The sequence below is a fragment of the Cyprinus carpio genome, chromosome B5, assembly GCF_018340385.1.
Source record: "Cyprinus carpio isolate SPL01 chromosome B5, ASM1834038v1, whole genome shotgun sequence".
NCBI classification, from domain to species: Eukaryota; Metazoa; Chordata; class Actinopteri; order Cypriniformes; family Cyprinidae; genus Cyprinus; species Cyprinus carpio.
The window spans coordinates 8123700-8195788 of record NC_056601.1 but is presented as its reverse complement, the minus strand read 5'-3'; the positions used below and the strand labels follow the sequence as shown (position 1 = coordinate 8195788).

Below are 72089 nucleotides of genomic sequence, written 5' to 3'. Positions count from 1 at the left end.
ACAATAGCTTTGTGTAAGATACCGACTTAAATTTAGGTTTACATTTTGGTCTGTTTCTAACACAAAGTTATCAAATGGCTTTAGAAAAATGACAGTTTATTGCACAATCATATGGACCATATTTATGATGTTTTTTGGAGCTTGGCAATCCTCCCATACTATATCAATTAACAGAATTATTAATTAGGGAAAAACTGCTCAATTATCTCAAATTCATAACATGACTTAAAGGTTCAGGAATACATGTAACCATGACCTACAACTTTTCATTAAAATATTGTAAATCACTGAAAATTACACCTTTCTTAAGGGCAGGAGATTGGCATGTTTCTCATTCGTTTCCTTATCCATATTAATCCAAACTAAGGAGTGCAGATCCAAGTGCATTTGCCAAAAACAACCCATCCCACAAGGATGTTTTTTCATTGAACAACATTTTTTTTGGTAGAACATTCAAATTTATTATTCTAATGAAATATTATTTTCTTCTCATTGTTTTAAAAGTGTGTTTCTTTGTTTCTCAGAACGCCTTATCAATCCCCTGGCAACAAACTGCCTCAGGCTCTGGATACCAGAACTGGCAGTGCTTGTCTGAAATCATGCTGTTAGCATTCCTGTTAGCTGAAATAACGCGTTTGCTGAATTTGTGTTACACAAAAGTCTAGCAGAATGATGAAACATCTTTATTATGATAAAAGTTTGGATAAAATAAGGCGTGTGGGTTAAAAAAGCTTGCTAGTGTGTAGCATTTAACTTCTTCCTGATTTGCTTTCTAGTTTAACCAATCTAGTTAATACCTGTATACAACGGATAGATAGAGGACTAGCCTCACTAGCCTAAATGTGCAGTATTCTAGGACACTGATTTATTCTCTCAAACAAGTTTTGATCATCAGTTATGCTCAGTGTGAACACTTGTTCACAAAGGGCATTGTTGATGGAGACAACAATGCCCTTTGGTACAGGAGAGGTGATGACTGAGGTATGGATATGTTGTTTACAGATGTAGGAACATTCTGACCCAGATAATATGTAATTATGTATATGTGTTAAATGCATTAATTGACTGTCCTACAAACCCTGTATATATTCCAGTTACCTGTCGTACCAAAATGTGACCCCTATATACATTATTAACAATACGCTTATGGTACATTGCTTGTATAACTACATGAAAACCTTAAAAAATTCTATTCCAGATGTTAACCCATATGATAGACCTGTGGGAGGAACAGACTAAAGTTTACGTTTTCTTTGGAAGAAACTTTGACAGCCTTGATACCTTGAGGTTAAAGTGTTTAAAATGTGTTTGACCCAAACTAGTTTGTATGTAAAACTGCTGACTGATGCTGTCAAACATTTGTTGGACTCCACCAACACAAAGATTTTTGAATCACAGAGCTTTTTGAATATGGCTTGATAAAGGAGTACTTGAACGCTGGCAAGGTTGTCTATGCAGTAGAAAGGCAGATAAAAAAATGGTGCTACATATAGAGAAATAAGGCTGCACTGGTGGGGATACAAAATCTGTAGTTTTAACAAAAGCCCTAGAGAATTTCACTTTTGCTGACAAATAAACCATGGAGGCCTGGGTTCAGGTAACATGGAGGAGTACACATTGTTCATTTTTTTACATCTACTACTGACATTATAACAATATAAAGCTGGTTGAAAATGGTTGAACTTTTAATGCAGTTTTATTTTACTTTTGTGTGTGAAGTAATTTTATCCCATAATTCCAGCTGTAAATCATTTTTTTTTTTTGGCCTGTTTTTTTTATTTCCATCTGTCAGTATATTTATTTGTGTATTGATTGAATTGCTGTCATGGAATGTTTGTAGTGCGATCATTTTTTTGCCTTTTCCACTCTAAACGCAACAGTGTCTTCCAGTACATACACCTCTGTGAACTGTACTTATTTGAGTTGCATTTACATCATGAATTATATTTGTTGGCTATAGAGAGTCACGACAGTAAAGTACAAGAATTCTGAATGCTGGAATTCAAGCTTTCCTCTGTGCTTGATTGAGAGGTCATGAAATTGACCCTGGAGACTTGTCCCTGGTCATGACCTAATTTAAACTCGATCATCAATCATAAAACTGGCCTTCAAAACATGTGGGTTGAAAAGAAAGAAACTGCACTGAGTGATTTCCCTGGAGGGTAAACCAGCGCTCAAGTCCAGATAAGCAGGACTTTTTAAATGTCCAAAAAACCTAAAAGGCCAATTTGTCTTTTACTAGTGCTCTCATTTGTGTTTTGTTGACAGCTGTATGAGGAGGCTCTGGCTCTGTCTGTCTTTGTGTTTTTATAAAATTACTAGGCTATTTAACTATTTGTTAGTGAGAATTGGTCGCTAAACTAAAGTGTTACCAAATTATCTATATAACTAGGGATCCTTCTAGTAATGATTTTATAGGTTGTGCCATAGATGGATAATGCATAGATATATTTGGCCTTCCAACCTGCAGTCATCATAAACTCTATGCTCAGTTATTTTTTTTTAAAACAGCCATCCTATATACTATCCTCCCTCAGTACCCAAACAGTGTTTAAGATAAAAGACACCCTGACGAATGTCTCAGCTGAGAGAGATCATTGAACTCACAATACTCTGTAATTTGTTTATAAACCAAGATACTGCTGTCTGAGAGCAGCTATTAAAACTCTGGGATGCTTAAGTATTTTTCTTCAAGGATTATGTAAGTATATAGTCTGTAACGCGAAGACAAAATTAATCAAATAGTCAGGTAAGAGCAAGGCTAGTAAAATATCTGAACCCATAATCTAACCAACAGTGTACTGTAGTTCACAAGAGCAATAATTTACTAATGGCAGACAGTAATCAGAGGTTACAATCAGGGAGATGAAGATTTTATGAGCACTTTCATTAGGCTCAGATGTTTCTAATAAAACCTAAATATTCTTGGACTAGTTTTCTTTTTTCCAAATCCCAAATCCCTAAAGGGCCTGTTTTAGCTGTTTTACAATTTTAAATTAATGTTTGATGATAATGATTATTATAATTTTGTGAATTCATTTTCCCAGAATGCGTAACAGTTCTTTTCTCTTTGAGTGTGACAGAGAGTCAGTAGGACTGGTAATCCAAATAACAGTAACTTTGTTTATTGAATTTGAGAAAAGTACACTTTACTCAGCAAAAGCAGTTTTTCCATCTGTTATTATTTGTTTTAACCATATGCCAAGTGCCATTTTATTAAAGGTCATGTTGTCAGATACTGGACTAAAAGGCCTGTTAGCAGAAGCGTAGGTATGATTTTGCATTTGGGTGAGTCTCCAGACAAATGGGTGGGCATCTAGACAAATATAAAATGAAAATTAAAACCGCAAATTGTAATAAAAAGGGGTTTTCCCACTTTTTTATTTGCATGAATGTAGAAAACAGTCTGATGCTCCATGCAAAAATAAACAGGCCCATTCTCTCATGTGTATACTGTATGTGTATTAATATGATACTCTAGATCTCTGATTAGCTTCCTCATTTTCTGAGCATTGAGAAATCACAATGTTCTATAATTTGTTTATGAAGCAGTGTGTAACACTGGATGAAGCAATCAATCAAATGCTAGCAAGGTGGGCATGGCTAGTAAAATATCTCAGCATGTAATGTAAACAGGGTATGTTATTGATTTATTCTGGAGGGCAGGGCTCATGAGTTTCCAATTATTTGGCAGTCAATTACATTTGATTGTTTTTCTGCATATTACAAAATAATTCCAAAAAGTCCCCTTGTTATGTTTCATAATGCCCATACCCTGCTTTTCGCAAATTAAACGAGGTCTATGATGACTCCTGTGTGTTTTCTGTTTCTTTCAAGAAAAGATGGCAGTGGTTACAAGTATCTTTTTAGCTGTACTTGTGCTAAATCTCACTACTTTCTCGCCTCATGTTTAGAACAAAATATTGAAATGTGTTTCCAATCTTTAAAGCCTCTTACATCGAAATCTCTACACCTGTTTTGGAAAATGACGACATACTTTACAAAAATATTATGCTCTACTTAAACTTATTGTACCATTGAGCTGTTAAAGTTAGGGGTTTTGTTGCAGAGAATGGTTTTAAATTTGGCCAAAATTGAGGCTTATCAGTTGAATTAAGGCCTGCCTGTTTAAACGTGGATTCCACACCATTTACGGTGTCAAAATTGAACAGATAAAACTCAAAGCCTGCCTACAGTATATACTGTCCCACTTTAGATTTATAGTAATATTTAAGGATTCAAAGTTGTGCACTGGGATGTTGTGGGCCTGCTATATGCGCCTGTCTGTTAGTATTTTGGGGTAAGATTTTGCTCAGGGGGAAAGCTATAAAACTGAAGGCTTTTAATGGTTACAGTCAAGGGTGGGACGGCCCAAAAAAGGTCACTTGGGTTTAAATCTGTTTAGCTGCAGATGCTGTGAGAGAAAGGTTCTTTAAGGTTATACAGCAGGGTGGGGTCTTGTTCTTAACTTGATTTGTTCTCTCTCAGCTTTTGGAGGAGATTCTTGTATTTAAGCTAGCCTTTAGTTAATCGGTTTAATGTAAAACCCCAAAGTCTGTCAGAATAGCCTGCTTAAAATCAATTTCACCTTCTGAAATGAATACAGTGTCAGTTCATGTGTTAGTTTATACAGCACAAATGTAATGTTTACATTATTTTAAAACTCACAATCAGGTGAAAATAATGTTAACACTGGACCTACATGCACACTGACGTATAGCTGGATTGAGGAAAACAACTTGAAGCTGAAAAAAAAAACAGGAAATTCCTTACTTCACCTCCAGACCACATCATCAACATAGATCTGCCAAGGTTTTGTCATTTGAGCAAATATTGAGATCATTTGAAATGGCTTGGAGCAGGTGCAGTGATTTTGGTGGGGCGATGCCTTTTTTCATACAAAAGAAAACCAAAAAAGGCACCTAGTTTAAATTTGGAACTTATACTTTCACTGGGATGTTATTTAGGATGCTTGTAGCCTGCAATTTAATAAAGTAGTAATTGTAGACATTTTATGCATGTATAAATAAAAGGATTTTACAATAGAATTCATAATCAGAGATGGTGGGTTAGAAAATAAGTAGTTAAGAATACAAAGAGTAGTTAAGTAAACATTTTTTTAGAAACAGAAAATGGCTTAGAACTTAGTTAAGACTCAGTCAGGTTCTCTAACACTATAATATTCTATTACTGCTTGGACTGAATTTCATTCTGGCTGCCTTAGCTGAGACTTTTTGACGTGTCAGTGGTATTCTTCAATATGAAAAAGTAATGTATTGTTGCACTGGCCCAAGTCATGGAGACAAAGTTGACTCACAAGGATCTGTTTGTCATTTGTTTATTTGACTCTGCTCAGGGTTTACCTCACCATAAGAGCTGATGTGGAGTGCAGTTCAGCTTGAGAGAAATGAATACCTCACACCACAGCCTCTCGTGTGACGAGGCATGAGTTAATTGATGTTGTTTGCATTTGCTTTTTGGTTGATCTTGCTTAAGCCACACTATTCTCTCCAAGAGTAGTCAAGTGGCTTATTTGCATGTATGTCTGGAACGAATGAACTTTTGAGCCAAGAAACTCTGTATAAGTACTGATGAGAAGCAGTGAGTTTATTGACTGAGACCTCCCTGATCGTCTGCGTCAGCATCCCTGCACTTAATTAATGGCTGTACATATCCTGCTCCTCTGTCTTTTATTTCATCTTAAAATGGGGGATTTCCTGATGGTTTACGACTTTTAACTTTCATACACAAAACCAAAATTAAATACGAAATCCATCCCTTTTCTAGCAAGACTTATTAAAATTAGACTTACCTCTCTCAGTTTATTAAAACAGCTGTATTAGGTCATTTGTTTAGAGTCACAGTGCAGTTGAGGCATAAAATTTCTAGATTTGTTTGATCATGGACTTATTACTGAAAATACAGTCTGGTTTCCTTTACCCAAAGAACAGTATGAGAAAATAAAATGAGGAGTCCTGTATCACCCTGAAGCAGTTAATTTTGCAATAATGACTGGCTGACTGTACATTATCTGTACATTAATTAATGCTGAAATGATTTTTCAATTTTACCTCTATATTTTCTTAAAGCTTTACAATGTACAAAAGATACTGAAACAATATTGCAGTTATATTAATACAGAAGTCCTCTGAGGTCATTTTCACTGCAAGATCACACAAGTTGTGTTTGTAAGTGAATGTGAGTCTTTAAAATACAATAGACATAAAAGCGGCATCTGTTGCAGTAATCCGAACGAATGGACTGATTAACAGCACTGCCATGTCCAATAGCTGACCACTGAATGTGATGACTGACCAATCAGATTTGAGCATTCCAGAGAATGGCCTTTATAGCACGTTTTGCAGACTGTTACTTTCTCCATAACCATGTAAGTGTTTATCTGCAATATTTTGTACGTTTTCTTCAGTGTTTGCACCTTTAATTGGAACTCTGTAATTCTTTTTTGTCTATGTTTTAGCATTTAATTATGTTCACGTTCCAGAGCTTTTGCACTTTTATCAGTCAACGTCCAATCAGTGTAAAAACATTATCTTTATTAGTGCAGCCCCCAGGCCCAGATTTATTAAGTCTAGCTGGTTGTTTGTTCATCATAAAACTGCATAACTCAGACTCACATTAAAAACTGCATGTTTGTGTTTAGAGTCCAGTTTTCCATCTGAGAGAAATTGAGAAAGCAGGAATCCCCCTAACTGTGTCAGGTTGTAATGAACCTCACTCCTGCCGAGAGCTCTACTTTTTGGGCTTTAAAGCACAGAGGCATGACTTCATCCCTCTCTCTTTCATTTCGCTGTATGCTTCTCATAAGATTTTCTGCATTGCAAGCCATCGAGCCAGTCTTCAAGTTCTAGCAGGCAAATTGACATGGCCAGAGCCCAACTGCTTTTCAACCACAAGCTAAAGAAAGCCATGAGGCAAAACCCAGTGTCAAAATGCACATCCAGATGACAGTATAGCATTAGTTCACATTCCTTTCAGTAAACTGAAAAGTAAATAAACGTTAAGTAGTTCAAGCATAGAAACAGCAGGATGTTATTGATATGTTTGGATGACTTCAGCATATTTCTGTTCTGATTTGAATTCAGATCTTTCTTGAGGTGACGTAGTATGAATGTTTAGGTACATTTCTTAGAACAATGTTGTCATCGCCCAACTCCTCACATGTAGCAGGTGAGAGCCAACTGGAATCAAGTCATTTCTAACACTTTTCATTGTTTACACCCTTCCCAGATCTTTATGAACATTTATCTTTCATCTGATCCTTGGTTTCTTCCTTTTTTCTCTTTGTTTTGCCACATTTATCTCTATTCTATTCTAATAAGTGCTTTTACGCTGGAATGTGAAATGCTCAGGACCTCTTAAACGCCTCCATCCTATCACAAAGTTCAGTACTCTTAAGCCATTTGAAGAATTTTCTGATGAAAAATCAATAATGTTTTGTTAAAAATCACTTGATATGTTTTAAAATTTGGTAGATTCTGAGAAGCCAATTTTATTTGTATGGTGCTTTTCACAACACACTGTTTCAAAGCAGTTTTACAGAAAATGGTTTCCTACTACCTCCAGGACAGCAAACCAAAGTGTGGAAAAAGTGATGATCATGTGAAGGGAAGTTAGGAAGGAAGTTTTTAGGCATCACATACCCTTTCATTTGTCTCTTGTGTCTCTTATTCATGTGATCTTAGGACTGTTCACATATAACACATTTAAAAGGTTACCATTTTCACACTGCAAGCATTAGTGGCACAGTGTAATACTGACTATTTTTCCAGTTATAGCATTCTGAACACATTTAAAATATTTTGGGCTTGATAAAAATCCACATGCAGTGACAGGCAAATCTGACTGAATTTAGACAATATAAGCAATTCACAGCTACAGTTTAGGGTTCGGGCTTATTGTAGATTCCTGATTAGATGTAATTGTACATAAAATTACCTACATTACCCACAGTATGTTTGTAGTATTTGCTTGTAGGTTTTTTTTTTTTTATGGGACCAGTAGGGGTCATTGTGTCTGGGTTTTTTAGGGGGACTCTTATTTTGACGTGCTTTTATATTTCCTCTGTCCAGTTTTCCTGTTTCGTGTTTCACATTTCCTGTTGTAATTATTAGCAACTGTGTTTTGTTTAACATGATTAGCCTGTTATATATAGTCTTTTGTTTGGTCCAATTCTTTATCCAGTGTAAACGTTTTAGATGGTTTCCATATTGAGGTCTGTTTTCAGGTCTTTCTCTTTTTTTTCTCATTTCCTTTGCTCTTGGGGGTTGGATTACAACTGATGTTGTCAAGTCAAGTCAAGTCAAGTCAAGTCACCTTTATTTATATAGTGCTTTAAACAAAACAGATTGTTTAGCAACTGAACAACATTAATTAGGAAAACAGTGTCAATAATGCAAAATGACAGTTAAAGACAGTTCATCATTGAATTCGGTGATGCCATCATGCAGCTCAGTTCAGTTTAAATAGTATCTGTACAATCATTTGCAATCAAGTCAATGATATCGCTGTAAATGAAGTGTCCCCAACTAAGCAAGCCAGAGGTGACAGCGGCAAGGAACCAAAACTCTATCGGTGACAGAATAGGGAAAAAACCTTGGGAGAAACCAGGCTCAGTCTGTGGGCCAGTTCTCCTCTGGCCAGACGAAATCAGCAGTTCAGTTCCAGGCTGCAGCAAAGTCAGATTGTGCAGAGGACTCAACTGGTTCCTGTGGTTTTGTCCCGGTGGTCGTCTGAGACAAGGTCTTTACAGGGGATCTGTATCTGGAGCTCATCTAGTTGTCCTGGTAGAGATCCTTTCTAGGTGCTGATCCACCATCTGGGCTGGATACGTACTGGATCCGGGTGACTGCAGTGACCATCTGATCTGGATACAGACTGGATCTGGTGGCTACGGTGACCTCGGAATAAGAGAGAAACAGACCAATATTAGCATAGATGCAATTCTTCTAACGATATAGCAAGTACATCGGGTGTTATGGGAAGTGTTCTTGGTTCCAGTTTACCTAATTAATGCAGCCTAAAAATACTTTAATGGATTTGGATATTAGAAGCGTATTAGTGTGTTATGTGTAAGCCAGGTTAAAGAGATGAGTCTTTAATCCAGATTTAAACTACAAGAGTGTGTCTGCCTCCCGAACAATGTTAGGTAGGTTATTCCAGAGTTTAGGCGCTAAATAGGACCCACAGTTTACTTTAATATTCTAGGTATTATCAAATTGCCAGAGTTTTGAGAACGCAGCGGACGTGGAGGACTAAAATGTAACAAGAGCTCGTTCAAATACTGAGGTGTAAAACCATTCAGGGCTTTATAAGTAATAAGCAAGATTTTAAAATCTATATGATGTTTAATAGGGAGCCAGTGCAGTGTTGACAGAACCGGGCTAATATGGTCATACTTCCTGGTTCTAATAAGAACTCTAGATGCTGCATTTACTTGAACTTCTGTTTTTTCTGTCTACTTAATTGAGAGTTATGCAATAATTGTTCTTACTGCAGGAAAAAGACAATGTCTACTGGATTGATAATAGCTGGTAGTTAATCAAGTTTTATTGTTGATAAAAGCATATAGTTTGTACACTGAATATGGTGCAAACATTTAGCAAGCAGCTGCAGTGACTCTTCATGACAGTGAAATGGGTTCCTACACTTCAATACTCTCACCTCATGCAGCAGTATGACTCACCATATGGGACCTGGCTGAGAAAGCATTTGGCATTTAGGTTGTTGTTACTGGACAAAATTTGATTTCAGAGCTTTATAAACAAAATGTATCGGGACACATTAACAGAAGACTTTTTACTGGTCTTTTGCAAAATAACAAGAGAAAGTCTGCATTGCTTATCTTCTCAGACCATCACAACCTTTAAGAAATAGCTGAAGACACCACTCTTCCATGAAGAAAATACTTCCATAACCACAAACAAGAGCACTTCCTATAAATTATGCTTTCTTTAGCACCTGCTTTCTGTCTGCTTCTTTATGGTCTACTCTTTTATGGAAACTTTGTATTGTGGTTCTGCTAATATTATTAGCTCCTGTAAATTTCTGATTTTAAATTCTTCTAATTTGTAAGCTACTTTGAATAAAAGCGTTTGTAAAATGATCAAGTCATTCATTTAATCAGGCAGATTTGTTGATGTACATATTTCTTTGCCAGTTCATTTTGGCTTTGGTTTTTATCATGGCCGTTATTAGCAAAACATCATTTCCTCCACTAGAAATATGAATTTCTTCCATAACTTCCACAGAGAACTTTCCCCAACTATTTTTCTGCTCGCCTGTCCATCCAACATGTGGGTGAATATGAGATCCCCAAAGAATGGTTTATGGACAAAGGTTTATGGATCAGTGGTTTCAGACAGGATATTAAGACAGCGTTGTACTATGAAGGCTATATTTCCTTTTCTTGTCTGTTAATGATACGTAACATCAGGGAGCAAAAGAGGATGGTTATGGTGGAATATTGACATACAGTGAAAAATTACACCCTTCCACACAAGTTGTAAAAAACAAAAACTGGTGTTAAAAGATGAGCAGAACATTCAAGGAGATACCAGCATATTTCAAGAGAGGATTTCAAACAGTGTTTCATATCAGGATTCAACAAAGTTAAAAAAAAAAAAAAAAAAAAAAAAAAAGGTCAAACTTAGAGCAAGGAAGAAGAGGCTAAATCCTCTTTCACTGTTGTTCAGTCTTGTTTTGTAGTCTATGCTTGTCCTTATGTAGGTCAGTCAAAATCAGACTGTTTTGGCCCCTGACAGAACAATGCTTTCTGCTTGATGTAATAGCACTAGTCTGTCTCACTACCCACAATGCACAGCCATTACATCACTCTCCATGTTATATACTCATTTGATCAAGGTCAAACTGCCTTAAAAGGCCCTAGACGGCAAGTGTGCAGCTGTTACATTTAGCAGCTTGAAATATTACCTCTTTTTTCCATCTTTCTCTCCTTTCATTGTCTCAGGAGTTTGAAAATATTACATTTTTTTATTCCTGCATGCAGACATCCTTATTGTCAAGCTAAGTTGAGACAATTATGAGACAATTATTAATACAAAAAACAACAGCAAAAATGACAAGGGCTACAAAATATTTCTACATGTTTTATTTGGAATAAATACCTTGAAGCATGACAAGAAAAAAAATATTTATGTATAATAAGACATAATAGGTATTTACATGACTTGTTTGTGCACAGCCAGATGGATGTATACATGGTATACAAGCCCATGCAGGACATTGAAATCTTTTGCTGTACAAAAGCGCAAAAGAAAAATATGCATTAAAGTAATACAGAAACCATCTTTTAGATGGACGATATGGTCACTCTGAAGAACCTTGATCATCAACGTAACATGTCAGCGTATTACAGGGATTTTCACTTACTGTGTACAAAGAACGACTTGCCACTAAAGCACAGGGCACGAAACTGTACAACCTTGTGCCACCAGCCACCAGTTCTTAAAATTCATTGTAATAGTAATAACTTAGTTAAAATGGCAACTGTACCAGACAGGGCATGATTATAGCAGCTGCACCTCTGGCTCAGTGGTAGGTAGAGGAGAGGAGATAAACAGCATTACAACAAATAAAAAAAAGGGTTCTGCTTGAACGCTGGATGAGGGGGGAATGTGTTTGGCAGTACAGAACATGGCGGTAAGCAGGAAATATGCTGTCCAGAAAAGAAAAAAAGTTAGGTCTGCTGAGCTAAATAACAGTGATTTTAAGGAGATGAATGGACATGCAAAAAGAGTTTAGGGACAGATGGCTAACATGCTAACACACACGTACTGATAAAACACAGGCCTTGTGTGCATGAGGCTTTCGTCTTGCTGTTTTTGTTTTAGGAGGCTAATACATTGGCGAAGACTTAAACATTTCCATGATCTGTACTTTGTCAAAATGGCCCCTCTGAGTTACTGCATGTCATATTGCAGTGGTAAAGGTGGATCGCTGGATTGCACGGAAAGCCCATGTGGTAACTAAGTAGTTAGAAGACTTCCAGTTACATTACTACACAGATGATTTCATTTATTTGCATGACGTAAAGCTTTGGGAACCAGCTTCCTCGCTCTATTTGTGAAAAAAAATGCTAATATTTAGGCCTGTTTGTTGACACAGAAAATGTGCTGATAGAAATGTAGCCTGTGCTTCCGCTCAGTCCTTAAGCAATGTGAAGAAAATTTAAAAACTAGTAAACCAGATGTTGAACCTCTATTAAAAATTCTCCAGTCTCATTCTTGTATCTTAATTTTGGGTTAATAATGAATCACTCCCCAGTTAATTTCTCCACAGCTCTGAGTTTTGAAGAAAAGAGGGTATCAAAGGGTAGATTGCAGCCAGTTTCATGCAGTACAAGGGCATTTGTGAGCTAGTTTATTATATACCCTGTGGAATGTTTCTGTTCGCACACTCTCATTAATGGCCATTTCAAACATCAATTGCTCACACAGATGTTTACACTGATGTCTGCAGGAAAAAATAAAAAATCATCCATTCAGTTAAAAGCAATGGATTTGTGCAGTTTAGGCTTAATAATTACACTGTTGTTTTGGACTTGGATAGCAATGTTCAAGGTGTTCTCAGTAATCACAGGTACTCGTAGAGTGTGGTTCTATCACATACATTTTCATATGCTTGCATAGACATGTACATTATTGACATATTAACAGCATCTAAAATGGAAGCATTTGACATATAAATGATTTCTAGGCATACAAATGTTTAAAAATCCTATTTGATTGATTGAATATTGAATACTTAATTCATTAAATTAATATGTTCTTTGTCATGCTTTTTCACTTAATTTAACACTACAGTAAAATTAACGACAAAAAGTCTATAAAATGGTATAATGTGGTAAAAATTGCCTGTTATATTTTGCATTGATGAGAAGTGGTTAGCTAGAGTAAAGGTGGGATTAGATTGTAATAACTATACAAATATATTTATAATATATATATAAATGATATTTTTGTTTTAAATGCAGAACATACTTCAATACTTTTATGTTTTAGGTGCTGTCAATACATCTATATCGTATATATTCAAACATAAAAAAAATGTACATGTACCCATTACTTATTAATACCTTCATGGTATGATTTTGAATTTGGTCTCATCTGGATGATTTACAGGTGATGGATTTGGTTAGAATTAGAGGTAGAGTACTATTTGCATTTGTGTTCAAGCCTGTTTATCTCACAACCTCAGTTGTCTGTCTTTTATCAGTCATTTTCTCCACAGCTGTCCATTTTTTCCCCATTGTCAGACAGATGAAAAAATATAAACTTTGAATCAGAACATATAGTCTTTTTTCTTTGTACTTTTCTCTGCTGAATATGCAATTTGACAAAATAGAAGGTCCATGTAGAGACATATTAAATGGAGGGGTGGATTATTTACAAGGGACTAATGAACAGAAGTCCAGCTCCTGTGGCTTCTTTTTGTCTGCACACTTCTCCCTTGGAAGCAGCTTTCCCACATTTGTAACGCAGCGAATCAGGCGCCGTTTGAAGCCCTTCCCACAGGTCTTGGAGCAGGGGGACCATTCGCCCACCTCCCACATGGGGCAAGGGTCTCCACACGACTGAATAGCACTGGGTTTTTGGGCAGGCTCACAGTCCATTCCAGGCCCATCATCTCCCCCGAGACACTGCACCATCCTCCTCTGGAGCCCATTACCGCAAGTAACCGAGCACACGTTCCACCCGGCCGCCACCCACTTTCCTGGTTTTGGTGCAATATCTTTCACATACGATGGTGAGATTGTGTCCTTAAGAAGATCTGACTCTTTTCCACCTTTACTGATTCCGCCCTCTTCCCTAAGAACATTGTTTTCAGCACGTGCCTTTTCTTCTTTCTTTTGCACCTTGGCGTCTTTGCTCTCCCGTGGCAAATAGAAAGAATAGCGGATACGTGGAGGTGTCATCTGGCCTACAGATAGCACTTCAATTACCAGGGCTTCTCCCAGAGGCTTCACAGCCTGAAGAGTTTCTGAGGAACCAACTGTTCCACTGTAGCGGAGCAGACTTCCTTTCACAAGAATATCCTTCTCCATGGCTGAAACCACATAGTTTCCATTCAGCAGGTACTTGCCCTGGCTGTTCTTGACGGCAAGATAGTTGTCATCACTCACGATGCCCTTGTAGCCGCGCTGCCTGATGTCGACGTTAGAGGCTCCCACAGGAAGCATGACCACAAAATTGTAACCATGCCTGAGAAGAGAAAGGTCAGAAGTATTAGAATGGTTTTGGGATATTCATCTCTCTCTTAGTGCGACAGTTGAGCAATCCAAAAAGAAATACTAAGAATGTGAGTTTGTGACGGAATATCCAAAAATAATGGCAAGAAATGTCTGATTCACAAAAACGGACTCTTACGAACCAGTTGTTTTTAGTGAAAAAAAAAACATACAGAAAGGCAGTGTAGTACAATTGACAAACAATTCACACTTATGAACCAATTATTTAGTGAATCAATATCATTCTCAAACACTTACCAGTATAATTTAGATATATAAGTATAAAGGACATCATAACCAAAAAATAAAATAAAAATACTGTAAATAATTTAATCTAATCAAAATCAGAATCAAATCAAATCAGGAAATCTGTATTGATACACAGGCTTACCGAAACATGAGGTTAATAATCAATGCATGAATTATTTTAAGATTATTTGTGTGACCTAACTTCACTCACATTGGCTTGGTGAAAAGACCTGAGACCTTCTTGCAGTTCTTATTATCTCCTCCACAGACTCCACACTTGTCAAACTTCTTGTTGGATCCCAGTTTTCCATCACAGCCTGCCTTGATGCATTTGCCTTGGACACAGACTGATGGGGAGTCAGGAGAGCATGGTGTACCATCGACAACCTATAAAATAGCAGAGAAAAAATAATGGAAATGCCATCAATCTTGTGGATAAGCATAATTGTAACGTTTTATGGTAACAAAAAATTAATAAAATTATAGGGCAATTCTTGTACAACCATTTATTTTCTTTGCAAAACAATGTTTTGTATACTGATGATTTAAATGCATAAATTACATTTCTTTTTTATTTGTAATTAAAAATGTACATTAGATAAATCCCTTTAATGGTTCCCATTGCTCAGTTTTACAGTAGTCAACATTTGAAGTGGATCAAAAAAGACAAGAACGTATTTTGGTTTTAGGTTTTAGGACAACTTTGATGAAAGGTTTTGATCCACTTCAAATGTTGATAACTGTAGAGCAGCTTTGCACAACAGGCTGATTTCTAACCATGACAATACATGTGGGGGTGCATTGAAACAAATGGGTCCAGCATGTCTATTATTAAGCTATTTCTGTCCCTATTCTGTTGCTCATTTGTTTTGGATCAGCTACACCTTCAAATTAGTAATGGGGCTTACTCAAATAATGTACAGTCTAGTCTTTGGTATTGTTTAATTATTCCTTTATTTATTTTATTTTATTTTATTTATTTATTTATTTATTTTTTGCCTTTGGCAAAACATGTCTTTAGCAGATGAGAGTTAATTCTGTCTCTTTAAGAGTTCAAGCTCTAAATAGTTTCTTCAGTGTCAAATCCCGGTCTCATAAACATACCTCTAGCCTTGACGTAACTGTTGCGTCTGTACAGTTTCACTCTGCACAACAGTATCTCACAAAGATAGGCCCTTTCACCTTCCTTATCTTTCCTCTCACTTTCATCTGTTCTTCCTGACCACTCAACTCTGCCTGTAGTGAAATCTGACGTAAGTGTAAAGCAGCCACCAAACAGCAGGTATGCTCACCAGGCCTTTCTCCTCTTACATGCCTAAAGTAATATATGGTTTTAATTAAATGATACTTTTCCTTTCAATAAATTCTTAGATGAAGGTTTAATAACTCATAACTGTTCTGATACTGCATGCAGCCTTTCATGTACCAAACTATTGCAAATGTATTTTATGGTGTTAAGGTGTGTTAAGTTCACTTTATTTTTAGTGAGACTCCCAGACTCACTGACAGGTTATATTCCCCACATCCCCCATAAAGTCCTCAAGCTTCATAATTTCCAGTGAGAGAATTCATGTAAACCTTAGTTTATATATGTATTATTAACTAATATAGTAAACTATAACCGACTTGATTGACTGGTAGAAATTTGACGTTGCTATGCTACTGTACATAGTCACTTATTGTTTGCAAGCACTTTTAAGCATTGTGGTTTAAAAACAAGTGATTTTAAGCCAGTAAAATGCAATCAGCAGCAAAAGAGAATTCATTTCACTATGTTCACTACTGTTTTCTGAGCACTGTCAGATAGGCATGCACTTGAAGACGGTACTCAAAGAGAACAGGAGTATTGAACAGAGTTATTTTTGCCACTGTATAGGCCTTGAAAGGTTAAATACACACATATTTGTATGTGTCAAAATTGTAAACACAGTAATTTAGGTCTTAAGTGAAAGCAAACAGCTGAGAAAGAAAACACATGTGTAACAGTATATTGGATCCGGGCAGTCTAATATTCCTGCTGTTTGCCATTCATGTTAATCAATCAACAAAAGAGAGAAAATCTCTCACTGCTCTTGCTAAATCACTCTAAATAAGCTAAATAACTTTAATAAGAAGAAATATATATTTATTTTACACAGTGAATATGCAGTGTGTTTAAACATTTGATTACTTTATATAATGTATGTAGCATTTCTTATTTATTTGTTTCTACTGTGGTTTTTGGTTCTATTGCTTGTAATTAGTTTATTATTCTTATAATTACTAACTGTTTACTTGTCCTCAGTGAGCTTTTTTAATTTAGGCTTCTTTTTTTATTGAAAACAATTATACATTTTTGATATCATAAAGACCTTATTTAAAACAAAAATAACTATATTATGATATATACCATTACCATGAAATAAAATTACTCATATTACTCATACAAGATTTTGGTCATATTGTGCACCCCTACTAGTTATAATAAATAGGCCCTATTATTTTATATTATTTTATAACTAATATTTTCCACTGCATGAACTGATGAAATTGATATTACCGGTAAAATCATATTTTATATACATTTTTGATGCCTTAAATCCAAATTTCATTTTGTATTTTTTTTTTTCTAAAATTGAGATTGCTCACCTTAGGTGCAAGAACGTGGAAGTAGCCTGTTCCATTTGCCCTGCAGATCAACTTGCATGTATCTTTAGCCATAACACCAGAATATTTGGGCACCCACACCACAGAGGGGGTGAGCCGGTTAGTGTTCAGGCTAAACCCATTGTAAGCTTCACACTGCTCCTCACGGTAGCTCTTGCCTAAAGTGACAATGAGGCAGATGTAAGTGGCGCACATTCTTGAAATTCTTATTTTATTCCATATGCTATGCAGAAAAGCATAAATTATTCCAAATAATAAAAGTATCCTTGTTTACTGTACTTTTGTTTACACTGATGCTGATTTTGTGTAGACAGAAAACATTTAAACCTGTGTCAGGGCATGGGGAGAGGTTGCAGGACCGGTATTTGACCCTCACTCCCTGGCAGTATTTGCCACCATTGAGTGGCACAGGGTTGTCACACTCTCTCTTTGAAAGCTGCACTCCACCTCCACAAGTTCTGGAGCAGGTACCAAATGGTCCCCATTTACCCCATCTGCCATCCACCTAATACAGAAGAAACAGGGAGAGGGGGTTGTCACAATTCATTTGACCTTTGAACATTGAACATTCTTTTACAACAAGCTCTATTTTACTTCTAAATCCAAAATTACTTGGCAACCAAGAACACGTTCACAGGTCATGTGCAAGATCGCTAAGCAACAGGGCAAATAAACCAAGTAACAGGTCAAGTGCAGTTAGTTTAACAGGCTGACATCGGTATGTCAAATCTCTGTTGTGGTCACATGACATCTTTCACACTGCAGTGAGAGTTATTTCAAAATGTGTTCATTCAACAAAAGTTTAAATCTTCTAAATTCTGCAAGTGAGCATGATCAAAACAGCAATGAAAGATTGTATATTTAGTGTCCATCCATCCAAGTATTTGGGATACTGTTGATGTACCCTGCAAACATAGGGCCAGCCCACTCCAAACCTAAACAGGCCCAGTGTGGACTTGGCCAGGCGAGGCCCACAACACCGGAGGCTCTCTGTGAGCAGCCCACACTAGCAGACTGCCCACATTAATCCTATGATGGCCAAGTGTGGGCCAACCCGTTCGGGCCCAGAGCAACTTTTGTATCCTTTGGGCCCATGCAGGTTTTGTGTAGGCAGCCCTGTAATGCAACTAGGAGCATACAAACAACATTTTCTGATCATTCTTAAGCCACTCAGTTGAACTAGAATTCAAACCAAAAGAGACCTCTTCAAAACCTCTTGTTTCATATAGGCCAGGGATCCTCAAATCTGGCTCACGAGATCCACTTTCCTGCAGAGTTTAGTTCTAACCTTCATCAAACACACCCAAGCATGTCTTCAGGATCATTAGAAAATCACAGGGGGGTGAGTTTGATCAAAGTCAGAGCTAAACTCTGCAGGAAAGTGGATCCCATGAGCCATATTTGAGGTGTAACAGACATGAGCCTGTTAATAAAAAAATTTTGGGGGGCAGTTTTCTTCCTTACCACTAGGGGTGCTAGGGTGTTTTAGGTTTCCTCAAGTAAAGTCATATGGGTAGAGGGAGTTAACAATAACAAGAGGCAGTAGGCAGCATGGCTAACCTGCTGAACACATTGTGCTCGTGTCCTGGTTGGAAAATGTGTCATTTCAAGCCCAGTCTAAAGGAGTTGTTATTTTTTTCTGTTTAAAAGTGTAAATTGCTGATGTTTTTGGCCAAGATGGTACATGTATGTATGGCCTATGTTTGGATTGATGCTAAGAGTTTAAGACAGTGTATTTGTATGTATTTTAGAAGGAATCTTTATTGGCAAGTTTACCACATCATGGTCCAGTTTGAATATGGTTTTAAAGTTCTTTTCGACATGAAACCATAGTCTGGACTATTTTTGACTGTTCCTGGTTATGGAGAGTCTGGTGTTTGAGTGCTGTGGCATGTTTTTATTACAAGAGGTTGGGTTATTCATTTGTTATCAGCCAACTTCAGCTACGGACAGTGTTTGGACATTGTTGTCCTACTGATAAGACTTCTGCACACATCAATTTTCACATGACGAAATCCTACAATCTTACATTGCTTTGTGCACGCTCTCTTTAGTTTTTTTGTACTTTTGTGTATTTACATTTTTGCCTATATGTAGCTGTATTAACCTGAATTGAATGTTTTCTATTTTGTATTTAATAAATACATTGATTTGAAATCCCTTTGAGGGATTTGCCAGTGCAGGCTTATTTGCAGGGGTGTGAAGGTACCTTAGTTTTGGCCATCTCCTGTTTGTCCATGCATGTGCCTCTCATGCAGAGTTGTCCGTCCCCGCAGCTGGTTCCGTCTGCCCATGGAAAGTGTCTTGTCTGGCACACCAGTTGCCCGCGGGTCTTTCCTGTGCACCACAAGCGCTGACATGGTGCCTGCATTAACGGGCATGGCTTTGAGCCGGCACCGAAGGCAAGCTCACACTGCCGCTCTAAACCATACGATGCACCTGGGAGCACATCTGGAAGAGCTAGCGGTTTCTGAGGTTGATCCAGCAGACAATCGCCTGCAAAGATGTCAAATAATAAGAGAATGAAATTGTATTTACAGAGACTTTTGTTTACACTCAATTTACCTGCAATTCTTTATTAAAATATACAGTAATTATGGTTTCATGCTGTAAAAAATAAAGTCTGACTAGATGACTGGAGTGTGTGCATTATATATTTGCTTTAGGTTTTTGTTTATCAGAAATGTAAGTGTATATATACATATGTCTTCATCTACAGAGGGCAAATAGCAGCCCTGAGAGGGGTTCTGAATCTCCCAGTGGCCCCACTGTAAACCTTCACAGAAACACTCCAGTAAAACAGTTACATCAGTCACTACACTGTTTCAGATCTGCAAGCTGTAACATAGGCTGACCTTGGGATGTCTATTTCTTTGAAGACAGCTTTTCAGAAAGCACCAACACTGAGACGTTAAACCCAGACTCACTCATCGCTCTATTAGCCCTGAGCACGCTCATACAGTATACACTACGATTCAAAAGGTATCAGTTTTGTTTGTTTTTGAAAGAAGTCTCTTATGCCCTACAGCACTGCATTTGTTTTTTTTAAATACAGTAAATGAGCAAATTCAGTGAAATTGTATTACAACTTATTTTCATATATTTAAAAAAAGTAATTTATTGCTGTAATCAAAGCTGAATTTTCACCAGCAGTTACTTCAGCCTCCAGTGTCACATGATCCTTCAGAAATCATTTTGATATGCAGATTTGGCACTCAAGAAACACTCAAGAAACAGCTGTGCTGTGTAATAGTTTTGCTGAAACTGTGATCCATTCTTTGATTAATAGACATTTCTAAAGAACAGCATTTATTTGAATTTTATTAATGTATGTAAAACATTTTAAATGTATTTACCCTCATTCATTTAATGCATCATTTCTGATTCAATGTATTATTCTTTTAAAAGAAAATTAAGTCTTCATACAATACTAGAGTACAGTATATAGAGCCAAGCTGCTCCAACCCTCACATTAAAATGTAGCTTCAATATACACCTTATGCAATCAATGAAATCTTTATTGCACATTATTTTGTTTTCTACAGTTTAAAATAGAAAATAAATGCTTTTAAACTGAACACACTACATTTTGATTAAACATATTTAAAGGCAAATTTCAGCATAGATTAATCGTGTGTCAAAACTAGTGTTATATTTCAGTACTGCTGTGTTGTTGTTCACTTTCACATGGCATTACAATTGTGTGGTTACCTGTAAAAGCCAAACATATTTGGCATTATGCAAAAGTGGAAACAGAGTTGCTTTTAGAATTCATGTTTTATGCAAACCATATTTAGGCCACTTCAGTTTACTTCAAGGGGGTTTGTTTCACTTTAAAGTTAATTTGGAGTTTTCACATATTGTCAAAATTCATGCAACGTAACATTAATTGTAGGTCTACAGGAAATGCAAAGTATCGCTTTCTTTTACTTACCGTGTCCACTGTCCAGGTAGTCCGTGATAATGGCAGCACTGCATGGTGACCAGGGACTGGTGCGGTTGATCCGGATCAGAGTGGGAGACATCATGTGATTGTCCTGCAGCTTGCCAAACACTTCCTCACATGCTTTAACATTATCGTGTGGCATATTGAAGACATGTCCTGTAGCGGTGAAGGTGTAAAGGAGAGGAGAAAGGAGTGAGAACACAAGAGGGGAAAAAATACAAAGGATAAAATGCAATGTGTGTCAGCACTTTACACTGATGTAAACGAACCATCTCTAGAAATTACCCAAATGTAAATTTACATTTTTGCCTTTTAAATCACCAATCATTAAAATACAATTTTCCTGTCAGCAGTTGGACCACAGCTATGCTGAGTCACTTCTACAATACCTCCGACATCTCCCCATATTTCCTCCCTGACCTTGAGAGGAAACTTTTGCAAAGCCGTCTATGAGGTTTCCTACAGGGAAACAAGCCACTTCAGTAGAGCTTATCTTTCCTCAGCTGCTCCACTGAGCTAATCTGAACTGAATGAAAATCCTCTCTGGGACAATGTTGTGGATATCCTCCAGAAGATTTTGGATGCTGCAATTACTGGTTCTAGACCCACATATTGAGTAGAGTTGGCAACCATTCAGTTAAAAGATTTCAGCACAGCCAAATATAATAAATGATGATGCAATAGGCTTGTTATTGGAGCATCATGCTTGTGCTGGGATTGATAATATGAATACAAGTTTAGGAGAAACTGTGGTTAGTGTTAGTCGGTGATATTCTGTGTGCAATGTTCTAAACCAGTATTTTAAAGAGGTCATGAACTGAGAAACGAAAATTCCCTTGATCTTTTGACATATAAAAGGTCATTGCACTACGAAAAATCCTGTAGGTTTCAGAACTCAAAACTTCCTTGTTAGTCTAAAAACAGTTTATATTGAAACCAGTCTGTCAAAATGACAAGCTGAGGAATGTGCCACTCTATGTTGTAATAGTGTGGATAAGCACCTCCTCCACAGAAGATCAACTCCTGCTTCTACATAACCGTCTGTTTAGTCCCACCCACCGATTCAAACATATGCAGAAATCAAATGTTAACGATTGCTCCGAAGACAAGCTGTGCAGTTGGAAAAGACAGTTTTTGCTTTGCCCTCCTTCTGATCCTCCTTCTGATCCCAACATTAGGAAAGAGTAGATAAACTTTATTTTTAATGAAGTTCCAGACCACATCATTAAGAACTTTTTGATCCTTTGTTCACTTCATTTTACCATGGATTCGTTTACAAACAAGGCATGATTTAACACGGGATTTACAGAAAGACTGAAACTAAAAGATAACGATGCGCTGATTAAATTGGATCCGATGTCGCACCACACAAGTGCGAGTAACTGTTTTCATTACGTGGTCACTATTGCTTTGTCTGTTATTACAGGTGGTTTAATATGTACTGAGCATTTTTGACCTAAATCACAGCAGCGTCCATCTATGAGGAATGTACGCTGGCAAATACACAAGCCTTAGCCAATCATAGCAGTGGGCGTTTACTTGCGTGTCTACAATCCGTCACGCCTATTCAAACAGAGCATTACAATAAGGGGGTTTAAAAACAGGACAGAAAACCTATTACTTCTAAATTATTGTTTTTTGACTGAAAAAGTTTAGATAACATTATAAGTGGACCTCAGAGAACAGTACAAAATAAAAAACAAAGGCAGTTCATGACCCCTTTAAGATTATTACAAGATATTAAGATATTTAAAGTACAGGGACAAACAGCTAGTCACACAAATCTTGACCCGTGAAAAGAGCCAGGAATTATGGGAAATGCAATTTTTTAACAGAAGATTAACTATATATATATATATATATATATATATATATATATATATATATATATATATTATATATATATATATATATATATAGTAAAGCTACAGTAAAGGCATAATTCGAAAATGCAAAGTGTTAGCAGTTTGAAAAATCAAGAATAATAGCAGAGTTAATAAGAATTATTTCTAAATGCTAGGCCTATATATGTAATGACTGTTTAATAACAATAGCATGCAGTAAGAGCCTTTGTGTAAAGGTCTTTTAATTTTTGATGCGTAGACTGTAGCCTAAGACTATCACACGTTTTAAAATGAACTCTATTGAAATGAATTTTCTAATGTTTTTAAGGATGTTAAAATGTTATATTATAATTTTATTGATGTTTTACTTCGTCCTTTCAACTCCATTTACAAACCAACATTTTACAATTACAGTCAGTTTGCAACATGTCCCTTTGCACCACCTGGCGGTAGTTTTGCGAATGATTTTAACATGCGACTGACTTGCAGTTAACGCAGCAGTGGTATACTCGGCAGAATTACCCATTCTGGTTGTCCACCTACTGTATATACGTATATATATATTTAATTGAAGTCAGTCATGCTGACTTGTGCCTTCTACAGAAGCATACATCATTGTTTAACAATCTTGTAGCTCATGGTACTGTACAGTAGGTCTCTCTTGAAAGGTTTACATTTTGTCGTTAAAAATCAATTTCTCAATGGAGAAAATGAATGGGATTTTAACTGCCAGGACCCTACAGTTGTGCTTTATACATCAGTTTACACTTACCAAGCTCATGGGCAGTAGTGAAAGCAGATGGCAACCCATCATCTTCAATCACAGAACAACTCCTCTTGGGATCACACATGGTGCCAACATCTGCCATACCCAGTGTGTCACATGTTGAGGCTCCACACAGATCCTAGATCCGTAGAACATAAACAAATTGTTGTCATCATTCTTGTCTAAATTTTTTACATTTTAAATGTAAAAGATTTGGGTAACACTTCATTTTAAGGACCAATTCTCACTATTAACTAGTAGCTTATTAGCGTGCATATTACTAGCATATTGGCTGTTTATTATTACTTATATAGCACATATTCTGCATTTGTGAAAATGTGTTCCTTAATCTAAAGTGTTACCAGGACTGGTTTTGTAATTACAATTCAATGTAAGTACAAATTAAATTTTATCATATTTAACCCATAAAAAGGTAAATTAATTTATTTATTTATTCTTTTTTTAATAAACATTTAGCCTTGAGTGCATATCTAAAACTAAATTATTTCGATGAAATTTACAGCTGAATAGTTAGCTAATATTTAAATTGGTAATTAAAACCAAACAATGGTGTTTGGTTTTAATCACTGGCACATTAATCCTGGTTTAAAGTTATATATTATTAATGATAATAATAATAATTAAAAGGCCATCACAGATATGCCAGTAAATTTAACTGAAAAATAGGAAATAGGTAGCTAGAAGAATGTGCTTTTAATTGACATGGAAATATTTCACATGCCCAAAATAGCTCTAATTTCTATTGGTATAAAATCTCAGTCCAAAAGAATTTCCAACTGACCTATATTGTGTTACCACAGTTTAAAATGGATTTGCTCAAAATATCTGTTGAGCCTTAGTGAATCAACATCATAATAGCAGGTTTGCTGGTCAGTCTTGTCGCATGGTGCAACACCCTATACCAATCCCAAAAAGGTAGACTAACATTGACTGTGCTCGTAACCTTGAGTTCTCTCTCTCTGGCCCACTAAAGGGAACAGAAGCTTTACCACATTTAGGAGAGACAGTTCAACTCCTGTTATTCAACAGTATAACCCAAAGGCTCTGACATCTTTGACCTGCATAAATCATGATGTCTAGGATGAAGCTCAAAGTCAATGTGACATGTTGCTCATACATAACCATCAAAAAGTTTTTAAGTAAACATCCATGCCTACAAGGACACAGTGTTTCATTTGGTCTTCTTATATTTTACATCTCTCTCTGTTTTTTTTTTTATTTGACCTAGTTCTCAAATTCTCTCTGCATTTCTTGATGTATGTGCATCCAGCTGCTTACTCCCAAGAATCATCATGGGGCTAATCATAAAGTCTCCCTAGTCTTTTTAGACCTTGTGATGATGGATGCCTTGACATTCATCACGTCCAAGTGCTTCCCTGTAGTCAGGCATCTTCCATAAACATATTGGTTGGGAGTGTATTCTTAAGACATAATTTTGTCCGGATAACAATTGCAATAATATTTTTTCCCAAGACAAAATAAAAACACAAGTCTGTAAAAAAAAAAAAAAAAAAGTCATCCACCAGTAAATTCAGTTTAGTTTAGTTAGACAAAATGTGATTCACTCTGAGCCTGACTCTACACTCACAGGATGTAAATACAGCAATGTTGCCAAATTTTCAAAATGTAGGCTTTTATTAAATGAAAGCAACATGATCTCTTCCCACAAATGCACATAACAGGAAAGGTGTGAGCTCTCTTTCTTAATAACTCTAGTCACCACTGCCTTATCACCAGCTGCTTAATGCACAAGAGTTTTTAACTTTACATTAGTGCTCATTACAAATGTACACAAACAAATCTGAAAGCAGACGGTTTGCTGATTGGATTACCAAAGAACATGAACAATTGTGGTTGTTCACAGCTATGGTGTTTAGGTTGTTACTTTGGTCATATGTAGTCCAGAAACTTCTAGACTACTATACAGAAACTATTACAAACATTCATGGACTGTTTCATGAACAGTTCCTTTTTGGCCCAAACTCAGTGTTTTATTCATACAGTATATCACCAGCAGTAATTTATTATTAGAATTTGGGAGTTTTCTAAACTCGAATTAAAGGAAAATGAAATAACATGATTTTCTTCACAACTTTTGTTTAGTGGGATCATATAAAACATTTGATTAGATAAGAAACACTGTAGACCTGGACCCTGTCCTGACAAACTTTTACTTGTGTGACCAGGATTTAAAATGTGATACACTGTTGGATGGAATATGAAGAAAAAATTGTGATGCGTTTGATGTTTGTTTTCTCTCTCTCTCTATGTAATATTTATCAGCACCTATTTAAGATGTTCTCTGATCAATTTATTACACCACTGTACCCAGTGAATTCATTTTAACCCCCCCCCCCCCCCTTTTACCCCTCCCCCAAAGTACAGATTCTAAGTGCCTGATGACATGCTTGGGTAATAAAATATGGTATGGGCCTTTTGGATTCTAGCCATCTGCCTGTGCCAGATGGAGGAAACCTAATCAGACCATTTCAGGTTCTGGTTTAGCTAATGGTCCTGTGCACCGATAATGTTAGATAAGCAATGAGAGCAGACTTCCAAGTCATTTCAGTTAACTTATCTATCCATTGTTTTTTATCAAATCTCCATGTTTGGCAAGAAATATCTTTATCCTCTGCAAAACAGGGGGGAAAACTTGCCCATATTCTCCACAAGCAGCACTGACCCAATTGGCATTCAACATTGCAAACATACGGCTTTCATTATACCTTTATAAAATCCAAACTGTTCCATATGTGCGTTTCTCTCTTTTCCCCTCTCTCACTAACTCTTGCCTTCCTTAACACTTTCTATCTATATCGTTGTTGTAATTTCTCTGATAAACTATCTAACACTAACCCTGTGGGATGGTAGTGGTTATATGGTTAGCCACCCGGGTAGTGTCTGTGTGTAAGAGTGTCTGTGTGAACAAGCACGTAATTAAATACAGGCCACATAGCAATTTACATTGTAGTTCTTCAGTATTAAAAAATGATTGTTTCTTCTAATGATTGCAACAATTTTTGAGGCATTTAGTTTTTGCAATCTTGTTATTTAATGCTGTTCCAACAAGCGCAATGAAAAAGTTTCTTTCAAATCCTACTATGTGACAAACTTCAGAACCACATGAACTGCAAAAAACAAGCTCACATGGCAGTCAACAAGCCCCAAGCTAGTGATCATTTTCAAACCAAATATGTGACCAAGGACCACAAAACCAGTCTTAAGTTGGGGATATTTGTAGCAATAGCCAAAAATACATTGTATGGGTCAACATGATAGATTTTTCTTTTATGCCAAAAATCCTTAGGATATTAAGTAAAGAATATGTAATATGAATTAAAAATTAAAATTAGTAATATGCATTGCTAAAGACTTCATTTGAACAACCTTGAAGGCGATTTTCTCAATATTCAGAATTTTTTTTTTTTTTTTTTTTTTTTTTTTTTTTTTTTTTGCACTCTCAGATTCCAGATTTCAAATAGTGTATCTCAGCCAAATATTGTCCTATACTAGCAAGCCATACATCAATGGAAAGCTTATTTTTTTCAACATTCAGTTGATGTATAAATCTCAATTTTGAAAAATGTCCAGGGTCACATATGTTGTTATATAAAAATAGGAGATGTAGCCCAAGGTTGTTGGTTACTTTTAGTATACCAGCCAAGGAAAATATTGAAAAGGCAAATGTGATTTGATGCTGGTAACTTTAGTTGGAACTAGCAGTGATGTACAGTATTTTGCAAATAAATGCTATAGACTCGTTGTTTTGCCTTAGATAGATAGATGTGGTTAGGGGACTTATATTTTTATAAAAAAAAGTGAAGTGCCGTAAATGCTTGACTCTTAAAGGATAATGCATAGGCTATCAAATCCTTCATTATTTATTAGTGCCTCAGATAGAGAACAAATGCCTTTGATAATGGCTGTATTTAGAAAATGCAAATAAACTGCAGATGTGCCTTTCTGTCTCTGTAATGAACAGCTGAGTCAAACTTTTCAACTGGCATGCTGTTCCCAATTACCTAAATTACATAACACAAAGATCCATTATAAAATACCATTAATGTTCGACATGAAACGTTAAGTATATGAGTATAAATATATTTACAACCAAACATAAGCCCTCAATAGAATGTGCAATTTGCATATCGAATGAACACAAAAAGCTAATTTTATGATACAAAGTAGATTAAATCACATCAGCTTGTTCAACAGCAAAGGAAGCAATATTTTCTGGGTGGCTAACAACGGTAGTTAATTTGATTCTTTGAAGCAGGTTCATGAATTTTTGATACTATGAACCTTATGTTATTACACATGTACACTGTGAACTGTAGTTCTTGTGCTGCAGTTGCATGTATAGAGCTTTGTAAATGTATCTTGTGTCACTGTTATAATGGTAACATTTCATGTTGCCATAGCATGACTCTCGGCCTCTCTCTTGCAACAGTGGCCTAGTTACAATTCTTGCTCTGGTTTTTATTAAACACGAACTGCTGCATTTTTGCATGACTGGCCAGCAGTGACTCATTTTGAGAATTTTCTTTTTTCTTGCAACAAATGTACATATTAAAAACATATTTGCTGCCATAATATTTAATTGGTGATTAAAAATACCCACAATAATCCACTGCTGGTTTTGATGCCACTACATCATTTGACAGAAAATGAGGTCATTACTGAACAACCTGAATGGAAAGATGGAATGGCAGCTGGGATTGGAGCTCTGCAGCAGGTGGGCCTGGACACAGCGAGCACATAGGTTTTCTCTCTCTATCTTTCTAGCTTCTCTGTCTCTTCACAACCCTCCGCCTCTCCCTCATTAAATACTAGTAATAGGAAACAGACTGAAAGAGGGTAGGTGGAGAAAGAGGGGCAAAGAGTCAGCTCGCTCGCAGCTGGGACTGTGCTTAGGGGAAGCTCCCCACGAAACTGGACACTTCCCATTAGTGTATCTCCCATAGTCCTGTATGAAAGTCCCTTTACCTCTTTTGCTATCATGCTATCATGTCTTAAGAAGACTTGAAATGAAGCACATAAGAGTCATAAGAGCTAATTTTCATGTTTTTTTAAGCTTTAAAGCTCCCGTCCCCATTAATTTTAACTGAACAGAAAACAGCAACTAGTGCATTAAAAAAGTGTCTGTGTTCGCTAATATTCCTTTTTAAGCTATTTAATACGATAGGTTGCAGTGCATTAACTGAGTAAACAATGTGAATCTACATTTTTATATCTGTGATATATCTGTACATTCAATGTATACATTCTATACAGTTTACTTACCTATCCATTAATACATCCAACCAATCATCATCCATCCATCTATTCATTCATTCGTTTGTCTAGCAATTTATGTGTAATTTCATTCATTTTCTCACTGTATTATTTATGCAGACTTGCATAATCACACCATACTCAGGTTGGAAACTTTTCTTTTACATAGGTTAGCAGATGTACAAGTCTATCCCCTCTCCAACTCATCTTGAGTCATCCAAGACTATGGAGAAACCCGACAATCTCTCTCTGTCCACAGGGAGTAATGAACATAATGAGTGGAAGAATGTAGGGAGTAACTGCGCTCTCTTGCTAAAATGCTTCATAAGTTCCCTTTGGAGAAGAAACAATAAAACATTTACTCCCCTCAGAATGATTCACTACAGCTGTCATCTAGACTACGCAGACATGACTGGTCTGAATGTCCAGCTCAGGTCATGTGTAACTGCAGCAGATTACAAGAGGATATAATGGTTGCGCTCATCTGGAATTTTTGAAGATGGAAATGTTTTCACACATATGAGTGTTCCTAAAAAACAGCTGAAAGCATAAAATGAGTTCATGGGTGAATCAGTACAAAGCAGGAGTTTTTCTGCAAAATGATTTTACATTGCTTCTTGTATGTTTTTGTAACACTTTCAAAGAGTTTCAAAGTCCGCTGAGTGCTACTAAAAGTGTGTTCAGTTCTAATCTAAACAGATAAACATGAGTCTGTACCAGGTGGGTCACCTAGTAAGTTTACTACATCAGCAAAGTCATATGGAGCTGGTCTTGTGATGCAAATGTCAGAATGTTTTAGTTTACAAATTATGCGCTATGGTAAAAGTGTTTTGAGGTCACTAGAATTGTGAAAGGAACCGTGTGGAAAATAAGACATAATTTGTCCCAATGATCATAATTTGTGTAAAAAGGAATAAAGGTTGTTTTTTCAATGAACCTATTAAAACAAAAAAGATTATTGAAGTGGTTTATATAACTAGTGCACTATATTCAAAACAAAATCAGTCAAACAATTAATCAGTAAGTCATATGGCTTCAGAACTATCCCTTTACCTCCAAATGATCACACTGTTTGTTTACCCCCAAAAGAATCTTCTCAAACGTGCCAAAACTACACATCTGATCTTGTGAAATTGTTAATTGCACTGTTTAGCCTGTTTAGATGTTTTACATCCAATATCAAAACTTTACAATGGCTAATACTACTTAAAACACTATCAATAAAAAATAACACTCCAAAAGTTCAATGAGATCAATAAGCAAATTATTTTAGCACTCTGCCAAGTATTCTGCATAAGTTGTGTCTTTGCTAATTCAGAGCACACATTCCTATTTGCAGTGCTGATACAGGGCAATAGCTCAAAGGCAGGCCTGACCCATGAACTTAACAACACTTATAAACATGATGGGACGCCCGTGGCAACTGCAGGTTAACTGGAGAGGCCACTCTTGTTGCAGCCTGCCCATTACTCTGCGAGATACAAAACATATTTCAGAGTTTAACCACACTTTATGTACCAGTGCTCGGATAAGTACTCTTTTAGGTTAGAGTAAAAGCATGTGCTTTTTTGTTTTATTTGGTTTTACAAACAACACAATCAAAACACCATATTTATGCGTATCCAGTTCACCTTTGGACTTAAAAGCTGTGATTACAGTGTCATCATAAATCATGTCTAAATTGGTTTGATTATTGGGTAAGTAAATTGTAGCAGCCTGTGTGGTGTTCAGTTTTGTTTCATGTTGCCTGCCATCTTGATATAATTACCACAAGATACATTAGCCGGATCATTCTAGGATTCGTTGATTCTTATACTGCCCCCTATTGACGAAACACATTACCTGTTTTGTGAATAGGATGGCCGTATCCCAGTACTCCGCATGCTTGTCGCTGTTTTTGTTCAGCTTCTTCTGCCAGGTGCAGAAATTACGCAGGGTCATCGCCGCGTTCCCGGAAACCTTAGGTCCTTTCTCTTCCTCGTTAATCACCATAAACTTGACAACCACGATGCTGATAGAGTTAAGAATGGTGGGGTGTTTGTAAAGCTTAGCTGCCACTGACATTAAGGTCAGTACGTAATGCTTGAGGTCGTCACCGTGGAATTTAGCCATGGATTCATCGGCCACCACTAATGTCTCTACATAACGCGGAATGGAGACAAATCTCTTCGAGCGATTTTTCAGAACTGACATAGTGACGTTAGTCTTGTGTTGTTCTTTTAGGTGCTTAAACTTCGCCAAAGACTGTGCAACGGTTTGGGTCACACCATTGTCCACGCCGCATCTTGACGTGGAGTTTCCACTCAGATTGGCGTTAGATCTGCGGCTGATGAGATGCGCATGCACACCGTTCCAGTCGGTGTCGTTCAAAGCCGGCTTGATGAAATATTCCCAGCCATCGTAACCGAATGCGCCCTGCAGCCCCTTGCACAAGCTGAGCGCTGCATAGGAATATGGATCAGAATTCACCTCACCGGCGTAAAAACACCGGCTCAGATCTTCACTGTGCGCGGAATTTTGAGCAGTTGCTTCGGTGTGCGTCGAGAAAGCTGGAGCAATGAAGCTGGAGTCAGGATGTAATTCGAGTATAAAATCTTGTTCAAATGCATTTATTTTGAGTACAACTGTTTGCGGCAACGTGTTGTCTTCAGCACTGACTAAATTGTTCTTGACATGATCCAGTCTGACGGGCACGCACAACTGACTCTGCATTGAATTCACAATTTCCCATTGAGCATAGAACACGTTAACTAGAAGAACTGACCTTAGCAACAAAAACATGTTTGTGCGCGAGAAGACTGTTTGATTTATAAAGCGCAAAATGAGAAAGACAGCGAGATGTGAACGCAAGAATATTCCAGGATGCGGTTGCACTAAAATGTTGCCTTTGCGCGTCCACAGAGTGTGAAATCCGCCGGTCTGCTATCCATGCCTTTCTTGTACCTGCATACTGAAGCGGCTCTGCTCATCTGTCGCCTTTATGCGCGCGCGGCATTTGTAAACATCCAGCGCATTTTGGGGAGGTGCTCAAGTGCGCTCATTGGGTATGCCTTTTGTCTTAAGGTTAAGCCAGCAACTACTTGTGGCTCTGTGAGCTTTCGCATCATCAGCGCGCAGCGCTCAAAGAGCCAGGTTTCCCTCCCACATCTACAGCATCCAAACTGTGACTTAAGAGAGGACAACACATGAATTACATATGCACAGCCTATATATTATTGCATATATACTGCAAAGTTATATTCTTTTAAGAGATATTTATTAAATTAATCATTATAAGTGATCTTATCTTTAATTCTTAATTTGGATTATATGGATGTATGATTTTATTTTCTTCTCTTTTCTGAAACCTGCATAAACTGCATTCTTTACTACCAGTTGTTGTGGTAGGAAGTGAATGTGCCGGGATTTCTGCACCAGTGGGTGACATTATCATCATTTAAGGGGAGGTTATATAATGGCACACCAAAACATTTATATAATTTTTTCCATAATTTCTTAAATGATTCCTTGAAGAGCATAAATGGTGCGTGGGTTTGACCTTTACAAAACATGTTTTATTGACACAATCAACAGTCATGGCCAAAAGTTTTGGCAGTGACATACATTTTGTGTTTTGCAAAGTTTGCAGCATCAGACTTTTAAACCCACCCACCGGAAGTTTCTATGGTATACTGAAAAACAATGATAAGCATATCATTACTTTTGAAGGTTTTTATTGGCAAAAAAAATATAAGTCAATATTTACAGTGTTGACCCTTGTTCTTCATAACCTCTGCAATTCGCTCTGGCATGCTGGATATTCGCTTCTGGTCCAAATCCTGACTGATGGCCATCCATTCTTGCCTTATTAGTTCTCAGAGTTGATCACACTTTGTGGGCTTCTGCTTGTCCGCTTGCCTTTTGAGGACTGAACACAGGTTCTCTATGGGATTGAGATCTGGGTAGTTGCCTGGCCACGGATCCAAAATTTCAATGTAATGATCTTCGAGCCACTTCTTTATCACTCTTGCTTTGTGACATGGTGCTCCATCATGCTGGAAAATATACAGATCATCGCCAAATTGCTCATGGTTCGTTGGAAGAAGTCACTCTTGCAGGACGTTTTGATACCATTCTTTATTCATGACAGTGTTTTTGGGCAGAATTATGAGAATGCTCACTCCCCTGGTTGAAAAGCAACCCCACACATGGATGGTCTCAGGATGCTTCACTGTTGGCACATCACAGGACTCATGGTAGCTTTCACCTTTTCTTCTCCAAACAATCGATTTTAAGTGATGTGACATACAGCCACGTATGGCGACCCATACTCAGAATTCGTGCTCTGCATTTAACCCATCAAAAGTGCACACACACAGCAGTGAACACACACAGACACCATGAGCACACAGCCTAAGCAGTGGGCAGCCATTTATGCTGCGGCACCCGGGGGAGCAGTTGTGGGTTCGGTGCCTTGCTCAAGGGCACCTCAGTCGTGGTATTGCCGGCCCGAGACTCGAACCCACAACCTTAGGGTTAGGAGTCAAACCCTCTAAAAACTAGGCCACGTCTCCCCCCAAACCACTGTTGGCAGCGTGATGGCAGCATGATTTCCAGATGTCCCAAACAGACATAAGGGAGCTTCATCTGAGAAAATAACTTTGCACCAGTCTTCTGCTGTCCAATCCTTGTACTTCCTGCAGAATTTCAGTCTGTCCTTGAAATTTTTCTTGGAGAGAAGTGGCTTCTTTGCTGCCCTTCTAGACACCAGGCCGTTGTCCAAAAGTCTTGGCCTCACTGTGCATGCAGATGCTCTCACACCAACCTGCTGCCATTCCTGATCAAGCTCTGCACTGCTGGTGACACGATTTTGTAGCCGACTCCTCAGGAGGAGATAGTCCTGGTGCTTGTTGGACACTTTGGGACGTCCTGAAGACTTCGTCACTGCAGTCTAACCTCTCTCCTTGAAGTTCTTGATGATCTGATAAATGGTTCTTTCAGGTGCAATATTCTTTGTAGCAATTTCCTTACATGTGAGGCCATTTTGATCACAAAGCGATGATGGCTGCACGTGTTTCTTTTTTCATTGCTAACAAAAACACAATGATTGAAAGCACTTCTTCCCTCCTTTTATAGCAATCGGTCTGCTCTTACAATCTAATTAGTATGATACTGATTTTACCTGACTAGTACTCAGTTACACTTTCACATGTGCTGCTGATATGATTATTCAATTAATGTTAGCTGGTCATTTTGTTCCAGGATCAAAAAACAGTGTTTTTGTTGTTGTTGTTTTTGAAAAGTAAATTTTTGGGCCAATGAAGCTTTTAGCAATTATTTAAAATGCATCTGATCACAATAATCTAGAAACAATGTGACTGAACACCACAACAGCTTAAGCAGCAAACTTTGCAAAACAAAAAATTTGTCACTTCCAAAACTTTTGGCCATGACTGTAAATTGTATAAAGCGCTGTAGAAATAAAGTTGACTTGATCTAAAATAAAAGAGGATACAATTTGTCATTGTGGAAATACCCAGGACACTTAAAGGTTCACTTACCTAACCCTCGGATTATTGTAGTACATTATATCCACATTATACATTAAGGAAGTAATATTTACCCTATAGTGCTAGAGCTTATGTACAAAGGTGATGTCGTCCTGCTGACAAGCATTTTCTTCATTGTGCTTCTGTAAGACTTCCGAATGTAAAAATTGTCAATTGGATATCCTTGCTCCATTGACCCCATTCATGTACTGGTGTAAGAGCGACATCTTGTGGTGAAAAAAATCTAATACAGCTTGCTAAATATTAACAGCCATATGAATATTAAACTACGACCAATAACAAAATAACCTCTTTCCATGCTACGTGCAAAAAAATAAATGAATACAAAATCCTTAAAGTATTGGACAATGTCTTTTTATACTTCAGAGTCCCATATGATCTCTCGTTGTATTGGTAAAAATGTCTAGTTTCAAACTTGATACTGCAAATGATGCAATGCTGCCTCTCAGCGGTAGTTTTCAAATCAACCTGTTATTCGTCTCTGTACAGCACGCTTAGATAATCAACACCACGCTGCAAAATTCTCACTGTGTATATATTGTAAATCACCTATTATACAGTCCTCTGTTAATTCCTAAATGTTGTGTATTTCTGTTCTTTTTTAGTTTAAAACGTGCAGACTTTAACAAAATCAGTGCCAACGATAGAGCGCGCAAGGAACTCAGGGTGTGCGTCAATTACTTGAAATAACATTAAAAACATATTGCAGTTTGATGTGCACCAGACGTGATCTGCACGTAGGCTATTTGGAAAAACTTTTTTGAATGTTTTGATTTGTGGTTATAACCTCCAGCCAGATGTCACCTTCACACTGTCGCTGCTATCTAGGTAATGAAGACACCATTTGCTCGTGGGTACATCGCGTTTCTTCCCAGATTTTCACTGGTTTGACACGCTCTCTAGCATCTGGTTGACACTCAACACATACTTCGAGTGTCCTACAGCATTCCAGCCGGCTGTTATAATAATAGCTGTAAGCAAGACTTGCAGTAATGAAAAGGGGCCGTGCCGGTAGCCCTATTGGATCAAACCAGTTTTTTTTTTTTTTTTTTTTTTTTTTTCTTGCTTTGGCGCACGAGGGGAGGAGAGAGAATGAATATCAAAAATAAACCGCGTACGCTGGAGAAGCCCAAGACTGTATAAATACCAGCGCAAGAACATCCTTCACTTACACAGTGAGCCTCTTTCTATGAACTCTCGAGACTTAATTTGAATTCTTATTAAATCAATATTGATATTGTTTTTTTCTTTTAATTTGCAGTGGATTATGTTCATCTTTGTTTTAAAACAGAACTAGCTATCAGCGCTTCCAGTGCCGTTTTCTAATTTTTCAACACAGTTTTGGATATTTCTGTATTCACCATTAAAATGGTATCCACAGTTGTTTGTTATATGTTTTTCTTAGTAAATCTTATGTCTCAGTTAGCTACGAGTGAGATAAACGAGGAAGAGGAGACCGTGCCAGTAAACCTTACTTTCAGAAAAGGTGTTTTTTGGAGGAATGAAGAGAGACAGCGTTTTAAGATCAAAGCATTTGGTCAACTTTTCCTGCTTGACCTGACTCCGGATAGCAGGTTCGTGTCTCCATCATTAAACGTCCAGCGCTTAAATGCAAAAAACCTCCCAGCCGTTCTGGACGCCTCCAGGAGCGGAGGTGTCTTCAGGGATGTGACCCCGTCCGGAGACAGCGGCGCGGACCTCAGAGGCTGTTTCTACAAAGGAACGGTCAACTCTGATGAGGACTCGGTAGTTGCTGTCAGTTTATGTCACGGCATGCAGGGTACTTTCATAACCCAAGGGGACGAGTACTTTATTCAGCCTAAAGCAAGTGCCAAGACCACCGGCAAATCTTTTCCGCAGGTGCACGTCGTTAAAAGGCGAGGGTTTTCCAGCAGCAGTCGCAGAGCGTCAAATATGGTCTTTGATCAAGAAAAAGTTGACAGTCTTGTGAAAAAGAGCAACATGAACTCTAGTGAAGACGAAGACGGCAAAGTGAGACGCGCGAAAAGATTCGTCTCAGCTGCAAGATACATCGAGACCCTGGTAGTCGCAGACGCTTCTATGACACGTTTCTATGGAGACGATATAAAGGTGAGTCAAAGCGTGCCTTTAGAGAAGAAGCAAATTCCCGAGTTTTATTTTGAAAGGCATGCGGAATTGCTAATACTACATTTGCTCCTTTGGGTGCACCAACTTTGTTAGTTATCTAATTGATTCTGAAACGTGTATGTACAATTCAGCTACTGACCGACCTTTCTATACATTTATTGAAGAATTTTCACCACTCATCAGATGGGCTTCGACAGACCACCTGGTGAAACCACTCAGCCTATAGGCTACAGTATGAACAGCAATTTTGTATAGTTAATTTTCCAATTTTATTTATTTTACAAGCTTATATTTTGCAGTTATACCCAGATTTTGTCCTTATGCGAACAACTGACTGCAATATGTACACGGAATATTTGTAGAATTTTAACACACGTTTTAACTATTGCTTATTTGCACCCTGTTTTAATAAGGTACCTAAATAGATAATAATACGTCTCACAAAGACCCATCAAGTCTTCTCAATAAGTTTTCCAGGTGACATTCAATCTACCATCTCTGAGCGCAAGGAAAGTGTGTGTAAACACGTAAAACTGTTTACCAAGGAGGGCATTTTAGGTCAATATACTGAAGAGTTGTAGGGAGCAAGGATCCTGTATCGTAAACAGGATTTGCGTGATAGTTGCCTGCAGGAGTTTGTTTTGGAAAGTCAAAGCGTCGGTGATTTCTTTCTCTCAGCGGTCGCTTGCAGCGGGGTTTCTCTCATGGAGATAGAAAGATCGGGTTGGACCAGGATTGGAGTTACAAAACGCTTTGAACGAAATCTGTCAGTCCATTCCACCTACATTACATAGTTCGGTTTTATGACTATGCGAAGCTTTATGTAAATAGAAATATGCTAACAGAAATCCATCTTTCTGGACATGAATTACTTATTATGTGAATAAAAAAAATGTTCACTGCTACCCTTTAAGATCTGTACAGAAATAAACATTAAAAGTAGGGAATATGTGTTTATCCCTTTAGCTGATGTGTTGCTAACTATATGACTGTACTCAAAACAGCTGTCATATGTGCTGTTTCAAATTATTCAGGGACAAATTTCCATTCTAGTCGGTCTTTATTCCCATGTAGAACTGCAGCTGTATTCACAAGTTGAAAATGAGGTATCAAGTTTTTAATAAAGGCTAAAACGAATTAGCCCTTAATGATCAGTCTATGATTTAGACATGAAAAGTAACATAAATCAGGCAAACCACTAAAAGCTTGTGGTTTGAGGGTGACTGTGGGGTTGGTTATACAGAGTGTAACAAAATATGAAACTTGTCTGTGAATCAGTGTGGGAGAAAATAAAATACAGAGGAGGGCGAAAAGAACATCTGGAAAAGAAGGACATCCAGGAGTTGTTTGCGACCCATTTTATTGATAGAAAGAAGAACAAATGTTTAAATGTCTTGGTCACATAGGCCTTCCGATTTGGGCCACCACTTTATTCTCTCCCCCCAAAATGTAGTGTCAAGTTTAATGAAGAAAATACTCACTGAGCAGCTTCTTTGCTGGTCCTACTATGATATTTGTGACAGCTGCATTAATTTAATACATATATTTAACATGGAACCTAAAATATTGTCAAGTCTTAAACAGTCAATCAGACAATCATCTAGTTTTATTGCCAAAAATACATCATGTTTTTGGTACTGTATATCCAGGGTTTGAGATTTGTTTACGCAGTGTATCTGCAGACCATTTTTGTTTGATTACAAATTTCTATTCTCTCTTCTTTCTTTCTACAGCACTACCTCCTGACAGTGATGTCCATGGCAGCACAGATCTATGTGCATCCTAGCCTGAAAAATGCTGTTAGTCTGGTGGTGGTGAAGATGGTGGTTGTGGAGGATGAGGATGTGGGACCTGAGCTTTCAAGCAACGGTGGTGTTGCCCTGCGCAACTTCTGCAGGTGGCAACAACTTTTCAACCCAGGCAGTCAGAGGCATCCTGAACACTATGACACTGCCATCCTGTTTACTAGAGAGGTGAGAAACACAAAACAGAGACTTTTTAGAACAAAGGAATCAAATTTAAATGAAAAATCAACATTAACTGTCATGCTGCTGAAAGAAATTCATGTAAGTAACCCATGTTCAAACAGTCAAATGTGTTTTGGGCTTAAAATTATGGCGCAACTGGCCTTTTTTAGCAGATTTACTTTTAATACTAGAAATATGTAGGTCATTTAATTAATTTTTCCATCAGGAAAGATGGCGACTATTTCTCCCCAATATTTCCAGTCCACACACATTTTACAGATGTAATTACCTTCAGCTTTTGATTAACTCACTTGGCTACCACTTTTCCAAAACAAGAAATAATTTCATTGAGTCAGTGACAGGGTCATGATCACAATGCTCAGCAGGGAACCCCCTGTCCAATCTTGGAGACAGCAAGCATGAGATTGTAGCTCTGCCAAAAACCAGAGGGTTAGCACTGGATAATATAGTTGTAGAGAAATGAAAATTTGGCTGGACATCCAGCTGAGAGCAACACGACAGAACGATGAGAGATCTCAGTCCTGCTGTGGCTAGATGGAGAAACAGGTGGTTTTTATTTAGTGGAGGAGGTCTGGGTGTCTCTGGTTGTCTCACATGGTTTCCACTGAGACGTCTTCCCCAGTCAAGGTTATCCCTGTCTGGACAGGGAAGTGCTGGGCAGGCCCTTTGGTCTACATGGTGCTGTGTGGTCCAGCTATCTCACAGTTAATTTTCCCCCTCTTGCTTTTTTCTAGTACGCAGTCTGCCATGTATTTGCTTCATTTTACGATGGAAACACTGACAAATATGTTTTGCTGGCAAGAGCCTGCTTGGGGAAAAAAGGGCTGTCTGGAACTAATGGAGCGATGTCTGGATATCAGTGTCTCAGATGTGTCCCCCTCTCCTCTACTCTCACATCTCTCTGTCTCATTTGCCCACTTGTCTCTCTCTTTTTTGACCTCAGGATATTTGCGGATATAAGGATTGTGACACTCTGGGTGTAGCTGATATTGGCACTATGTGCGACCCCAAAAGAAGCTGCTCAGTCATAGAGGACAACGGCCTTCAGGCAGCTTTCACTGTGTCACATGAAGTCGGTATGTTCACACACATGACTAGACTCTACGTCTGTAGTTAGACATCTCAGCCTTACCGACTGTCTGGACAAGAGCATGTGTTCCAGACTGAGTCATTAATTAATGTAAGCCAGCTGTTTTCAGCAGCTAAAATATACTGAGAACTTTGTGTTTCCATTAGGCCCGTTGATCAATCACAATTTCTAATCGAATTCATCATATGATATGTTGACTAAATTCAAATCACACAAATCTCACAATTAATTTCATATCCATATTTAATTGTAAAATGATGAATCACATGTCAATATTTGATGAGAAAAAGACCAGTAAATAAACGACTTACATAGACTGTCTAAGGTACAGTTCTTCTCCATCGAATAAGCACCAAGTTGCAGTTGTAGCTGCAGTGTTGTTGTTTGTTTGATTGTTTGAATGGAAATCACACCCTCTGGAAAGGCAAAAAGCACAATGAGCACCAGTGATCAATGAAAGATAGTCATATGGAGGAGCACAGCAATGTGGAAAAATTATTACACCGTACAGGTGCAGTACATCTTTCTATTTTCCCCTCTTTTTTCAGGCCATGTACTCAGCATGCCACACGATGATTCTAAAATCTGTGAGAAGTTGTTTGGGCATCTCAATGGGCATCATATGATGGCTCCTTTCTTCGTTCACCTCAACAAAACTCTTCCCTGGTCCCCATGTAGTGCACTCTACATCACAGAGTTCTTCGACAATGGCCACGGTATGATCCTTCTCCGTCTGTCAGGATGCTGTTTTAATCATTTCCCTTTTTTAAAAGTGACAATATATGTAAATGAAAAAGAACTCCCTGAAATGCAGTACCATTTGTTTTGCTCCTGTCTTTCTGAGTGTATTTTTTATTAACAGCTGGTTTTCTCTCGGTTATCATTAGGTTTTCAGTTTTTGTTTGGTTTTGGCCTTAAAGCACAATGGTGCATATTTCCTAGAGAAAAAATGTAATAACATTCAGTTTTGAGACATTTTGCTAGGATTGTATATCTGTCATTCAAAAGTTAATGGAAACATGGCACAGAGAATCTACTGTATAATTTTGATCTTAATGTGCGGTGAAAAATCTCTATAATATAGATGCCTGTGTTTTATGAATTTACTTTCTTTCAGTGTTTTGCACGTTTCTTGTTTAAATGCCACTTCTGTCTTAACTTACTCCCTAACCACTAATAATGGGCTGGTGGGACCACACTCTGTAATTTTGCTGAGAGTGTCAAAACTAACAGTCTTTGCAGAGTAAGCTCACTCTCACTACCATTCAGAAGTTTGGGATCAATAAGATCCCTCATTTTTGATGTCTCCTGTGCTCACCAAGGCTGCATTTTTTCATCAAAATAGAGTGAAAACAGTAACATTGTGAAATATTATTACAGTTTAAAATCACTTTTCTAATTCAATATATTTAAAAATTGTATTTATTCTTGTCTGGTTTGAATTTTCAGCAGCCATTAGTGTAGTCTTCACCATGACACTCTTTCAGATCAATTTTTCTGGACTGAATGGAAAGTTAAAAAGAACAGCGTTTATTTGAAATAGAAATCTTTCCGTCAAGCCTGTCAATTAGGGATGCCTAATATTAACTATGATTCAAATACAACAGGACAATTCACAGTAAAGATGAACTCAGATAAGAAAAAGTGACAGCTCAGGAAATATGGTAGACATATTTTCTCCAGTTGTTGATATATTTCCATCGATATCTCAGTCTACACACTTTCGTTCCCGCTCTTCCACTGACTCATCTTTAGTGACTCACACATTCCAGGTTTAACAACTGTTTTCCCTCACAAAGACAGTATAGTACGTGTAGCCAAGCACATGCCGTCTTTACCGGTTGCACTGTTGCTAAAGGTACTGTAGACTATTAACTGATACTGCTTCGAGGCTGTTATTTTCCATTGTTGTCATGCCTGTATCCGTTTCACCAAAAGCCTTTCATTACAAAGCATTCATAACATTCATTTAGGTGTGTAAAGCTGTACTGAAACCTTTCCAAAGGTGTCCTCAATACTTTAAGCCTAATTAGATTTCAGTGTCAATCTCAGAAAAACACAAAGGGAGTCAAGAAGTCTGCGTAAGAGTTTCAAGGCATTATACTGTCTCCATATCTGTGTCCATATGGATAAAACTATGTTTAGGAAGAACATTTCTTACAGTTAAATTATAGTTTCTTTTGTTACAGATTTTTACATTTTTTAGAGTGAGCTAATTGAGGCTGCACAATAATAGGTTACATGGATCCAGATGGGAGACTATTATGTCTTACGCACACTGGGATGAGAGGAGGTACAATGAGATCTCTCAGCAATGAAAATAGTCCCCTCAAGCTAACGTGCACACCTGTTTTAGACTTGCTGTATGTAAGAGATTGTTTTAGCTGAAGTAAACACTCGGTCACTGCAAACCACCTTATAAGCATAATATCATTTACATTTATATATATGTATTTGGGAGAAGCTTTTATCCAAAGCAACTTATCTTGTATTTAAAGGTACATATTTTATCAGTTACTGCTTTCCCTGGGAATCGAACCCGTGAATTTGGTATTGCACTGTTTAACGACAGGAAGACAATCTTCACGTTGAATTTGAATCAAATAGGCTAAATAAAACCCTGCATGTGCATTCATTAGGTGACTGTTTGCTGGATCCACCTGAGAAGAGCATCCCTTTACCTACCGAGCTCCCCGGCCGTATGTTTGGTCTGGATCGACAGTGCCAGCAAGCTTTCGGGGACAAATATACCCACTGTTCCAATGCCCCTGAAGATCAGGTGTGTGTACAGCTGTGGTGTCGAGAGGAAGGAAAGATACAGTGCACGACCAGGAATGGAAGCCTTCCCTGGGCTGATGGTACTCCATGCGGGGAGGACAGGAGATGTCGTGAGGGTTCATGCGTGTCGAGTGCACTAGAGGAGGCGGGAGAAGGGAAGGTATGCATGCCCAGGAGGATGTGTGTATGTGCGTCATCTGGTTTTATCACACTTTTACCTGTCAGCACGTATGCATCAAAAACACCCATGTACAGATTTACAGGCGCCACTATTAATAAATATCTGAAACGGCAGGTGACGCCTTGCGTATGGCCTCTTGTGCGTCACCCTACTCTTCCTTTTAAAAATTGTAAACAATTGTGCATACTGTCTCAATGATCTCTTCTGTCTCTCTCAGATTATTCAAAACTTTTACGTATTTCCCTTCCTTTGACTTTAAAAACGACACATACTTTTCACCATAGTGTTTACATGTTTGAAGAAGTCTTAGAGTGCTTAGAGCCAGACTTCTTTTTTTTAACCTTCAGAAAAAACTCATTCCTCCTCTTGGATCCCAACCAGCTGAGCAGCTTAAAATAATCAGTCTACTTTAAATTCAGCTTCTAAATGCCAGAGAGAGAGAAAGAGAATGAGTTTATATAGAGGGAACCATTAAAAAGCTCAATTATTTTTGAGCCTTCCATTAAAGATGCAGTTGCAATGTATTCAGCAAAGCCTCTTAAAAAGTGTGATTATATTTGGTGTAGTGTGTTAAAATAAAACCCAAGCTTGTGATCCCAGACGGCCTGGCTGTTAGAAAGCATCCCTCAGCCAACTCATAAAAAACCCTGACAGAAATGCAGTGTGGTATGCTCACATTCCGTCAGCACTACGCTTACTGGAAGTGATGTTTAGGAGCACTTTGCAAGGCAAAAGTGACAGTAAAGACATTTATAATGTTACAAAAGATTTCTATTTCAAATAAATGCTATTCTTTTGAATCTTTCCACACAGTTTGCACAAAAATATTGGCTGTTTTCAACAATGATAATAATAAGAATTGTTTCTTGATCGGCAAGTCAGCATATTGGAATGATTTCTGAAGATCATGTCACACTAAAGACCGGAGTTATGGCTGCTAATAAATTCTGCTTTACCATCACAGGAATAAATTAAATTTTCAAGTGTACTGAAAGATAACAGTTATTCTAAATTGTAATAATATTTAGTAATGTTACTGTATTTTTTATACAAGGTGCTATACATTACAGTGAAATGTATTTCTAACTGCCTCTATTTGTGTTCTAGGTGCCAGTCAATGGTGGCTGGGGAGAGTGGGGCCCTTGGGGGCCGTGCTCACGGACATGTGGCGGGGGTGTGGAGTTTTCTCGCCGCGAGTGCACTGCTCCAGTGCCACAGAACGGGGGCTCGTACTGTGTGGGACAGAGGGTCAAATACCAGTCCTGCAATACTCAGACATGCCCAGAGGACCATGGTAACATTTTATAAATAAACTTCCATACACACACTGGATGGCATAGGTCACATTATTAAGGGCTAGAGAATGAATGAGGGGAGTGAATGAGGTCAAGAGGTCGAAAGACTATGCATTTGTTATGATCACAGTATTCTTAGAGGTGCACCAGAGACCATTTTTTTTAATCCACAGGAAAAAGCTTCAGAGAGGAGCAGTGTGAAAAGTATAACACTGACCGTTACTTGGACATTCAAGGAAACATGAAGCAGTGGATCCCCAAATATTCCGGTGTCTCTCCACGAGACCGCTGCAAACTCGTCTGCCGAGCCAAAGGGAGCAATGAATTCAAAGTTTTTGAAGCTAAGGTGCACATCCGTTGAAAACATTTTCTAATCTGATCAGCAATAATAACATAATAAATAAAAATTTTCATCTCTTCTGTGTATCTGCCTGCTCTAAAGATTTACTACGTCAGATGATCTCTTAGACTTCCCTCTTGCCACAGGCCCATTGATATCTTTACACTCCCACTAAACTCTCATGCATGAAATATTTTCCCTGTTGTAAAATGTGAAACCTGAACACCCTAACCCTACAGTCCAGCTACTTGCTTAAGCTCTTGAGTGCACCTCTGTAACTGATATTTCAGATACAGCTGAAATGTACTTGGTTTTGCGTCATCCACCCAGAGTTTTTGCTATTCCGCTTTATGTGGAATAGCCATTATGTTAGAACAGAATACACTGGAGCACTTAGGCTGCCACTGCAATAAAAGTGTTTCTCTTTATGGTTTTCTGTCTATTCTAATGCTGATGCTTCATATGTGCTTTGCAGGTCATGGATGGCACCACCTGTGGGCCAGACACCACATCTATCTGTGTTCAGGGCCAATGCATCAAAGCTGGTTGTGACCAGGTGATAGGCTCCAATGAAAAGCTGGATAAGTGCGGTATCTGCGGAGGTGACGGTACGAACTGTAGGAAAATAAGCGGCTCATTAAACAAAGCTACGTAAGTATAGATTATATATGGAAGCATTACTAATACCATTTAAAATAATGGAACACACTGGGAAAGGTGTGAGCTAACAATATTATAATGTACAGTATGAAAAATGGATATTCAATGAAGATTACCAGTGGAACTGTTATTAAATTATTCTGTTTTTATAGATTGTCTTTAAGTGAGCTTTAAAAGACAGCTAAGGTAGTCTAAATGTAAAAAGGGGTAAATGATCATGTAGAAATGAAGTATCCAATATAATATCGATAAATGTAAAAATTCTGAGCTCCAGAAGGGGGTTTTCACAATGATACCATAGAAGAACCATTGTTCTGTGAACATTTCTTAAATGAATGATTTTTGTCTCAAAGTGTGGTCACAGTAGTAAAATTGCCATGAAATTTTACAAACAAAAAAAAGTCCATTGTCTATAGAGGGTTATGCCAGCTGAGTGGCAGCATTACTGTTCAGCTTGAATGCAATTAAACAAAATGCAGATTCTACAGAATATATTAAAACAACCAGAATATCCATTGGGATTCTCGTCACTTTTGACATAATGTAATTTCTGCCTTTAACAAGTTTTAGGGCTGGGTGATATGACAATACATAACAATGATCATCCATATTTGGATCTAGCTATATTGCATTTATAGTGTTGTCTGGCAGATCAAGTATGCTATGTACATGGACCACTGGTTCTCTGAGTCCAACTGCCTTTAATTTAATCAGTTAATAATTTTTTACTCCCGTTTTCACAGTTCTACTAGTGCCAGCCAAGTTGCAAGACGTACTGCCACTCAGTCTGGTTTAGTGGGCATGTTCTGTCACGAAAGTGACATCAATGCATACCCTCTATTGTCACTAACATGTAAATGTATGAAGCACCCTTCAAACAAGTCACTTTCAAAACAAAGCAAGTTTTTATTGGTCAATGCGGCAAATTCATGTGACCAACTTGAAAATGAGCAAAACCTACAAGGGGAAGTTTTTTGCCCTCACATAAAACTTCTGACAGAATAGATTACTACTGGAATAGTAACACATTCTATTAGAAGGTGGACCACACCTTCAAAGTAAAGAACCATGGAAAATTCTGCAGTGGAAAGTTTCCATGGATGTTAAAGATATTTCATGGAACCAGAGATGCTAATAAAGAACCTTTCATTTTAAGAGTGTAATGTCACCTGATGACCAATATTGTACCAATATTCATATGATTCATTGTTTGCCTATAATATCTCCACAGTATTGGCTACACTGATATTGTTACCATCCCTGCCGGGGCGACTAACATTGACATAAAACAGCGCAGCCATCGAGGCATCGCACACGACGGTAATTACTTGGCGGTAAAGACAGAAGACGGAAACTACATCTTGAATGGGAATTTCTCAGTGTCTATGGCAGAGCAGGACATCCCAGTGCCTGGCGCCATGCTTCGCTACAGCGGCTCTTCCACCACCTTGGAGCGCCTCCTCAGCTTTCACAGACTTGGGGAGCCCATCACCATCCAGCTGCTGTCCACCGCTGGGGACTCCTCACCCCCTAGAATAAAGTATACTTTCTTTTTGCCAAGGGATGTGCCTTTTAGCAAGCCTGGCACAGAGAGCAGGATTTCGCCACATGTCATCTTTCCCTTTGGGGGAGCTGACTGGGTCCTGGGTGAGTGGTCTGAGTGCTCCAAGAGCTGTGGTGCTGGATGGTCCAGGAGAAGCGTGGAGTGTAGAGATGGGGATGGATCCATTTCTTACCTCTGCGATGCCGATCTGAGACCAGCAGACATTCGGCCCTGTGGGGATCTGCCCTGTCCCATGTGGCAAATGGGGCCGTGGTCAGCGTGCTCACGGACTTGTGGAGTCGGACAGCGCCACCGCACTGTAGTCTGCATGGATTACACGGGCAAGGTTCTAGAGCATGAAAAGTGCAACCCAGACAAGAGGCCAGAGGTAGCTGTAGCGGAATGTTTTTATCAGGACTGCTAAAACTGACATTGTGTGCAGTAGTAGAGAATGAGGAGGTGGTGGGATCCATAATGACTGAGAAAAAGCTTCAGAAACAAACTAAGAAGCTCTTGGGTATAGAGCATTAGATTGGAGATCGCTTGTCAAGCATAACCAGGACATTTGATATGAGTTATTATCTATATCATGGTTTAATCTAATTCTCTCTTTTAACCACAAAGGTAACCTCCCACGGAGATCTACCTCAGTCAATACAAGCTTCATAATGTTCACAGTTGTTTAGAGAGGAGTCCATTGGAAAACATTTGCACAAACCTGCTGAAATGAGTCCAAATTAAGGTACCTAAAGGTGGTCACATAAATGATTTATCCACCTTTCTAGAACTGTCCACAACGGACTGCATTTTAGTATCTTTATACATGCTAGACTAATTGATTTCACACATTTATTTTAATTGCCAGCTTATGTTTTGTAGCATTGAGTTTCGTATTAATATCTACTCCTTTTAATACTGGTATCACCCTCAAAGGCTTTCAGATTTTTCATACTGCAACACTGGAGGAAACCGTATTTGGAAGTACAGTCCTTTACTGGTCTCACAATAGCTGTATGTGAACAACATACACAGAAAAGAGCTGTTAGAATAGATACAAATATGCTAATTTTACCTTTAAAATGTTGCCTGGTTATGACTGTTGATTTGGATGAATGATTTTAGTTTGTAATGAAGAATCAAAGTGGAATTGCCTTCTCTCACACACTGTTGGTCTTTCTGTACATATATAAAGCCATGAGGCAACAAGCTATCCCAGTTTGAGAGCAACAGTGTAAAGACTACAAAGTGTGCCTTTAATTAATCAATTTCTCTATTGGCATCCACTGGTGCACATTACTTAAAAGGGATCATTTAAAATAACTGATAATGGCATATGTGAGTTTACAGGAGAAAGTAATTTATTGCTAAATGTTCATTTAGAAGTGGATAATTACTGTATATTATTGGACACACATGTGCCCTCAAGATAATTGCAATGATTACTAAGACACAAAAAGAGAAAATACATTTCCTGTGAAAGACACATTGAGATTGCATGCATCTTTGCAATCTATATTCTGCTAATTTGTCCTTACACTTCCAAGCTTTAGTTGACACTGTATAAATGCATTTAAAAATCTATCACCAACACACACATTATAAGAAAGAAGAGAAAAACTCATCTGAATGTTGTAAATGAATAGTATTTTATTTAATAGGACAACTATAGGCAAACAGTTCTAACACAGCAGTTCTGGGCAGACATGGCTGATATTTCTGAAATTTTCCCTTTAGCCGTACGATCACTGATATTTGTTGCAAGAGCCATTTCACATATGGCAAAATTGCATTTAATTGGATACTTGCAAATTTTCTTAGCCTTTAATATAATTGAAGACAACCTGTAAAAAAAATTGAAAATATGAGAGAAAAGATTTGCATTCCATTTGAGTCAAAAGTATGCAAGTTTTGAAATGGTGCATATTTGAAACTAAAGCATTCTATCCCTTCAATGAAGGTCTGCACAATGCTATTGTTATAGCTTCCTTTTACAAGCTATTTATTTTTCTACCTTCAACACCTAATGTTTTTTTTTCTTGATGCTGCTGTCTGTCTTATACATGATTGATGTAAGAATTTAAATCAATTAAATGTGTCTACAATAATAAAATTCTTCTTGATTCATTTGTAAGGCCTCCATGTCAACACATCGTTAACCAATAGCTACACTGTTACCTAATGTGTACAAATGAATTCATAAAACATTTCATCAATGAACAGCTGTGCATACAGAACAAATGCGTGAAAAGTTGTATGTCCAGACTAACAAAATATTGGAAACAAAGATGAAACCTCAGGGTGCCAATTAAAACACAGAGAAGATGCAAATGTAGTTAAATAAAGAGTCTGTGTAAGAGACTTTTGTGCATATATGCTTAGTCCAGTAGATTTTGTGAGGTGAAAGGTAAGTTTACTACATTAAATCAGATTCTTTTTTTTTAAGAATACAGTTGTAACTACCTGTCACATGTAAAGTTATTTCATAATCTAAAAAGGGGCAAAACAACACTTGACAAAAGAGCTTTGTAAAACCAGTAACCTATAACTGTGCAGTCTGAAACAAATTTAAACAACAACTTTAACAACAAAAACTCTTTGATACCTTATAAATGGTCTACAAAAATGAAAATCGTGCTTTTATTTTGTGTTATTGCGTCATCACAGCGCTTTTGAAATCATCAGCAAAATATGAAAGGTCAGTCGCACGACTCGGCACGAGCCCCTTGAAAAGCATTCTGGGATACAATATGTAAACATCAGCCTCAAACCTGTCAGACGAGATTCCAATGCATTTTATACATAGTGAAATTTTGAACAGACTTATTTTTTTTATGATTTTGCTATTTAATACAAGCGGGGGTACTCGACTTCGTGATTTATATGGATGTGACGATGCTGTCAAGAAGCGACAGTACTTCTGTGCAAGTGTCAGAATGCTAGCGGCTAGTTAGCTCGCTGCTGGGTCACATTCATGCGCTTATAGTTGTCTTACATTTCAACGGATTCGTCCATTCTTTGTTACCGGTGAGCTGCACAGATATACATCCAACTCAAGTAATGTTTCGTACACTGTGTTGACACTGACGACACCGTTTTAGCCGTCGTCAGAGATTAGCGAGCTAGCCAATGAATGCTGCAGGTTAGCTGGACGTTGTTTTCGGACTCTGAAATCCTAAATGCCTGTTCATTTTCTTGAGTATCTTTTGTGCACGAGTTTATGATAATGTCACATTGTTAACTCGCATTGGGCTTTCATATATTAATCGTTACCTAATTCTGGTTTACACATCGCACAATAGCAGGCCACATCCAACCTGTCAAAATACGCAGTTTTTGGTGATTCAGATATTCAGGTGTGCATCAGATGCATCAGTCTAAACCTTTGATTTGGGAGTTGGATATAAACAAGTGAGAATTATACTGTTACGGCTACTACTGGGAATAAATGTTTGCTATTTGATACATAAACAAAAGCAACTCGTGTGTAAAGCCACGCCCCTCTAACTTTCTCTAACAGCCAGCTATAAGATGCCATTGTCCCTTCCCGTTACTATTAATGGATGGATATCTGTAATTAAGTATTTTGTTTTTAATATTTTTTGATATTGGTATGACATTTATGGTACGTTTCCTCTAAATGACCCTTTCATTTTAAATTCATTTCAAAACATTTTAAATGGGTAATCAGGATAAATCTTCAATATATATATATTGAACCTGTCTTCATATTCGTTTTGAAATCCTTTTAAAGGAATAGTTAACTCAAGAAAAGAATATATATATATATATATATATATATATATATATATATATATATATATATATATATATATATCTTATTCACCTTTCAGCTTTCTTCTAATTATGATGAACAATTGTACAATTCTTACCCTTCCTAAAATATAAAAGTTAGTAGTTGATTAATACTTATTTAAAATATCCAGGCTTTTCATTACATATATATATATATATGTATATATGTATATATATATGTTTATGTATATAGTAAATCATAATTCTGACATAAAAAGTAAAAATGATGACATACTAATTCATAATTAAGACTTTAGTCATAGTTATGACATGTTGATATTTTATAATAGATAGTTGATATTTTAAATCTGATATTTTTGTCATGATGTCGTAATTTTGCGTTTTATGTCAATTTTGCTTTTTTGTGGCATTTTTAGAATAATGTTGATGTGGGCTATAAACCTTTAAAACAATCTAATTTAATTTATTTACTGTTAATATAAGCTACGACATTAACTCTAATATCCTTAAACAATGCATTTTATAAACATTTTCTCCAAAAATGTGCAGTGCCAAAAGGGATTTATGTCTATTTTGTAGCTCTACGCTTTCATTTGTCCCAAAATTGTTGTAAAGTCTCTGTCACTGTGGAATGCATCTTGCCATTCTAAGAATTGAAAGTATTATCTTTCTAAGAATTAATTGAGTTTTATTAGCTGTTTCTTAGCTTACTTTATCTCTACTGCAGTTGCAAATGTTTAACAGGATGAGTCAAGGACCAGAGATGATCCCTTCTCTGTAAAACCAAGCCGGACTCATTTGGATATCCATATAGTTTAGACATATCTGCCATCCCTCTGTTAGCTGTCAGCTGGATCCAAGCAATGCAATACCAGTTTTCGGCAGATGTTATTTGAGGGAGTTTATTTGGGCTTGGAAATGTGACAAAATCAGGATTCCTCAGTTCTGAATCATTCTAAGTATGTGCTTGTGCTTTGTGTCATAAGGACCACTGGAACTGAAAAGTGCTGAAGGTGTAAAGCCGCATGTCTTCTGTCTGTATAAGTAGCTTTGCTAGATCAGCAGTGAGGAGAAATTTTCCTTGCCAGTGACATAAGTGAGATGGATGAACTATTACTTGGGAGGAAAACATAAAAAATGTACAATTTGAAAAAGTCATTTTTTGCAGGTACTTTTTTATTATTACACACATAATATTTAATAAAAAATTTAAAGTAGGCTATGTGTGCAAGATATTTGGAGTTCTCATGTTTTTGCATCACTAATGTTTAACAATTGATTGATTGTTAAAGGGATAGTTCACCCAAAAATACAAATTCTGTCATCATTTCACCCTCATGTTGTATTAAACCTGCATGACTTACTTTCTTCTACAAAAAATAAAATAAAATGTTCTGAGAACAACATTCCTCAAAATATCTACTTTTATGTTTCACAGAAGAAAGAAAGTCATACAGGTTTGTCACTTTATTAAATTATGTCGAGTTAATGTTGACAGAATTTTAATGTTTACGTGAACTATCCCTTTAATTTGAATGATTATGAATATTCCTGCAAACTTACATCCCTACTTCAAATATTCAGTTACAGATTGTGTAATGTTTAGAACTACAACCGATCAAAAAGCTGCTGTAGCTCAATTATATCCAAACGTGTAAACATAACTTGCTTTTATTAGTCATTTTGTTGCACTAAAGTATCTAATTCTTTCCAGGCAGTCCAGACTCTTCTTCCTGCTGTGAAGGATGGGTGTGAAAACCTTCACTCACAACTCCCCCAACCACAGCCAAGAGCTTTTGGATAAGCTCAACACCCTACGTAGTGAGGGCCACTTTTGTGACGTCACCATCCGTGTACAAGGCCAGATGTTCTCTGCCCATAAGGTAGTGCTAGCCTGCTGTAGTGACTTCCTTCGAGCGAAGCTGTCAGGGAAGCCAGCTGAAGAAGACACTGTAATAGTAGGTGAAGATAACAAACATGTGCTGGATCTCCAACACGTGACGGTCGCAGGTTTCGCTCCTCTTCTGGAATATGCATACACGTCCACCCTATCCATTAGTACGGAGAATATCATCGACGTACTGGCAGCTGCTAGCTACATGCAGATGTTTGCGGTGGCCAACACTTGCTCTGAGTTTATGAAGTCCAGTATCCTGTGGAACTCTGCATCCTCAGGAGCAGGAGGTCCTGGTAGCACCCAGCCTCCAGTTTTACACAGACCCCAAGAGACTCCTGAAGGCAATACGAGCTGCACCCTCGCCCCTGTAGATGCCCTCTCGCCATCTCCGGTCTCATCCGAATGCAGCGTACCGGAGCGGCCCATTCCTGTGTGCCGTGAGTCTAGACGTAAGCGCAAAGGCTTTGCGAGCCCGCAACCAGCATCCTCAACCTCTCCGCAAGTCCCCAACCCCTCTCCCTCCTCTTCCTCCTTCCCAGAGAGTTCAGCGCAGGCTCTGGAACCATCTCTGGCCTTCTCCTGGACATACCCCTTTGGTGTGGACCGGCGGTTTGCAGCAGAAAAGTCAAAACTACCTGAAGGCCTCCTGGAACCATCTGGAGCACCGGGGCAGGACTCTAGTGGACGGGCATTAGTGGAGTATTTGGCCTGTGAGGGCCCACGCAGCCTGGGCGTAGGGGGAGCTGCAGGGGTGGAGGAGGAGGAGGAAGAAGAAGATGTGCAGGTGAAGGTGGAAAGGCTGAGTGATGAAGAAGTGCATGAAGAAGTTTCTCAACCAGTCAGTGCTCCACACAGTTCTCTGAGTGACCAGCAGACGGTTCCTGGCAATGACCACACCCAAGAAGATCTACTCATCAGCCCTCAGTCCTCATCCATTGGTAAGACCCTTTACTCTTTACCTAATAGTGATACCCTAAATTTATTTCAATATTTTGGTTATTTTGTAAAATATCATGTGGTGTGACACTCGAAAAAGTAATGAAATTTATGAATTAATAATTCATGATGTTTGTAAAAAAAAAAAAATATTATCTTGAAAAATACAACTGTTTTTTTAAATGTTAGGTCAGTCTTTTTTTTTAAAGAAATTAATACTTGTATTTAGCAAGTATGCATTAAATTGATCAAAGTGACATTAATGCCATTTATAATGTTACAAAATGCTGTTACAAAAATCAAATAATCCTGAAAAATAGCAGTGGCTGTGCATTGATAATAATTGTTATTATTTTAATAACGTTAATAAAACTTGTGATAAGCTTTGCCATCAAATATGAGATAATAGAAAACAATTATTGTATTATTTCACAATATTAGTTTTACTGTATTTTTGGTCATATGAATGCAGCATTGGTGACCATGTGTCGTCATTCATAAACACTCTTACTAGCCCCAAAAATTTCAATAGCAGTGTATATTTCACAACACTTATTGCAATTATGATGTGTTTTCATTTATATGAATTTTTTTTTCTTTATAGTTGCACATGACATTTAAGTCATTAAATTGAAACCTTCCTGAAAGTTCTTCCAAACCATATGAAATCAACATGAATGCAAGGAGTACATTTATGCGGACTTGGAAAAATGTTTTAGAAATCAAGTTTAGAACACATCTGTGACATTTCTTTATTGTAAGCACTTTCATATGACATTGACCCGCGAGTTTAGTGAGTCAGTAGATTACCAAAGTCATAATTGCTGTTAACATTTTACTGGATCAACCTTATGTTTACTTAACTTTTAAATGTCATATTTACCTCATATTTATCAGACTGTTACTCTCTGATTATTTCATGCACTTATGAGAACGTTTAACTGAGGCTGTATCAGTTTAAAATAAAAGCAGATGACAAAATATTAAGATTTTACTGGAACAGAGGTTCAGAAACGACCTTCTGCTCTCTCTTCAGGCTCCCTGGATGAGGGGGTGACGGAGGGTCTCCAATCCATGCAGGGCACTCCAAACACTACTGGTCACATGGAGGAGGATGAGAGGTAAGACCCCTTTGGTGTCTGTGTTGTTTTTACAGAGTATCCTTTTACGACGTCTCAATTTTATGATTGAACTAAAGGGCCCCTCTGAGGAGGGACATAATATTTTAGTCTTCTCATCATCGTCTTTCCTCATGTATACTTACTTATTAAGCAGAAGAGGCTTCTGTGATATTGTAGTGGCTATTAAGAAGGGGATTTCTTGCCAAGAGGCCAGAGAAGCTAGTTGGCAGACTTTCTGGAAACTTCTTGGACCTGAATTTGCCTTTTGGAATACTGGAAGAATAGGGAAATGGTATGATGCAAAACAAATGGGATAAAAAAAGACACTGCTTTCCGTCTTAGCAGTGAAGTCTGCTTTTATATGACAACTTGATATACCTGACTAAATGTGTTATATGTTAGCCTTAAACTTTTGTGGGCTGATCTCTGTGGATCTGTAGACCAAGGAAACAGTATTGATAGCATGAATACAAGTAAAATACTCAAAAGGCAATTTGAAGACTAGTGTGGCACATTCCCACCCAAATTTACATTTATTCATTTAAAGTGGTCATGAAATAGAAAATCAACATGTCATATATATTTACAAACAATAACTTTACAATAAAAAAGTACTGCACTACAGTACTACAGTCATGACATCATGGTTTTCCTCTAAATGCTTAACAAACTAAACAAGGAAGTCTGCCGATCAGTCATGAGAGCAATACTGTTGTCTGTAGGACCGTCTAGCGTTGACTAGATGTAGACAAACTGAAGCTTCAAAAATTCTGCCCTTCTTTTTTGGACCACAAAAAGTATCCTTTTAAAAAGTGTCTCACGTGTGCTTTTCCGCTAAAGTATCACAGAGTGGTCATAGTGACATGTGATGTATATACCATGTTTTCTGCGGGTATATGATAGGGTTTGGTAAGAAGCAGACTGAAATTAAACATTATTTAACAAATATCCTGACTTGGCCGTTGGTTTCTGTGCATGACTGCATCTGTGATAACTCATAAAAAAAAGTTATTTAACTCGGTAAACAAACTACACAGATTTTTGGGGGGATTTCTAGGCGTTGTTTTTCATGTCCCATTTTTTATTCGTTACATAATATGTTAAACTTAAGTTTGTTTCTAACCAAACCATATCGTATACCCACAGAACACTTGGAATATTTGACACGTCTCATGTGACCACTCTGTGATACTTTAGCGTCTTTTTTAAAAGCTTGATGTTGATCGCCATATACTTCAATTAAATGGAAAGCACATGCAAGACTTTTTTTTTTTATCTCCTTTTGTGGTCTGAAAAAGAAGGGCATACGCATTAGAACAACACAAGGGTGAGTAATTGATGACTTAATTTTCATTTTTGAGTGAACTATCCCTTTAATGACTACTTAGCCTCTGTGTGCAATTGGCTCATCTAATTTAGTCTCTTATTCTGTCACTCTTTCTCCAGGCTGGAGAATGTCCAGTACCCATACCACCTGTACATTAGCCCTTCCACTCGCCCAGGACTCAACGGTCCTGAACGGCCCTTCCAGTGCCCTACATGTGGCGTCCGCTTCACTCGAATACAGAATCTCAAGCAGCACATGCTCATCCACTCTGGTGAGAGAACCTCTGCTATTACTGGACTCGACATTGACAGAGGCATCGCATGTGAAAAGAAATAACTTTTTTACATTTTGCTTTTTTAAAGGGGACGCTTAGGACTAGGCAATAAACAATATCATATTGAGTCTGCAATAAAATAGATTTTTATAATGATAAGCTCTGGACATTTTAAGCCTATGGATTAATCTAACAATCTCACACCGCAGAAATAAACACGACAACAGCAAATCAGTGCATGCCACTAATATCACCGATTTTCAACACATGAACTTTAACTCCATCAGAGCTGTTTTGAATGTCACTTCACAAGCTTTTCACAGTTTTATTTAAGAAAAACTACTGTCATCTACACTCTGAAGCTCAGATCTTCACGACAACTCTATCAAAATAAAGGTTCAGCTCAACTTGAACTTACAGAAATATATTACTATTACATATCAAAATGTGCTTCTTGAAATAAAAGTAATAATATTCATAAGATTATTATTTTTAATCAGTATCATACATACAACCAAGGTATTTTTTTCATCCATGTTTCAATTAATGGTGAATGAATATTGTGATAAATATTGATGTCGTATGATGTGTAGAAAGAAAAATAGTAAGAATATTTTTGGCCATATCGCCCAGCCCGACTTAAGAGTTAAAATACTACATGACCTAATAAGATTATAGTGACTATAATATAGTGTTTGTAGTTCTTTGTGGATAACTTCTTTATAAAAGCATTTTGCTAATACTTCAGCTACTAAAACTTTATTGTTGAAATGTTTTTGAAATGAATTTTAAGCTTTCACATCAGAACATGGAAAAGCTTAATATCAGGCCCTGTGTTACATGAAGGTCTTGTTTGGAGAAGAAGACAACATGATTCATCCTAATCTCTTTGTTAGTTTATACAGAGATGGCGTTTTGTTTGCTCCTCATTACATCGATGAGTTATGGACTGGTGAAAGTGATTGTATGCAATTGGTTTAGATGTGAGTTAAATGAACAACATACCTAACTTGACATATATTGCTAGATTGAACCTTTACAATATACATTATTTGCATGAGCAGAATGATGTGTTTGGTTATTTTGTAATTTCCTAGCAGTTGTAGCTCAGTTAGCACACAGCCTACTAAAACAAAGACACATTCTTGCCACGTTCCTTTCAGTCTCATTCGACTTCAGTATTTGATAATTATGTCCTGTTTTCTGATATAGGATACTATAATTTTTTTTTTTTTTCTTTTTTTTTTCTCTATAGGTATAAAGCCATTCCAGTGTGACCGCTGCGGGAAAAAGTTTACGCGGGCTTACTCTCTGAAGATGCACCGGCTGAAGCACGAAGGTAAACGCTGTTTCCGGTGCCAGATCTGTAGCGCCACTTTCACTTCCTTCGGTGAATATAAGCATCACATGAGGGTGTCTCGCCACATCATCCGCAAGCCTCGGATTTACGAGTGCAAAACGTGCGGCGCCATGTTTACCAACTCCGGCAATTTAATCGTACACCTGAGGAGTCTCAACCATGAGGCGTCAGAACTAGCAAACTACTTCCAGACCAGGTGAGGAAGAGCTGAACATTCTAAGAAAATATAGTACAAATTTAGCTTTGTACGTTCGGCCGTTCATCCCTTCATCCCATGTCGAGGTTGCAGATGCGTTTTTTGAATTGGGGGTAGAAATTATTTAACTGTATTGAAGAATATGTGTATTAGGTAAAATTGTAACACTTCACAATAAGGTTAAATTCGTTAACAATAGTTAACGCATTAGGTGTCATCATGACCTAACAATGTACAGCACTGTTAATACTGATTAATGTTTAACTTACAAATAAATAATGTTCACCAAGTCTAAATTAATTTGATCAAAAACACAGTAAAATGATAGGCGGAGTTTAGGGGGGGCTGGACGAGAGCCAATCATGATTTTGTCTGAGCTATGAATAAAATATCAAAATTAAATAATTTTTATTTTCTCATTTTATTTGTATTATCTTGTTATTTTAGTGGGTAGAATAAGTACATTTTGGGCTAAAAAAATACCTATCAAAATTAAACACCAGAGGATTCACTTTTCATTATGTTCCCACTTTGACTTGTCATGATAGGCTACATAAGGGGACTTCGAGAACAATATAAACCCACTCAATCAAGTAAACTAAACAATCTAAATTCGTTGTATTTTTTTAAATAAACCCACAAACAAAAAAGTGGTGGACTGAGTCACTGCTGGCTGATTTGGACAGGCGATTTTCACATGAAGCCTTGGCCTCGAGTGTGGCATATGACGCAGTATTCAGTTGTGAGAAAAACGGCATCAGTTCTCTACTAAGCATGTACGCAATCCTTAAGATTCACCCTCAGCTTGTGACAGCTGAAATAGATCTTGTAAAATGTGCGATCACATTGCCGATCACTCTTGAGAATCTAAGAGATGAAGTACGGAAGGACAAATATATCCAAACTTTTTCAGACTACTGCAGCTTGCACTCACACTGGCCTCAAATGTAGGCCTTAGCCCTGATCAATTTAGCCTTCTCAAATCATCACGACTTGCATAAAATAAAATCTATAGATATAAAACCGTTCATGCATATATCAATGTTTAAATGTTAAACCTAGATAAATGTGCGCTATATCCAATAGTTTGTGCGGAGATTGCAAGCTAAAGCACGCTTTGCGGCACATGGAGGCGCCAGCGCAATCGCTTGAATATTTTTCAGTGGATACGCCTTCATTTTTGCTCATAAAGGTAACTGTGCATTCACACCGCCACCATCAAGAGCGTCAAAAATCGCTCTGGCTGCCCTGCCAACAATGCTGTAGAAAGATTCATGGACGCCCTGACGTAGATCGAATGCTTATCTTGTATTTAAAGGGACGCAAAGCAAAAAACTTGTTGATCCACAAGGAGGGTAACGTTATAAGTTAACATCATTAAATATTGTTTTGGATGAAGTATTAAGATCTTTTACCTAATAATGTATAAAGCATTAATACCACACTGTAAAAATACTCTGATACAAGTAAAAGTCATGCACTGAAAATGTTACTTAAGTAAGTATAATCAGGTATAAACATTACTTAATGTAAGTATAATCATGAAAATTGATTTAAAGGTTTAAAAGTGAACTGGGACTATTATACTATTATTTATTATATCATTAGATTCTTATTCCTATAACGTTAATGCACAAGACACGCCTCGCCACTGCTCGATGCCGGCCCACATTGAAAATGAATGACTTCTGGCCCCATTGACGCTCTTGACGGCGGCGGTGTGATCGCACAGTAAGACTGAGTAATAAATCATTCGTAACTGTAAGGGGTCTACTTTTGTTTGTGTGCACTCACAATATCAACAAAACGTTGTGCTTTTATATATAAAGAAAACAAACATGATGCACAAAAAAAAAACTCATCATAATCCTTAAAGATGCACTTCTCTCTAAAGGCACGTCTAATGAGGAGATGCCGAGTCAGGATCTGCATCTTCATCCTTGCGACACCGACTCAGAAAACACTATTTATTAGTAAATAATTCAAATATCTCCTTACTGTTTCCCCCTGACACATTTATGATAATTAATTTTGCCAGTGCTTTGCGGCAAGCTTAAAGGGTTAGTTCACCCAAAAATTTAAATTAGGCTGCATTTTACTCACCCCGAGGCATCCTAGGTGTATATGACTTTCTTCTTTCAGACGAATCCAGTCGGAGTTACATTAAAATTTGTCTTTGATCTTTCAAGCTCTATCCTTGCAGTCAGTGGGTGTTGCCTTGCTTCAGTACAAAAGACGTGAAATAAAAAGCGTTTAAAAAAACATAAAAAAAAAAAAGTGTCTCACACGGCTCGGGCGGGGTGAACAAAGGCCTCCTGTAGCGAATCAATGCGTTTTTATAAGAAAAATAGCCATATTCAAAACGTAATAATCACTTGAATCTAGGTCTCACGGTTGTAAATGGAAGCAGTTCTGGGGGAATAACGTATGAGGTTAGTTTTGCCCATTCACCACTCAGAAGTGACACATGCAGAAACGAAGCGGAGAGATCAAAACAAAACAACAGTCACTAATTAGAAGTACAAAATGAGGATTTGTAAAGAAGAATTTTGGAGGATTTCGATATAAGCCAAGAGGAAACTGGTTTTCCTTTGCTAAAGTAAGGAAACTTTGCTTCTTTTGATCCTGTAAACAAACGTTGGTTTCCACGAGACTCACCGGCGCATGCGCAACGCTGAACCCATACGTCATGCTCCCGGAACTGTTTCTGTGTACAACTGTTGACGCAAGCTAAATTAAAGTGATTATTACATTTTGAATATGGATATTTTTATTACAAAAACTCATCGAGTCGCTACAGGAGGCCTTTGTTCACCCCCCGGAGCCGTGTGAGACACAGTTTTTTAAGAAAGGGCGCTTTTTATTTCACTTCTTTTGGACTGAAGTAATGCAACACCTGCTGACTGCAATGATAGAGCTTGAAAGATCAAAGACAATTTTTTATATAACTCCGACTGGATTCGTCTGAAAGAAGAAAGTCATATAAACCTAGGATGCCTCAGGGTGAGTAAAACGCAGCCTAATTTTCATTTTTGGGTGAACTAACCCTATAAGGCTATTGCGTGCATTTGAACGCAGAACTGTTCAGCTGCACTGACGCCACTCTTGACAGTCGCGGTAGCGTCTTGTGTTGTTTCCACCAGCGCAGCAATTTTTTCATCACTAATTGATGGATGTCTAAAATATAAAAATAAGGAGAAGCCTAAAGCAGGCCCGAGGCCCGGCCCACGTCTGAATTATGACGTGAAAATTGGCCCGAAGCCCAGTCCGAGTAAAAAAGTTGGCTGAAATGCAGGGCTCTAGATCAGCTATCAGAAATAAGTTTCTCAGTTATGAGGAGAATAAGAAACTGGCTCTGATCTAGCACACATAGAACGATTTGACTGAAAATTTATCAGAAGAGATGAAAGAAAGATAGTGGTCACACGCAATTTGGAAAAAGAGGTGGCTTTTCTGCCTTTTTTTTACTCTACACCAGTTATTGGTCATTCTAAATTTATTTTTAATGTAAAATATGTGTTACATAAATACATGAGATGTAGAACATATAAAAAAAAAAGTGCTCGTGGCTCGTCTGCCAGTGGGTGCCCCCCACGCATAAAAGTGAAACTCCGCCTATGAGTAAAATAGTAATATTGTGAAACATATTTGTCTGTTTTAACGTATTTGAAAATGAATCTATTTCTGTGATGGCAAAGATGAATTTTCAAGAGCCATTACTTCAGTCTTCAGAAATCATTTTTATTTTGATTTGGTGCTCAGCTAACATTTCTTACTGTCAAAATTGAAAATAAATTAATATTAGCTTAATATTTTTGTGGAAACCATGATGCATTTTTGATGCAAAATATTCTTTGATGAATAGAACGTTCAATTTAGTAGTCATAAGACATTTTAACAACTTTCATGACACTTTTATGCATGCTTGCTGCATACATATTAATTATTTGGCAAAATCTTACTGACATTTTTAACATTTAAATTAATATAAAGTAATTCATGTATTATGAACATTATTACCAATGAACAATAGTTTATAATTATTATAAATAATTTATAAATTAACATTAACCTAGATTAATCAGTTCTTTAATGATTGTTAGTTCATGATACCATAATGCATAAACTAATGTCAACCGATTGAACCTTTTTGCAAAGTATTTCTGGTAAAATATTGTGTATTTTCAAAGAGAGTTGAAGGTGATAGGCTTTTCTCGTTGAGGTGTGATTGACAAAATGCATCCATCAGATGAAATGTCTTTCCTGCTTAGTTTTAACAGGTTTAACGCAATCCAGGGTAACACCCAGTTGCATTGTACTGCATTTGGCAGAACATTACTCGATGAATAGAGCTTTCAGGAAATCACTGAAATCTCCTCTATTGACTGTCCTGATTAGTATTATGAAAAGTACAATGTTTATTTGTTTCTGACTAGCTTTAACACATGGGCATACACACCCTTCAGATTTCCTTTTATTCTATTCTTAAACTGGCACGTGTATCCTCCTAGATGTGTCCTCCAGAAAAAACCAACTAAGCGACTTTCATTTGAAAACAAGTATTTTCTAAATGGAATAATCATGGCTTTGATTCCATTTTGGAAGTAGTGAGAGTTGGACTGTGTATTAGGAAAAGAAGCACTGAGATGTAAACATTTGGAGTGAGCAGGGAAATCAATCCTACGTCAGCTTATTACTGCTAAATAGGTTTTTAAAATGAAGTGGAATCATTGTCTGCATTTCAGAGGAGACTCTTCTGAGGTAACCTTCATGACGGTAGCCCTTCATTAAAGCAGAGGGAAGGGAGTCAGGTGCTTTTATGCATTGAGTTCCTGCAACACTTAGACTCCCTTACTTCATCCAACCGTTTATTAGATTTAAGCCCTCTCTCTTAGGATCTGTGTTCTATTCATCTTTGTCAGGCACAAATAAACAGTCTCTATGCAAGTTACAGTGCTGAGGCAATAGTTTGACATGTGCTTATTAAGAGAGGGAGTGGTCGTGCATGTATCCCGATAAAGTTTTATGTGTTGTGATTGCAAGAGAAAGCCAGCATTACAGCCATAATTTTCAAAGTGCTTTAATTTCAGGGAGTTCATTTCGAAGTAAAATTTTAAGAGGTGCAAAAATGCACAAATTGGAAAGTGCTAACTGGGTTAATTAGATGTCTAACATTTTCTTAAAATATATTTTAAATTATTTTATAATAAAATAATAATAAAATAATAAAAAAATTAATACCTGTCAAAGTTTTGCTTTAAAGTTTCTGCTAAGAACATTGAATTTGGAAATCATAGTGTCAAGAGTGCAACTAATTGCTGTGAAAAAAATAGGAAATGATGTCATTAGTGTATCTAAGTCCTATTCATGGATTAAACTATCAGTGTTTGAATTGTGATTGCTTGCTATATCACTTTTTCTGCCAAGCCACAATCCCCCTAGTTTTGAATTTTGACTTTCGTTTAGATAGCTGCAGTGTTTTGCCAGAGGACATTTTGCCAAAATGTATTGTTAGACTTGAACATGCTTGGACTGGCTGTCCAAGAAAAAAAAAAAAAAAGAAAAAAAATCTAAAGAATCTTAGACTCATATACCAAACTTAAAACACAATCTTGGATGAATCATAAAAACTTTGTTTTGACCTTGCTTCTGAGTGGTTTGACATCCTCAGATTGTGGCTTCACAGAGGAGACTGAAAGCAATTTTTACTTTAACCTACTTTTGTGTTTTAGTCCCATTCAAGTATTTTTCATGAAAAAGTTTGAGCTTATAGTGCTTAGAAAACAATGAAGGTACTACGATTCTAAAAGATGATTGTAAAGATCATTAAACTTGTTGGTTTTCCCTTAAGTTGAGTCAGTTTATGACTTTCTGAACATTGGCCCTTCTCTCCCTTTTTTGCCCTAGTGAGTTCCTCCTCCCAGACTACCTGAGTCACATGCAAGAGGAAGAGGGGCTGGGACACTTTGAGATGAGTGAGCAGACCTTCTCCTCCTCTTCCTCAGTCCAAACACCAGTTATCTCTCAAGTTTCCTCTACCATGAACTATGACAACCACACTTCTGCACCTCCTTCCCAATCGCCAAACCCCAGGTCAAGGAACGGAGGGGAGGCCGCACAAGGGGACCACCCGAAGTCCACCGCTGCTGTTACCTCTCTGCAAGACCCAGAGGAAGACGAGGGAGAGAAGGAGAGAGGTGGAAAAAAGAAGAAGAGACTAGTGTCAATTACAATTGAGTGAAAACGTTCCAGAAGTGTAAACATGTATAAAAACAGTCAGTGTCCTGTTGCACACTTAATACTTCTGTTGTCGACGGTTTATTATACTCTCATAAAAAAAGGTACCAAAGCTGCCATTGGGGTGGTACCACTGAAAAAGGTACACCTTTGTACCTTATTTATCCGTAAAGAGCGCATATCAGTATCTTAAAAGTATAAATACCTATAATGTATATATTAATACCTAAATGGTACATTTTAGTATCTTCTGAAAGGGTACCACCCCAGTGACAACTTTTGTACTTTTGTTCTGAGAGTGTATGTTTTAACAGCTTATAAACTTGGTGTAATGCCTTTTAATTTGTGGGGGTTATTTTAAATAGTTTTAAAATCACATTTGATTTGGATTTACATACAAATCTATATGAAAGAGTGATCATGGTTCTAAATTTAAAGAAAATGTGAAATAAAAAAATGGGACTTTTTATTAGTAACCCATTAATATCTGTAACTATAATGAATTTGTTCCATGGAAGCACATTTTTTAGTTTATATTCTTATTCATAATTCATAATATACAAATTTTTAACCACTTTGTGGCGGTCTGTCAAAAAGAATCACATTTTATACCATTTTTTGCATTATGTTCAGCTATGACTGATCTCTATTTGTTATGCGACTTTTCTCCTATTTCATGTCTGCGCCCAAACTATCGCAAACTGACCCTTCCGACTGTAAACAAACCTGTTACAAACTGGGAAGCTTCAGTCCTCCGAGGACCTTTCCGAAAAATGTGAAAGACTGTGTTACTACTTCCATGTGTGTTCAGTACAGAAACAAAACACTGAATCTGACTGGCACTAAACAACCATGAAACCCTGTCAATGGGATGTTTTGCATTGACTGACTAATCTAATGTGCTTTAGTGTGTTGTTTTGAATGCGTGTATATGTGAAGAGTAGCCCTGTTTTCCTAGCCCTCTTTTCTGCTGTATGTGTAATGCTGCTAAATTTTGTAAACTGTGCCTCTTGCCCAGCTCTCCGAACCACTCGTCAATTCGATCTAAAGAGCTGTATGTGAATTCTTTAGGTTTAACATTCTTCTTTTGATTGTGACATATAGAAGAATTGTCAAATGGGTCACGTTTTAATAGAGTGGAAGGAAGGTGATATTTCCATAGCCTTTCCCATTTTATTGCTGTTGGAATTATAATATGGAATTTTCTCCATAGCTTGATGCCATCGTTGAATGTGCCTAATATTCTCACAAACAAAGTTTATGAACACCTTGTGACTATGGCATGAGCCTTGATTGAAGATGTAACTTGATTGCGACTTTGGAATATGTAGCATTTGTTTTGTTCGGGTTGTCGTAACAATCGCGTATCTTCGCTTCCTTCGTGTGATATTGCACCTGGCAATCAGTCAGTCTCGAAGCTGCTCCATTCCAATATGATTTTGTAGGGAACAAAAAGTTTTAATAAGCGTTGTGCAATATTGTTTTGGATGATTCACGTGGTCCAAAATTAAAACCTTTTATACTGCAGTGGACAATGAGCTGAATGACTGAAGATAATGAAATACAGAAAGGGGGCTAGTCGAGGGAAAAGGCTAAAGCATGTGCCCTGCGATAAACATATGAATTGTTAGTGTACAAACAGTGAAAGAAACCACATTGTGTTACAAAAACTAGGTTGCAATATCTTTCTCTGATGTCATTTCCCTTGAGACGGTCTCCGGCTTATCTCACTCTCTCCATTTTTGCGACTGCTGGCTGTATCTCAAACTCAGTTACTTCATAGTCTGAGAGTTTGTAGTGACGCATTTATCCATAAGACAATATTGGCTGTCTGTCCCAGATTGCTCTTTGTGCTACTTGCATGTTTTCCGTGCAAAAAGAAATATAGGGGGAAAAAATCAATATAGCATGGGTTGATTTGTTTGTTGGATGTTGTTTCAGATATGTGCAAATACCATTTTGTATACAATATTCAATCTTTGGTGTTCAGTTGTTTGAGCAGAAAGAAAACGTGACATTTCAGTAGTCATAATGCTTTTTTTTCTCCAAATTCTGTATCAATGACAGTTACCTTAAAAAGTGTCAATTTGTACATTTGTATATCAATGTGAGTGTGTAGTTATTTAACTTGAGCCTCGTAGTGTTCGCTTTTGTGACCATGTCTTATTGATATATATATATATTCTCTATATTCTTTTTTCTTTTTTTTAAAGCCTATAGTTTTAGTCGTATCTTGTGCCTTTGGATATTGGATCTGTATTGTATTTTTATTGGCATTAACATGCATTGATATGAATTCATAATGTTTTGTAGACAGGATGCTGGTAGACTTCAAATGTAGCTTGAAACTAAAAATATTTTTGAAGTGCTATTCGACACATGGTTTAAACTGTATGTTTTGTGTTTATTTTCATAAAGACAAATGTATTAGTCATTTTGTATCTCTTCAGTGGTTCTTATCATCCGTTTCTGTGCCAATTCAGACTTATTGAATGATGTTTTGTAAAAACATTATGTACATTAAGATTTACAGTAAATGGTTACAGCCTAACACTCCCAAGTTTGCATAAATTCATTGCTTCCATTCTTATTGCTAAATACTCATTTGCCATATGATTTTCCAAAACATATATACACTAATGTACAAATTTAAAAAATTTGTTCTTTTTAAACTATTACTCTAACCCTGAAAAAAAATGTATCAAGGCTTTACAAAAAGATATTAATAATAATATTCTATATTGATAATAGGATATTTGATTTCTAAAGGTGACATTGAAGACTGGAGTAACAGCTTTGCCATCACAGGATTACACTTTCTCTATTCTATATTTGATTAAATATATATTAAAATAGAACAGTTACTTCAGTTTGCAATTATATTTCATTGCTGTCTTTTTGGCAGCCTTGGCGAGCATTAGAGACTAAAAATTCAGACTTTTGAACTGCAGTGTATTGTGCATATACTATCATTCAGCTGGGTAAATAAAGTTCAGAATAAATCTGGGGCCCCATTTAAAAAAACATACATATTTGATCTTAGAGTGTGCATATGCTAAAATCCATGTCAATGTTCAGATTTATAAAAACTTCATTCTCAAGTCAACGATTTGGATGTTGACTGGTGCTCTTTTATGTAATAATGACTAATTAGGGGCCGTTTACAATGCAGAGATTTAAAACATTTTATAAATGAGGCCCTAGGTTCCTCTATACAAGTATGTGTATGTGTATGACCATGTTCATAAACTGCTGAAAAGTTTTTGCACTGCATATAACATCTCACTTGACATTTTGTGTGAATATACCAGGGGTTTCTATCTAAGAAAAAAAAACTGGTGTGTGAAAAGACGGTAATAAGGAAATTCTTGGCAGACAGGTGCACAAACATATGCTAAAAGAAACAATGAGAGGCTTTTAATTTTACCTTGGCATTCTAGATGAAGTTTTTGTGACATATCACAGTATTTGCAGAGTCCAAGCACCTGCTTGTGATTTGGTGTCCTCCGGCTGCGTGACCCACATCAGCCCTGGAGGGGTGGTTAAAGAAAGCCCTAAAAATGGGTCAAGTCAGTTAACATTCACAAAGTGAAGGGTTTTGATTAATCGTGACTGAACTACTATCTTAAAATGTCAAAAACTGGCCCAGAATCTATTTTATAATGATGTCCGTGAAATTGACAATGACCACTTTTAGTTTTCCACTGCTGCTGGCCATATCAGTGCTTCAGGCAACATGACCTAGCATCGCTTTAATTTACTGTGAAAGACATCAATGGTTCTACCGGGCATAAATCAAAGGGCACGTCTTGTGCCAAACCTTTTGCCTTCTACACCTGCAAACATTAGTCAAACGGAGTTATATAACAACCACCTTTTGTCTATCTATTTTGCGGTGCTGGATTAAAGTTCTTCAATATGGCTCCACAATCCTTTTTATTCTATACCACAGCACATCAATACTGAATACAGACTACTCTTCCTCTGTGTAAACTTTGTTAAAGTTTTGAAAAGGAGCATAAAATTTATAATTTCATTCACTACAATTCGATTTTCAATGTCCTTACATTCTAATGACTTCAAATATGTTTTCCTGCATTCTTGATGTTGAGTTACACATGGCATTTCTGTGTAAACCTAATCTTGCATTATACATGGCAGCTACTCTTCAAATTGCTTTCCTTAATGGACCTAAGAATAAAAAAAAAAAAATACAAGACATGTTTATTATGATTTATTTTAAGCAGAACTAGTTGAGTCCTAAAGTGATTTCAGACATTTTACTTATTTCCGGCACTTTGGTCATTTCAGCAACACTACTTCCAAAATCCTGCATAAGCAAAGGGGCCATTCCTGATCGGCTGAAAAACCACAGGCTGCTCTAATGACTCTTTCTTGCTGCTGAGCCTGGGATTGTCTTGTAATTTCTCAAGATGATCATCTGCCAGGTAGGGACATTTTATATGTGGTATTCCAAAAAAACAGCTTACAGCACCTTTATGTCTTCATCACTAATGACATTTCAAATGTGTTTCGAGTAAAGAGGGCTGAAAAGAATTTGCTCCACGCTGGTCAGTCTTCACAAGGAGAGCTCCACCGTTGCCACCGTTATGTAATGACCAAACCAAAGAGAGTAATTGGAAAGTGTTTCAATATGGTTCTAGTTCCAGTGACTGCTATTTCAAATAATGCCTCTTTTTTTATAAACACCTTGATCAATTCACTTCTCTTCTTTGCCAAAGCCTCTTAGTCAAGTAGAAAGGTTCCAGCAATGGTGAAATCATATTTATCAAACAGGATCCCAAAAAAAACAAAACAGATATATGCGAAGTGTTCTCCAGATGCAGAGGTTGTCTAAATATGATATAAAAGCATCTGAGATGCAGAGTACTTGCTCTTCATAACATTCATCACATAATGTATAAACATGGGTCCAAATAGTATCATTTATTTATCTTCTGATGATGCTCCATTTTGACATCTGGCACTGATTTGATTTATGAGCAGATTTGTCATAAACCATTGACCAAGACCACTAGCAAGCAACATTAGTCTTTCAGATTCAGAACTTAAATGCCTCTTTGACTTTGATTTACCGCCAGCCAGACTGGATTTCTTTTGAGATTCTGGAGGCTGTATTTATTTACTACAAATATAATGTTTCCTTTGGGAACAAGTAAGCCTAAATGAACTAAGCTTAACCCAAAATGAAGATTGTAACATGGTACGCTCCCATTTCTCTCTCTCACTCACTGCCACATTCAGTCTATGATCATATCTCTATCTGGAGGTGATTATGCCAGTGTCCACCTGTGCTGGATTAGGCTGCATAGTTACTGTTCTTGTTATGTCAAAACAACAAGAAAGCCACAAATCGTGCTGTAAATTTATTGAAACAGATTCCAAAACATGAGTTTAGGTCAAAGGGTCATAAAAGAGATTTGCCCCTGAAATTATGTGTGTAACTTTAGTTAGACTGAAATTTGCCAGTAACTACTTGCATAACTGAAAATGGAGGGAAACCAAGGTCAAGTTATGTTTATCCAAAATGTTTGACATAAATGTTTCAGCTTGATTTGTCAAAACAAACACTCTTCTTGTAACACATCGAATGCGGTGCAATGGAAACCTTTATATTTGTTTAACAACTTCCAGTGGCAGAGCAAGGAAAAATTAATGGAAGAATGAAAGGAGGAAAACTGACTTTGCAAATGATAGATTGTTCAAAAAGCAAAATGCAAGTCTGTCAGCAGATTATATAATTACATCTGATGTTAATGAACAATTTCGTAGCTGACTACTGTTGCTAGGTAAATTCAGCGGATTTTTATAAAATTGATAAAATAGTGAAAATAAAAAGCACAATAAGCATTTCATTATTGAAGTAGTATGTGCCAAACTTTTATTTTTTTCTATTTCACATGCACAGAAAATGCATCAACCCTGTTTAATTAAAATAAAATAAAATGCAACTGATGATTTGAAATCTACAATACAATTTAAATGTAGTTTTTAAAGTTGCCCCGTATGTAAAGTAATTTATTTCAAGTTGGTGTGGCTCATGTTTGAAAGTTTGGTATTGTTCTATTGTGTTCAACTTTCCTGGTTGCAGTTGCTCTTGATATCAACACTGACACTAGCAAAAACTTCTGTCAATGCCAGATCAAGTAGGAAAAGGATGTTACTCTGCACAACGCCATTGTTCGCTGGTTAAAAAAGGTGTACATGTTCAAACATGTTTTATTAGTTTTACTTTTAAAGTCAAATACTGACCACTGAAATGTACTAGAGTGAAAGTAAAACTAACATGTAAACATTCAAGTATGGTTCTTGAAAATCTACTCAAACATTACATAGTAAAGCCACAGAATCTGTTTGTGGCTATAAAGTTAAAACCACACTGTCAGGGAAAAGAATGCTATGCTTTTTGAGTTCACTGCCATATACAACAAATCAAACATCAAGACCAGGCAGGCTGCAGCATTTCAAGAAGCCATGAAGTTGATATAACTCCTCAGGTGCAATTATGAATGGGGTGTTATACCAACAGATTGTGTAATGAAAGGTACGTCATGACAGAGCACACAGAGCACTGTTTAGCTCTTTCTCTCCAATATGTCTGTTGAAATGGAGTCTGGATTTTTAAGAAAAATCCCTTTTCTTTTGATGATTAACACATCTATACTGGATGACCCATAATAACCATGGCAGCTAATATTAAACACATTAAGTGACAGCGAAATGTTTGAATTTCTTTTCTCATTTTTTGCATGATATGAAATTAACATTCCAGGTATCTGGCGAACAGAGATAACGTTTACTCTGACTCGTTTTTCATTCTGAGCACAAGTATGTTTTTGCCTCAACAGAACAGTTTCTTGGCACGTTACTGAACTGTAATATACACTCAGACATACTGTCATCTGATGTTTGGTGCTGTTGCCTAGGAAACAGTCCACGTAGCTCTGCTTTGGAGCGAGTGGAAAGAGTCTGGAAGCAGGAGTTCATCTCCTTCATGTCACTGAAGCAGCAGCCCACAGATGAAATGATGAAGAGCGCTACCCGTCACAAATGATGATCTAATTCTTTCGTCATTCAGATATACTGACTTAATCCTACATAGATGTGCCAAACTCAAACTGACACACAAGTTCAAAACTTGCTTTTAGACATAGCTCAGGTTTTTAGAGATGTCATTCAGGAACAAGCCCAAAGGTTAGTATAAACAACATTTGCCTTCTGGAATTTCTCTATTTGATACTTACTTTTTCAATTATCCTTCTTATTTTGTGCCAATGTACAGCAATAGTGCAAATATCCTTTGCTAAGTGAACCAAGTGTTATAAAATTAATGGTCAAGTGTGTAATCTCTTTCCACGTGGCACCAACCAGATCTGCAAAACACGACTGTTTTCAAACACTCCCCCGGTCTGCCACTGTTTGAACAAACAAGTAACCTCACACCATTGGTTGATTAAATATTATGATGTTGCTCAGACTGCAATTCAATTTGGTGCCACAAATAGCATAGAAGTTACACGTCACCTTAAAGTCTTTTTTTGATTTCTTTGCGTTCCATTATTTCATGAGAATGTGTCCAATTTTTTTATTGCAGTTTTCCATTGCATGTTGGAAAGCAGATGGAAAACTCAATCTAATGCAAATGACAAAGTTTCAAACATAACACGATAAGAGTGATATTTTCCAGAATTGTAGAATGTATTGGGAGTGTAGTAGATGAGGAGAAAAGATAAGTTCAGCGTCCATGTGACAGTAGCACACATACTGTACACACAAAAAACACACACACACAATAATATTGGTGGTGAAAAAAACAACAACATGTTTATTAGATTACAAATGACCTGCTTCTTGCGTCAGACCAAGGCTGCATCTCATTACTAGATTTACTTGATATTAGTGCTGTGGTAACTCATAGAACGCTTACAAAACTATATGGGTAATCAAGGACAGGCTTTACGATCGTTTAGATCCTACCTGTCTGACCTTTACCACTTTGTTTATTTAAACAGGGAATCATCTTAATTAACACCAGTAAAGTATGGCGTGCCACAAGCATCTGTCTTAGGCCCTCTGATATTTTTATAATATACGAGTTGCCCCTTGGTAATATTATCAAAAATATGGGATTAGTTTGCATTTTTATGCTGCTGATACTCAACAATATATTTCAGCAACACCAGATGAAACTTCTAAATTATCTAAGCTATTACAGATTGGATGTACTCCATATATCTTATATCTGATCAAATGCACATTTTTATTCTTTGCTTGAAATGGTTAAACAGCAGCTATGCTCATTTTTCTACTCATTAAGTTTCTACTGTACCATAGGATGGGTATCTATGGTATGGAATTAATGGAATATTAATGGAATAATATGGAATATATGGAATTAAAC

The 72089-nt window shown here is 37.3% G+C and overlaps 3 protein-coding genes across 6 annotated transcripts; 2 read left to right on the top strand and 1 right to left on the bottom strand.

Moving 5' to 3' along the window:
• Nucleotides 1–11113: 11113 nt before the first annotated feature.
• LOC109104850 (A disintegrin and metalloproteinase with thrombospondin motifs 15-like) lies at nucleotides 11114–32134 on the bottom strand. Its single transcript, XM_042724061.1, has 8 exons — nucleotides 30855–32134; nucleotides 23724–23856; nucleotides 21096–21263; nucleotides 19371–19657; nucleotides 17489–17666; nucleotides 17144–17319; nucleotides 14727–14902; nucleotides 11114–14240 (listed from the first exon to the last, which is right to left on the bottom strand). Exons 1-8 carry the CDS (start codon nucleotides 31791–31793, stop codon nucleotides 13421–13423), a joined length of 2877 nt encoding a protein of 958 aa, XP_042579995.1. The 5' UTR covers nucleotides 31794–32134; the 3' UTR covers nucleotides 11114–13420.
• Nucleotides 32135–35654: 3520 nt separating this feature from the next.
• Nucleotides 35655–48665, top strand: adamts8a (ADAM metallopeptidase with thrombospondin type 1 motif, 8a). Its single transcript, XM_042724062.1, has 9 exons — nucleotides 35655–36652; nucleotides 38404–38643; nucleotides 39602–39734; nucleotides 40297–40464; nucleotides 42388–42686; nucleotides 43815–44001; nucleotides 44176–44348; nucleotides 44818–44993; nucleotides 46234–48665. Exons 1-9 carry the CDS (start codon nucleotides 35930–35932, stop codon nucleotides 46967–46969), a joined length of 2835 nt encoding a protein of 944 aa, XP_042579996.1. The 5' UTR covers nucleotides 35655–35929; the 3' UTR covers nucleotides 46970–48665.
• A 573-nt stretch (nucleotides 48666–49238) lies between these two features.
• Nucleotides 49239–66223, top strand: LOC109054805 (zinc finger and BTB domain-containing protein 44-like). Of its 4 annotated transcripts, XM_019072041.2 has the most exons (7): nucleotides 49239–49569; nucleotides 51306–51487; nucleotides 52034–53154; nucleotides 54189–54273; nucleotides 55720–55871; nucleotides 57130–57430; nucleotides 63338–66223. In XM_019072041.2, the coding sequence occupies exons 3-7, from the start codon at nucleotides 52065–52067 to the stop codon at nucleotides 63669–63671; spliced, it is 1962 nt and encodes a 653-aa protein (XP_018927586.2). In that variant the 5' UTR covers nucleotides 49239–49569; nucleotides 51306–51487; nucleotides 52034–52064; the 3' UTR covers nucleotides 63672–66223. The 4 variants fall into 4 exon arrangements, with proteins under 4 accessions (XP_018927586.2, XP_018927588.2, XP_018927587.2 ...); XM_019072043.2 differs by lacking the exon at nucleotides 51306–51487 and having other exon boundaries at nucleotides 52038–53154; XM_019072042.2 differs by lacking the exon at nucleotides 51306–51487 and having other exon boundaries at nucleotides 49240–49569.
• Nucleotides 66224–72089: the final 5866 nt, after the last annotated feature.

Bases quoted from the DNA above. Each gene is read 5' to 3' on its own strand.
- LOC109104850 (XM_042724061.1), bottom strand. From the start codon at position 31,793: ATGTTTTTGTTGCTAAGGTCAGTTCTTCTAGTTAACGTGTTCTATGCT. The intron at 17,320-17,488 runs GTTTAAATGTTT...TTGTCACTTTAG, and splicing joins CTCCCCATGCCCTGACACAG to GCAAGAGCTACCGTGAGGAG. The intron at 14,241-14,726 runs GTGAGTGAAGTT...TTCTCTTCTCAG, and splicing joins GGTCTTTTCACCAAGCCAAT to GCATGGTTACAATTTTGTGG.
- adamts8a (XM_042724062.1), top strand. From the start codon at position 35,930: ATGGTATCCACAGTTGTTTGTTATATGTTTTTCTTAGTAAATCTTATG. The intron at 36,653-38,403 runs GTGAGTCAAAGC...TTCTTTCTACAG, and splicing joins TCTATGGAGACGATATAAAG to CACTACCTCCTGACAGTGAT. The intron at 38,644-39,601 runs GTGAGAAACACA...TTTTGACCTCAG, and splicing joins CCATCCTGTTTACTAGAGAG to GATATTTGCGGATATAAGGA.
- LOC109054805 (XM_019072043.2), top strand. From the start codon at position 52,065: ATGGGTGTGAAAACCTTCACTCACAACTCCCCCAACCACAGCCAAGAG. The intron at 54,274-55,719 runs GTAAGACCCCTT...CTCTTTCTCCAG, and splicing joins CACATGGAGGAGGATGAGAG to GCTGGAGAATGTCCAGTACC. The intron at 57,431-63,337 runs GTGAGGAAGAGC...TTTTTGCCCTAG, and splicing joins GCAAACTACTTCCAGACCAG to TGAGTTCCTCCTCCCAGACT.